The 71,730-nt window shown below is 39.2% G+C and overlaps 4 protein-coding genes and 1 pseudogene across 4 annotated transcripts; 4 read left to right on the top strand and 1 right to left on the bottom strand.

Moving 5' to 3' along the window:
• Nucleotides 1-12,969: 12,969 nt before the first annotated feature.
• On the top strand, nt 12,970-17,942 carry LOC145099356 (uncharacterized). Its single transcript, XM_079036941.1, has 4 exons — nt 12,970-14,734; nt 14,813-16,379; nt 16,740-17,118; nt 17,934-17,942. The coding sequence occupies exons 1-4, from the start codon at nt 12,970-12,972 to the stop codon at nt 17,940-17,942; spliced, it is 3,720 nt and encodes a 1,239-aa protein (XP_078893067.1).
• Nucleotides 17,942-22,915, top strand: LOC145099355 (uncharacterized). The gene is made up of 4 exons (XM_079036940.1): nt 17,942-19,706; nt 19,785-21,351; nt 21,712-22,090; nt 22,907-22,915. The coding sequence occupies exons 1-4, from the start codon at nt 17,942-17,944 to the stop codon at nt 22,913-22,915; spliced, it is 3,720 nt and encodes a 1,239-aa protein (XP_078893066.1).
• LOC145099354 (uncharacterized) lies at nt 22,915-29,871 on the top strand. Its single transcript, XM_079036939.1, has 11 exons — nt 22,915-24,679; nt 24,758-26,324; nt 26,685-27,047; nt 28,034-28,274; nt 28,395-28,559; nt 28,678-28,695; nt 28,851-28,966; nt 29,093-29,228; nt 29,348-29,394; nt 29,638-29,771; nt 29,843-29,871. Exons 1-11 carry the CDS (start codon nt 22,915-22,917, stop codon nt 29,869-29,871), a joined length of 4,581 nt encoding a protein of 1,526 aa, XP_078893065.1.
• An 11,224-nt stretch (nt 29,872-41,095) lies between these two features.
• On the top strand, nt 41,096-45,754 carry LOC145099353 (uncharacterized; annotated as a pseudogene).
• Nucleotides 45,755-62,245: 16,491 nt separating this feature from the next.
• On the bottom strand, nt 62,246-66,412 carry LOC145099352 (uncharacterized). The gene is made up of 7 exons (XM_079036937.1): nt 65,350-66,412; nt 64,950-65,182; nt 63,967-64,149; nt 63,443-63,846; nt 62,703-62,861; nt 62,377-62,516; nt 62,246-62,283 (listed from the first exon to the last, which is right to left on the bottom strand). The coding sequence occupies exons 1-7, from the start codon at nt 66,410-66,412 to the stop codon at nt 62,246-62,248; spliced, it is 2,220 nt and encodes a 739-aa protein (XP_078893063.1).
• Nucleotides 66,413-71,730: the final 5,318 nt, after the last annotated feature.

Genomic DNA, 71,730 nt, shown 5'->3' with positions numbered 1-71,730 from the left:
TGGGGTATAAGAAAAAGATGGGAGTTCCTAAATGCACCATATAAATTGTGTCACACCCCGAAAACCGAAGGCGAAAACATTTCCGGGGTTGACTCCACGTTGAGTATCAAATCCAATGCACATAGTAAGTAAAGTAAAACAACCATTACATTACATATATAAAAGTTTTACATTTGTTTCAAAAGTAAAGTTATACAGTTGTGATACATAGTATATAATAACAAAACGAACTGGTCTTCTGCGCACTCCAACCTGGAACAAAATGATCTTTGGGTACCTGTTCTAACGCTGACCTGAGAACACAAGCGGTTTGAAAATCATCATCACGCTGGTGAGTTCATAAGCGGTTTTTGTTTTGTGAAAATGTTCGAGTTTCCTTTCTGTTTCTAAAAATGTTACACACACCAAGAAAATCCCATATTTTCTTAAAAAGGTTGGTTTTTGTTCTCGACATGTAAGGTAAAGTTGTACACTGAAAACACGTTTACTCTTGTGAAAATGTATAGTTATGTTATCTGGTTTGTTATACTGTTCTGGTTACGTACCAATGTATCCCCAGGAAAGTCCCATACTTTCTTGATTATGTGTTACCAATTGTGAAAGATGTAAAGTTATCCGGTTTGTTTCACTTTTCTAGTTATGTAAACGTTCCCCCAAGAAAGCCCCATGCTTACCTGAATGTTGGTTATCAATGTAAAAGATGTATTCTGTAAAATGTGGTTATGTTCAATGTTTCCCCAGGGAAGTCCCATACTTTCCTGAATGTTGGTTACCAATGTGAAAGATGTATACTGAAACCTGGTTATCTTGTAAAATGTGTTAAGTTATTCATTATTACTATTAAGTAAATCCCTGTTATCCTAATTGCGAGTTCCATAACCATACGATAGACTAGATATGGCAATAAGTAGTCCACATCACCTTATGACTTTCGTCACCCTTGAACCATTTCGGTTCGGCTGTAGCTAGCAGCCAGGTGTGGGGTAGTCAGCCCCGTAAGATCTGTACACTCAAGTCAAGCTCTCTAATCCAAGAGATTCTGGTTACGGGTGCAGTCCTCCACTCGCGTATCTCTGTGGAGTGTTACCGAGGACAAACAGTGTACAAGTTTTATGTTTCAAATGTTCTAATGTCATGCTTTTAACTAATAAAATGTGGAAACCATTTGTGAAATATATAAAACACAACAGTTTATAAACCCATTTCACAAATATATGTTTACATGATCTGCATGTTCAAACGGTTATCAGTTGTATCAATCAGTGTTAAAAGCATATAAAATGTGAAACACACACACGAAAACAAGTTTTGAGTACAAGTAATCCCTTGTACTTGCTTGTGTTCCCCCCCCTAAAAACAGTGAAAAACAGTGAAAAAGGATAGGGGTATGAAGTCACCAGGCGAGGAAATGCGACGGTTTCGGACACTAAACATTGGTTCGGGGCTTGATTACTCGCGATATTCCTATGTAAAATGAAATAATGTCCATATATATCTAATTAGATTTACAATTACTAATTAGATGGAACATTACACTCCAATGAGGTAAAACACCTTAAAACGAGTGTTTGGAGTGACCCGGGTGACATCTACGGACGTGTATTGATGCGAGGGACTTGGGATTGAAGAGTAAACTCTCTAATGATTTTTCAGCCATATATCTCCTATATACATGAGTTCACGTCCGTGAACTCATGTTGGAGTGAGTTTGAGTGTTAAAATGGATTAAATGGACTAGGGAATGTTGGAATGGATTTCTCAAATGCCTTGGATTAAATTGAATGAGCATGTACCTTACTTTTGGGAGTTCACGGCTGTAAACTTGGAGTTTACGGCCGTAAACTCTCCCATGCTCAAACTATACTTATTTTGTGGTACTTAGGACAATCACATGTGATTCTAGTTAATTTTCCAAGGCTTGGGGTGAATTTAGGGCATCAAACAACATATAATTTGGAGTTTACGGCCCTGGAGTACATGCTATGGCCGTAAACTCTCATATGTAGAGTTTTGTTATGTTTAAAGTCCCCAAACTATTTTTAGATGGTTCTAGGATTTATCACAAGGCTGTTGGTGGTGTTGGATGGCTTTCTAACATGTTTGAAATGAGTTTACTCCCATGTTTGAGGGGTTTACGGCCCAAGCATATGCCTTGGCCGTAAACTCATACTAATCCATCAAAATCCAAGTTTAAGGTGTTCCAAGTCCAGGTTTGTAAGCCTCAAGGTCGTATCTAAGTCTCAACAATGATTTGGAAGGGTTTAAGTGCTCAAAAACCCCATTTTTATGTGTTTATGGCCCAAGCATATTCCTTGGCCGTAAACACATTTTCCAGGTCCTAAATCACACTTTAAACATAGATTTGAAGGCATAAGAGGTTGAATAACAAGCTAGGAAGGTTACCTCTATGATTTGGAGCCTTAAATCTTTGATTTTGGACCTTGATTCTTGGATGAGGAGAGAGGTTAGAGAGAGAGTAGTGAGAGAGTCAAAAGCTTCAAATGGAAGCTTAGAACACTTTAAATAGTGTTCGGGAATTGGACATGGCGGAATTCTACCCGATACCGGCGTTAGACGGGGCTTTTGGTCGCACCCGGCCAACTTGCCATAATCCGATATGGTTGATTCTAGAAATGTTTCGATCACTAGAATGGGGTGTTAGAATGATTTCTAAATGCATTAAGACACCCATTAAGTCATTTTAGATACATGAAATTTAATGACTTAATTAAACGATGAAATCGGAAACAAATTTGGAAACGACGATTGGTTGATCGAATTGGCTTACGAAATGAGTTACAAGAAGTGATACGAAATTTCGGGTTGTTACAAATTGATATTCAAAAGGCATATGATACGTTGGATTGGAGTTTTCTTAATCGAATTCTGCAGGGGTTTGGGTTTCATCCAGTTATGGTTCAGTGGATTTTGGCTTGTGTTTCTTCTCCGTGGTTCATGCTTAATTTTAATGGTGAAGATCATGGGTATTTTGAAGGAAAGAGAGGTCTTAGGCAGGGAGATCCTTTATCTCCTTACCTATTTACTATAGTTATGGAAGTGTTTAATATCATTCTTGGTAAGCTTATTGATGAATCCTAGAATTTTAAGTTCCATAGTAAGTGTATGGCCCTCAATATTTCCCATTTATGCTTTGCTGATGATCTGTTGGTTTTCTCTTATGGTAATGGGAATTCGGCCAGAATTATAAGGGATGCCCTTGATGAATTCAAAAAGGTTTCAGGGTTGAAGGTTAGTATGGAAAAAAGTCAGATTTATTTTAGTTGTGTTAAGCCGAATATGAGAAGGATTATCTTGGGTATCCTTCCTTTTGATGTTGGGAGATTTCCGTTTAAATATTTGGGTGTGCCTATGTGTGTCACTAAGTTGTTTGAAAGAGATTGTAAAAAGTTGATTGAAAAGATTAAGATGAGAATTTTCAATTGGAAAAGTAAGACTTTATCGTTTGCTGGCAGGTTCCAGCTCATTAACTCTGTTTTAACATCCATTCATGTTTATTGGGCTTCGATCTTTAAAATTCCCATTGCTACTATTAATGAGATTGAAAAGATGTGCAGAAGTTTCTTATGGGCTAATGGTGAGATAGTCAAAGGGAAAGATAAAGTCAAGTGGCATGATATTTGTAAGCCTAAGGAGTATGGTGGTCTGGGAATCAAGAATTTAAGGAGATGGAATGATGCTTTGCTTGCTAAACATGTATGGAATGTGATTAATATCAAAAATTCCCTATGGGTGCAGTGGGTGAGAATCAATTATATAGGTAGCAGAAATTTTTGGGATATTTTACAAAAAAAGAGTATGAGCCATGATTAACAGGATGCGACTTTGCTTTGTACGTTTGACTTCTCGATCCATGATTTCGATCGGTTCCTCCACAAAGTTGAGGTTTTCATCGATCTCGATCTCGTCTAAAGGAATCACTAGGGTTTCATCGGATAGGCACTTCTTGAGATTTGAAACATGGAAGACGGGATGGATGTTACTAAGCTCGTTGGGTAAACGAAGTTTATAGGCTACCAGACCGACCCTGGCGAGGATCTCGAAGGGTCCAATGTACCTTGGGTTAAGTTTTCCACGTTTTCCAAAGCGTACTCTGCCTTTCCAGGGCGAGACCTTCAACAGGACATGATCTCCAACCTGGAATTCCAGTGGTTTCCGACGGTTATCAGCGTAACTCTTTTAGCGATCTCGTGAAGCTTTCAATCGTTCCCGGATTTGGATGATCTTCTCAGTGGTTTCGCGGATGATTTCAGGACCAGTGAGAGCACTGTCGGGGACTCGACTCTTGGCTAACTGTGTATCTCCTACCTCGGCCCAGCACAGAGGGGATCTGCACTTGCGACCGTATAAGGCTTCAAACGGGGCAGCCCTGATGCTGGTGTGGTAACTATTGTTGTACGAGAACTCGATCAAAGGTAGATGTGTGTCCCACGACTTTCCAAAATCAATGAAACATGCCCTAAGCATGTCCTCTAGGGTTTGGATTGTTCTCTCACTTTGTCCATCGGTCTGAGGATGATACGCCGTGCTCATGTCTAGTTTGGTTCCAAGAGCCTTCTGGAGAGACTGCCAGAATCTAGAGGTAAACCTGCTATCTCGATCAGAGATAATGGACGCAGGTACACTGTGCAGTCGGACTACCTCTTGGATGTAAAGTCGCGCGAGTCTTTCCATCTTGAATGATTCTTTGATCGGAATGAAGTGAGCGGACTTTGTCAAACGATCGACAATTACCCAAATGGTATCATACCCACTCGGACACTTGGGTAATTTGGTGATGAAGTCCATGGTAATCATCTCCCATTTCCAATCGGGTATCTCGGGCTGATGGAGCAGACCCGAGGGTTTTTGGTGCTCAACTTTAACTTTGGCGCAAGTCAGACACTTGCCCACGAACATAGCTATCTCAGCTTTCATGTTTAGCCACCAGTATTATTTCTTGAGATCCAGGTACATCTTGTCCGAACCCGGGTGAACAGAGTATTTGGTCTTGTGCGCTTCCTCCATGACAATCTCCCTGAATCCTCCGGACTTTGGAATCCAGATTCGATCCATGAAACAGTAGACTCCGTCACCTCTGATCTCAAGTTTCTTTTCCATTCCTCTTAAGGCTTCGATCGACACGTTCTCGGGTTTGAGGGCTTCTAACTGGGCTTCTCGGATTTGCATGGGTAAGTTGGAATGGATGGTCATCGTCTGGTTCTTCACTTTGCGGCCTGCACTCTCCTTTCGGCTAAGGGCATCTGCTACCACATTGGCCTTTCCGGGATGGTAACGGATTTCACACTCATAATCACTGAGTAGTTCTACCCATCGTCGTTGTCTCATGTTCAAGTCTTTTTGATCAAAGATGTGTTGCAGGCTCTTGTGATCAGTGAAGATCGTGCACTTGGTTTCGTAGAGGAAATGTCTCCAAATCTTCAATGCAAAGACTACGGCTCCTAACTCTAAGTCGTGTGTGGTATAGTTGACCTCGTGTGCTTTCAACTGTCTAGAGGCATAAGCAATCACCTTTCCTCTTTGCATAAGCACACAGCCTAAGCCTTGATTGGACGCATCGCAGAAGACAACGAAGTCCTCTATCCCTTCGGGTAGGGACAGAACAGGCACGCTGCACAAGGCTTTCTTCAACATCTGGAATGCGGTTTCTTGCTTATCACCCCAACAAAAGGGTACACCTTTCTGGGTTAGAGTGGTTAAGGGTTTGGCGATTCTGGAAAAGTTCTGAATAAATCTCCGATAATAGCCGGCGAGACCCAAGAATTGCCGGATTTCTGTGGGCGTTTTCGGTGCCGACCAATTCTCTATCGCTTTAATCTTGGAAGGATCTACATGAATACCCTCCTCGCTTACCACGTGACCGAGGAAAGTTACCTTCCGAATCCAGAACTCATGCTTGGAAAATTTCGCGTACAACTTCTCGGATCTAAGGGTTTCCAACACTAGCCGCAAGTGCTGTTTGTGATCTTCTTCGCTTCTGGAGTAGACAAGTATGTCATCAATGAATACAATGACAAACTTATCCAGATAAGGACGACACACCCGGTTCATCAGGTCCATGAACACTGCCGGTGCGTTGGTTAGACCGAAGGGCATCACTACGAATTCGTAGTGTCCATACCGAGTTCTGAAAGTTGTTTTGGACACATCACTCTCATGAACTCGTAGCTGATGGTACCCTGACCGAAGGTCTATCTTGGAGAAGTAACTGGCTCCATGGAGTTGATCGAAGAGGTCATCTATTCGCGGAAGAGGATATCGGTTTTTGACGGTCAACTTGTTCAGCTCACGATCGTCGATACACATCCGAAAGGACCCATCTTTCTTCTTGACAAACAATACCGGAGCTCCCCAGGGTGAGGAAATCGGTCTAATGAATCCTTTACTGAGCAACTCATTGATTTGGCTGGATAACTCCTGCATTTCTGCTGGAGCTAAGCGATACGGAGACTTCGCTACAGGAGTAGCTCCAGGAATTAGATCAATACGGAACTCGACCGGACGCTCGGGAGGAATTCCTAGAAGCTCTTCGGGAAACACATCAGGAAAGTTACAGACTTCGGGGATGCTCGCGAGGTCTTTAACTTCCTGTTTCTCGTTGATTACATGAGCCAAGAATGCAATGCACTCCTTTCGCAGGAGCTTTTGAGCTTTGATGCTGGAAATGATACGAAGATTGGAACTGAGTTTATCTCCATAAATGATGAGAGTTTGACCCGAAGGAAGGTTGCGACGGATGGCTTTTTCGAAACAAAGGATATCCGCATGATTGGGACTCAACCAATCCATGCCAATGATGACATCAAAGCTCTTTATGGAAACCGGCATGAGATCGATAGGAAACGAATGGTCGTTCAGGGTAAGGGTGCAACCTACGAACACCTCGCTGGCGCTTTCTTTCTCACCGTTCGCCATCTCGACGGTAAACGTTTCAGTTAAAGGTTGGGGATTATGTTTTAGGTTATGTTTGAACGAATGACTAACAAAGCTTCTTTCAGCACCCGAATCGAAAAGAATACTAGCATATGAGTTGTCGAGAAGGAACGTACCCGAGACTACAGTGGGATCGGCGACTGCTTCCTCCCGTCCTATGACTAGGACTCTCCCGGTATTATCAATTGTTGACTTCTTGGGGCAGTTCCTTTTAAAGTGCCCAACCTCTCCACAGTTATAGCAGGCTTGACCAACGCCTGCTCCAGATGATTGATTGGCCGATTGGGCCAGAGCTTTGCAGAATCGGACCGTGTGCTCCTTCTTACCACAATTGGTACAAGATAGTTCTCGACAGGGGACGGGGTTGTGGTGGTACTTGCACTTGTCACACAGAGGAAGAATACCAGCATATCTGCTAGTAGGAGTTGGAGCTGTGGATCCCACAACAGAAGCAGCAGCAACGGAGGTAGTAGCAGCATGGACTGCTACAGTCTGTTGTCTCTTGGAGGATCCTTGGGAAGATTGACCCTTCTTCTTCTTCTAGAACTTTCTCTTCTCACCACTCCTTTTAATCGGCTCAGAAGTGGTGGTGGTTTCCTCGACATCATCACTATGATCAATTAGGGTTTGGGCTAAAGTCTTGGCACTATCATAGGTATCCGGACGAGCAGCTAAGACATGACCCTTTGTCGGTTGGGTTAGCCCCCAAATGAACCTTTTGATCTTCTTACTTTCAGGAGTGACTAATCCAGGGCAGAGAAGTGCGAGATCATCGAATCGGGAAGTGTATGCAGCAATGTCGGAACCTTTCTTCAGGTTCCAGAGCTCGTGCTCTAGTTTCTGCATTTCACCACGGGGACAGTATTCGGCTATCAAGAGTTCTTTCATGGCTTCCCAACCCATGGCGTTGGCTACGGGTAGGTTCAGGGATTTGACTCGGCCGTTCCATCAAGTCAAGGCTTTATCGAGGAAGGTACAGGCTGCGAATTTGACCTTATCGGACTCAGCACAGGCATAGATTTCGAAGATAGATTCGATTTTTTCGAACCATCGGGATAAGGAAATGACACCTCCAGTGCCATCGAAGGATGTTGGTTTTGCATTCATGAAATCCTTATAGGAACCCTCCTTTCGGTGTCCCTGATTGATTTCTTGATCCTGAGTTTGAGTACCACCTCCCGAACCAACGGAACCACCAGTGTTTAATTGGGACATAGCAGCTGCCACCGCGGCGGTAACAGCTGCCTGAAATACCACGGGGTCAAATTCAGGAGGAGGTGGTGGCGGAGGGTTGTTGGTCTTTGAGCTGGGTCTCTTTCTGGGAGGCATCTTGATCTAATAAGATCAAGAAAGAGAGGATGATAAGTCCTCTGAATTGAATCGAGAGATATGACAGATATATATTCCGAATAAGCGATAAGGCAGGAAAAAGTTATCAAAGCAGGTAAACTATCGCTATTGGAATGATCAAGGATCTATACGTGAACGAGGATTTCTACAAAGAATTGGCTTGAGAAATACTCCCATAGTATTTCATGATTCGCAACGACACTGGCTCGATATTTGTGGTATTATGGTAAGTTTTAGGCATGCCGCATACCACAATCACTCCCAAGCACATGTTAGCCGTGTCTCGAATGAATATAGTTAGCCAGGCTATATTGATCCTAGACACGACTACATAACTGCCCAGGTTTAACCACAGTATACAACACCCATTTACTTATGTTCTGTTCTACTTGTAGTTACGGATCTCGACGGTTCGGTATACTTGTATACTTTTGAAAATACTTATAGCTTGAAGATACTTTTAATTCAGAGCACTTAGGCCCTTTAGTGTTTATAGTTTTATACCATGTAAGGTTTGGTATACTTTATTCACTATAAACAAGGGCTCTGATACCAATCTGTCACACCCCGAAAACCGAAGGCGGAAACATTTCCGGGGTTGACTCCACGTTGAGTATCAAATCCAATGCACATAGTAAGTAAAGTAAAACAACCATTACATTACATATAGAAACGTTTTACATTTGTTTCAAAAGTAAAGTTATACAGTTGTGACACATAGTATATAATAAGAAAATGAACTGGTCTTATGCGCACTCCAACCTGGAACAAAATGATCTTCGGGTACCTGTTTTAACGCTGACCTGAGAACACAAGCGGTTTGAAAATCAGCATAACGTTGGTGAGTTCATAAGCGGTTTTTGTTTTGTGAAAATGTTTGAGTTTCCTTTCTGTTTCTGAAAATGTTACACACACCAAGAAAATCCCATATTCTCTTAAAAGGTTGGTTTTTGTTCTCAGCATGTAAGGTAAAGTTGTACACTGAAAACATGTTTACTCTTGTGAAAATGTACAGTTATGTTATCTAGTTTGTTATACTATTCTGGTTACGTACCAATGTATCCCCAGGAAAGTCCCATACTTTCCTGATTGTGTGTTACCAATTGTGAAAGATGTAAAGTTATCCGGTTTGTTACACTTTTCTTGTTATGTAAACGTTCCCCAGGAAAGCCCCATGCTTTCCTGAATGTTGGTTATCAATGTAAAAGATGTATTCTGTAAAATGTGGTTATGTTCAATGTTTCCCTAGGGAAGTCCCATACTTTCCAGAATGTTGGTTACCAATGTGAAAGATGTATACTGAAACCTGGTTATCTTGTAAAATGTGTTAAGTTATTCATTATTACTATTAAGTAAATCCCTGTTATCCTAATTGCGAGTTCCATAACCATACGATAGACTAGATATGGAAATAAGTAGTCCACATCACCTTATGACTTTCGTCACCCTTGAACCATTTCGGTTCGGCTGTAGCTAGCAGCCAGGTGTGGGGTAGTCAGCCCCGTAAGATCTATACACTCAAGTCAAGCTCTCTAATCCAAGAGATTCTAGTTACGGGTTCAGTCCTCCACTCGCGTATCTCTGTGGAGTGTTCGCCAAGGATGTGTCTCCAATCATACAGGACTAACAAATTTACTAGTAATAATATGATAATCCTCCACTCGCGTATCTCTGTGGAGTGTTACCGAGGACAAACAGTGTACAAGTTTTTTTGTTTCAAATGTTCTAATGTCATGCTTTTAACTTATAAAATGTGGAAACCATTTGTGAAATATATAAAACACAACAGTTTATAAACTCATTTCACAAATATATGTTTACGTGATCTGCATGTTCAAACGGTTATCAGTTGTATCAATCAGTGTTAAAAGCATATAAAATGTGAAACACACACACGAAAACAAGTTTTGAGTACAAGTAATCCCTTGTACTTGCTTGTGTTCCCCCCTAAAAGCAGTGAAAAACAGTGAAAAGGATAGGGGTAAGAACTCACCAGCCGAGGAAATGCGACGGTTTCGGACACTAAACATTGGTTCGGGGCTTGATTACTCGCGATATTCCTATGTAAAATGAAATAATGTCCATATATATCTAATTAGATTTACAATTACTAATTAGATGGAACATTACACTCCAATGAGGTAAAACACCTTAAAACGAGTGTTTGGAGTGACCTGGGTGACATCTACGGACGTGTATTGATGCGAGGGACTTGGGATTTGAGTTTACTCTTCAAGAGTAAACTCTCTAATGATTTTTCAGCCATATATCTCCTATATACATGAGTTCACGTCCGTGAACTCATGTTGGAGTGAGTTTGAGTGTTAAAATGGATTAAATGGACTAGGGAATGTTGGAATGGATTTCTCAAATGCCTTGGATTAAATTGAATGAGCATGTACCTTACTTTTGGGAGTTCACGGCTATAAACTTGGAGTTTACGGCCGTAAACTCTCCCATGCTCAAACTATACTTATTTTGTGGTACTTAGGACAATCACATGTGATTCTAGTTAATTTTCCAAGGCTTGGGGTGAATTTAGGGCATCAAACAACATATAATTTGGAGTTTACGGCCCTGGAGTACATGCTATGGCCGTAAACTCTCATATGTAGAGTTTTGTTATGTTTAAAGTCCCCAAACTATTTTTAGATGGTTCTAGGATTTATCACAAGGCTGTTGGTGGTGTTGGATGGCTTTCTAACATGTTTGAAATGAGTTTACTCCCATGTTTGAGGGGTTTACGGCCCAAGCATATGCCTTGGCCGTAAACTCATACTAATCCATCAAAATCCAAGTTTAAGGTGTTCCAAGTCCAGGTTTGTAAGCCTCAAGGTCGTATCTAAGTCTCAACAATGATTTGGAAGGGTTTAAGTGCTCAAAAACCCCATTTTTATGTGTTTATGGCCCAAGCATATTCCTTGGCCGTAAACACATTTTCCAGGTCCTAAATCACACTTTAAACATAGATTTGAAGGCATAAGAGGTTGAATAACAAGCTAGGAAGGTTACCTCTATGATTTGGAGCCTTAAATCTTTGATTTTGGACCTTGATTCTTGGATGAGGAGAGAGGTTAGAGAGAGAGAGTAGTGAGAGAGTCAAAAGCTTCAAATGGAAGCTTAGAACACTTTAAATAGTGTTCGGGAATTGGACATGGCGGAATTCTACCCGATACCGGCGTTAGACGGGGCTTTTGGTCGCACCCGGCCAACTTGCCATAATCCGATATGGTTGATTCTAGAAATGTTTCGATCACTAGAATGGGGTGTTAGAATGATTTCTAAATGCATTAAGACACCCATTAAGTCATTTTAGATACATGAAATTTAATGACTTAATTAAACGATGAAATCGGAAACAAATTTGGAAACGACGATTGGTTGATCGAATTGGCTTACGAAATGAGTTACAAGAAGTGATACGAAATTTCGGGTTGTTACAAATTGATATTCAAAAGGCATATGATACGTTGGATTGGAGTTTTCTTAATCGAATTCTGCAGGGGTTTGGGTTTCATCCAGTTATGGTTCAGTGGATTTTGGCTTGTGTTTCTTCTCCGTGGTTCATGCTTAATTTTAATGGTGAAGATCATGGGTATTTTGAAGGAAAGAGAGGTCTTAGGCAGGGAGATCCTTTATCTCCTTACCTATTTACTATAGTTATGGAGGTGTTTAATATCATTCTTGGTAAGCTTATTGATGAATCCTAGAATTTTAAGTTCCATAGTAAGTGTATGGCCCTCAATATTTCCCATTTATGCTTTGCTGATGATCTGTTGGTTTTCTCTTATGGTAATGGGAATTCGGCCAGAATTATAAGGGATGCCCTTGATGAATTCAAAAAGGTTTCAGGGTTGAAGGTTAGTATGGAAAAAAGTCAGATTTATTTTAGTTGTGTTAAGCCGAATATGAGAAGGATTATTGATCCATGCATGGATCATGAAAGCCCAAAATGTGATGGATTAGTGATTACTAGTGGGCTAGAAGGTGGTTTGGGCTCAATGGTTGGGTTGTGCATGGTAACCCACAAATTGAATTAGGGTTGCATGAAGACTAGGGCAACATTTTTAAGGCTTCATAAGTGCTAAAAACGTTACTATTTGCTTCATAAAGCCTCCTAGCCGTTTTTGACACTCTTTGGTGGATTAGGGTTACACTTTAATGCTTATGATGACTCCTTAATGCTTCTTATGGCTCCTTAATGAAGCATAGCCGTTTTTTTTTCATTCACAAGTCTCATGGACGTTTTTTTTGTGTTCTTTCAAGAGTTACCTTAATTTCTATTTACTAGTTTTAATGAATAATTGGTTGGTTGGCTTGTAACCACCAAATTTGTAATAAAGGCTTCATATAAAGCCAAATTATGCATGGAAAAAGTAATAGACGAATTTTTAAGAAAAAAAAACCTTTGTTCAATTGGAATTATTGTTATAATTCAAAAATTATCTTCTTAGGACGTGTTCTTGACTTGATACGAACTCAATCCAATAGGTCTTGGATTGTTTTCACCGGTATACAACTTAATAGGTCTTGAGTTGTTACTAATCTATCCATTTCTTTCCATTCATATATCATTTGTGGTTACTATTCTCTCTTAATTTACCTAAACACTACCCTACTCACCAAATCAAGCCCATACACGTATCATAAGTGGTATCAGAGCGCATAATGGATTTTGATGATCCGGAGTTCCTACAAAATCTTCGTGAAGCATTAAGAAACATCCAAGAAGGTGGAAATCGAAGGCAACCCCGCCGTGGTGAACATAGGGTTGTGGAAGAATTCAAGGTGTCTGAATTGCCTGAATTTGTTGGTGGAACTGATCCTGAACGCTACTTGGAGTGGGAAAGGAAGATTGAAAGAATGTTTGAGTTCAAAGAAGTGGATGATGAAAAAAGCTGCAAGTATGCCATTCTCAAGCTAAGTGGTGGTGCTTCATTGTGGTTTGAAGGGCTTAAGGCCAAGAGAACCCGTGAAGGCAAAGAAAAAATTTGTTCTTGGCTTTCTCTAAAACGAAAGCTAAGAAAGAGATATGTTCCTTCTACTCATAGAATTGCCACTTACAAGAAGATTGCTGATTTGAGGCAAGGAAAAATGAGTGTTGGAGAATACATTGATGAATTTGAGAAGTTGACCTTGATGGGGGATATTGAAGAAATTGAAGAACAAAAAATGACTCGTTTTCTAAAAGGGTTGAACTACAACATTGCCAATGTTGTGGAGTTGTATCCTTATGCTGATTTTGGAACTCTTTGTGGTTTGTGTTTGAAGTTGGAGGGGCAGGCCAAAGCACGTTATGGTGGGAGTTCAAGTTCAAGTCTCGAAAGTCCCAAGTCAAAGTCGTGGTCCAAGCCCGAGTCTAGCAATAGACAAAATTCTGTTTCTACTCCTTCTGGTTCTAGTAGTGTTCCCGTTGCTCCTAAACTTACTAGTGGTACCAAAGAAACTAGTTTGGCGAAAATTAGATGTTTCAAGTGTCAAGGTTTTGGTCATTACCAAAATGCTTGTCCAAACAAAAGGGTGGTGACTTTAAGGGAGGCCATTGAATGTCGTGAAGAGTTGGAGGAAGAAGAGAGGTTGGCGGGTATTTTTTATGATACACAACAAGAAGAGGAAGAAGAGGAGGAGGTAGAGTATGAAGCACCGGTGTATGATACAGTTTTGGTGCTTAGAACCCTTAAAACTCAAGGGGTTCAAACCATGGCTGATATGGATCAACGAGACCAATTGTTTCACACCAAATGTTTGGTTAGAGACAAGTGGTGTAGTTTGATTATTGATGGTGGAAGTTGTACTAATGTTGCTTCTAATGAAATGGTGATCAAATTGGGTTTGTCTACTACAAACCACCCAAAACCATATGTTCTTCATTGGTTGGATGATGGAAGCAAAATAAAGGTGACAAAACAGGTTAGAGTTGGTCTAACTATGGGGTCTTATGAAGATGAAGTGTTGTGTGATGTTATTCCTATGGATGCATGTCATATTTTGTTGGGGCGTCCTTGGCAATTTGATAGGGACGTGTTACATAGAGGGAGGAGCAATGAATATGAGTTGAAACACAATAATAAAAAAATTGTGTTAAAACCCATGTCCCCAACGGCCATAAGGTCCATGAATTCTAAACAAGTAAAAAAACCTAATCTTTCTATGTTTGCTAGTGAAAGGGAGGTGGAGCAAGTTCTTGACAAAGGTGATGTTATCTACATGCTTGTGGCCAAAGAGCATGCAAAGGTGGAGAAGATGGTGCATGGAGAAAACGCTATTGCTGATTTGCTTTTGGAGTTTCAAGATGTGTTTCCAAGCGAATTACCACCGGGTTTGCCTCCAATCCGTGGTATCGAACACCAAATTGACCTTATTCCGGGTGCTCCTTTGCCCAATAAAGCTGCCTATAGATGTAATCCGGAGGTGACAAAAGAGTTGCAAAAACAAATTGATGAACTCATGAAAATGGGTTATGTTCGTGAAAGCCTAAGTCCTTGTGCTGTTCCAGTTTTGTTGGTTCCAAAAAAAGATGGTTCTTGGAGGATGTGTGTTGATAGTAGGGCCGTTAATAACATCACCATAAAATACCGATTTCCTATTCCTAGAATTGATGATTTGTTGGACGAGTTGCATGGTTCTATTGTGTTCTCAAAAATTGATTTGAGAAGTGGTTACCATCAAATTCGTATGCGTGAAGGGGATGAATGGAAAACAGCCTTTAAAACTAAACATGGCTTGTATGAATGGACCGTGATGCCTTTCGGTCTAACTAATGCACCTAGCACTTTCATGCGACTAATGAATGAAGTGCTAAAATCTTTTTTGGGCAGGTTTGTGGTTGTGTACCTTGATGATATCTTGGTATATAGCAAGAGCTTGGAGGATCATTTGATGCACTTAAAACAGGTTTTCGAGACGCTTAGAGCTCAAAAACTCTATGGGAAGCAAGAAAAATGTTCGTTTTTGGTGGAAGAAGTGGCATTTTTGGGTTTTGTGGTGTCAAGAAATGGCGTGTCCGTGGACCCATCCAAGACTGAAGCAATCAAGTCATGGCCTATTCCTACTAATATTTCTGAAGTTAGATCATTTCATGGTCTTGCTTCTTTCTATAGAAGATTTGTTCGTGATTTTAGCACCATTGCAAGTCCCATAACAGGTTGTTTGAAGAAAGGAGTCTTTGCATGGGGAGAAGAAGCTCAAAAGGCATTTGAGAAACTCAAGGCATTGTTGTGTGATGCTCCTATTTTGGCTCTTCCTGATTTTTCTCAACCATTTGAAGTGGAGTGTGATGCAAGTGGAGTTGGTATTGGGGCTGTTTTGATCCAATCCAAACGTCCTATTGCTTATTTTTCTGAAAAGTTGGGTGGTGCTCGTTTGAATTATTGCACTTATGATAAGGAGTTTTATGCTATTGTCCGTGCTTTAGATCATTGGAGTCATTATTTGCGTGCAAATCATTTTATTTTGCATTCTGATCATGAATCCTTAAAGTACATCAATGGGCAACAAAAGTTGAGCACAAGACATGCAAAGTGGGTGGAGTTCTTGCAATCCTTTCATTTCTCATGCAAATACAAGGATGGTAGAAGCAATGTGGTGGCTGATGCACTCTCGAGGCGTTACTCGTTGTTGGTGACTTTGGATGTTCGTTTCTTGGGATTTGAAACTCTAAAGGACCATTATCAATCTGATATGGACTTTGGAGATATGTTTTTGAAATGTGCAGGTGGTCCTAATGGTGAATTTGTGATTCAAGATGGCTTTCTATTCAAAGGCAATCGCCTTTGTGTCCCAAAACATGCAATACGGGAGTTGTTGATTCGTGAAGCTCATGGCGGTGGTTTGGCTGGTCATTTTGGCATTACCAAAACTTTGCAGGTGCTTAAAGAACATTTCTTTTGGCCGAAGATGTTGGGGGATGTAACCAACATAGTGGGCAAGTGTGTTACATGTCATATGGCAAAAACAACTTTCAAGCATGGTGTTTACACTCCTTTGCCGGTTCCTATTCGTCCTTGGGAAGATGTGTCCATGGATTTCATTATGGCTTTGCCTAGAACTCAAAGGGGGAAGGATTCCATTATGGTGGTGGTGGATAGGTTTTCAAAAATGGCTCACTTTGTGCCATGTCATAAAACAAATGATGCATCTAACGTGGCTGATTTGTACTTTAAAGAGGTGGTTCGTTTGCATGGTATTCCTAAAACAATTGTTTCTGATAGGGATTCCAAGTTTCTAAGTTACTTTTGGAACACTTTGTGGAGGAAAGTCGGTACTAAGTTACTTTTTAGTACATCCCATCATCCACAAACGGATGGGCAAACGGAGGTGACTAATAGAACTTTGGGTGCTTTGTTGAGAGGGTTGGTTAGCAAAACTCAAAAAGATTGGGACATCAAACTTGCACATGCTGAATTTGCCTATAATCGTTCTCCTACTTATGCTACAGGTCACTCTCCTTTTGAGGTGGTGTATGGTGTGAATCCTTACATGCCTTTGGATTTGATTCCATTGCCAAAGGATGAATTGGTTCACAAGGATGCTAATGACAAGTTGAAGGCTATGATGAAACTACACCAACAAGTTCGTGAGAAGATTGAAGCCGTGAATGAGTTGTACAAACAGAAGTCCAACAAGCATAGGAAACCACGTGTCTTTCAAGATGGTGACTTGGTGTGGGTGTATATGAGGAAAGAACGTTTTCCTAACAAAAGGAAAAACAAGTTGATGCCAAGAGCTGAAGGTCCTTACAGAGTGGTGTCACGTGTCAATGATAATGCTTATAAGGTAGATTTGGGAGGAGACCATGGAGTGCATGCTACCTTTAATGTGGGAGATCTTTCACCTTATCTTGATGATGATGGACTTGATGAATTGAGGTCAATTCCTTTCAAAGGGGGAGGGGATGATCCATGCATGGATCATGAAAGCCCAAAATGTGATGGATTAGTGATTACTAGTGGGCTAGAAGGTGGTTTGGGCTCAATGGTTGGGTTGTGCATGGTAACCCACAAATTGAATTAGGGTTGCATGAAGACTAGGGCAACATTTTTAAGGCTTCATAAGTGCTAAAAACGTTACTATTTGCTTCATAAAGCCTCCTAGCCGTTTTTGACACTCTTTGGTGGATTAGGGTTACACTTTAATGCTTATGATGACTCCTTAATGCTTCTTATGGCTCCTTAATGAAGCATAGCCGTTTTTTTTTCATTCACAAGTCTCATGGACGTTTTTTTTGTGTTCTTTCGAGAGTTACCTTAATTTCTATTTACTAGTTTTAATGAATAATTGGTTGGTTGGCTTGTAACCACCAAATTTGTAATAAAGGCTTCATATAAAGCCAAATTATGCATGGAAAAAGTAATAGACGAATTTTTAAGAAAAAAAAACCTTTGTTCAATTGGAATTATTGTTATAATTCAAAAATTATCTTCTTAGGACGTGTTCTTGACTTGATACGAACTCAATCCAATAGGTCTTGGATTGTTTTCACCGGTATACAACTTAATAGGTCTTGAGTTGTTACTAATCTATCCATTTCTTTCCATTCATATATCATTTGTGGTTACTATTCTCTCTTAATTTACCTAAACACTACCCTACTCACCAAATCAAGCCCATACACGTATCATAAGTGGTATCAGAGCGCATAATGGATTTTGATGATCCGGAGTTCCTACAAAATCTTCGTGAAGCATTAAGAAACATCCAAGAAGGTGGAAATCGAAGGCAACCCCGCCGTGGTGAACATAGGGTTGTGGAAGAATTCAAGGTGTCTGAATTGCCTGAATTTGTTGGTGGAACTGATCCTGAACGCTACTTGGAGTGGGAAAGGAAGATTGAAAGAATGTTTGAGTTCAAAGAAGTGGATGATGAAAAAAGCTGCAAGTATGCCATTCTCAAGCTAAGTGGTGGTGCTTCATTGTGGTTTGAAGGGCTTAAGGCCAAGAGAACCCGTGAAGGCAAAGAAAAAATTTGTTCTTGGCTTTCTCTAAAACGAAAGCTAAGAAAGAGATATGTTCCTTCTACTCATAGAATTGCCACTTACAAGAAGATTGCTGATTTGAGGCAAGGAAAAATGAGTGTTGGAGAATACATTGATGAATTTGAGAAGTTGACCTTGATGGGGGATATTGAAGAAATTGAAGAACAAAAAATGACTCGTTTTCTAAAAGGGTTGAACTACAACATTGCCAATGTTGTGGAGTTGTATCCTTATGCTGATTTTGGAACTCTTTGTGGTTTGTGTTTGAAGTTGGAGGGGCAGGCCAAAGCACGTTATGGTGGGAGTTCAAGTTCAAGTCTCGAAAGTCCCAAGTCAAAGTCGTGGTCCAAGCCCGAGTCTAGCAATAGACAAAATTCTGTTTCTACTCCTTCTGGTTCTAGTAGTGTTCCCGTTGCTCCTAAACTTACTAGTGGTACCAAAGAAACTAGTTTGGCGAAAATTAGATGTTTCAAGTGTCAAGGTTTTGGTCATTACCAAAATGCTTGTCCAAACAAAAGGGTGGTGACTTTAAGGGAGGCCATTGAATGTCGTGAAGAGTTGGAGGAAGAAGAGAGGTTGGCGGGTATTTTTTATGATACACAACAAGAAGAGGAAGAAGAGGAGGAGGTAGAGTATGAAGCACCGGTGTATGATACAGTTTTGGTGCTTAGAACCCTTAAAACTCAAGGGGTTCAAACCATGGCTGATATGGATCAACGAGACCAATTGTTTCACACCAAATGTTTGGTTAGAGACAAGTGGTGTAGTTTGATTATTGATGGTGGAAGTTGTACTAATGTTGCTTCTAATGAAATGGTGATCAAATTGGGTTTGTCTACTACAAACCACCCAAAACCATATGTTCTTCATTGGTTGGATGATGGAAGCAAAATAAAGGTGACAAAACAGGTTAGAGTTGGTCTAACTATGGGGTCTTATGAAGATGAAGTGTTGTGTGATGTTATTCCTATGGATGCATGTCATATTTTGTTGGGGCGTCCTTGGCAATTTGATAGGGACGTGTTACATAGAGGGAGGAGCAATGAATATGAGTTGAAACACAATAATAAAAAAATTGTGTTAAAACCCATGTCCCCAACGGCCATAAGGTCCATGAATTCTAAACAAGTAAAAAAACCTAATCTTTCTATGTTTGCTAGTGAAAGGGAGGTGGAGCAAGTTCTTGACAAAGGTGATGTTATCTACATGCTTGTGGCCAAAGAGCATGCAAAGGTGGAGAAGATGGTGCATGGAGAAAACGCTATTGCTGATTTGCTTTTGGAGTTTCAAGATGTGTTTCCAAGCGAATTACCACCGGGTTTGCCTCCAATCCGTGGTATCGAACACCAAATTGACCTTATTCCGGGTGCTCCTTTGCCCAATAAAGCTGCCTATAGATGTAATCCGGAGGTGACAAAAGAGTTGCAAAAACAAATTGATGAACTCATGAAAATGGGTTATGTTCGTGAAAGCCTAAGTCCTTGTGCTGTTCCAGTTTTGTTGGTTCCAAAAAAAGATGGTTCTTGGAGGATGTGTGTTGATAGTAGGGCCGTTAATAACATCACCATAAAATACCGATTTCCTATTCCTAGAATTGATGATTTGTTGGACGAGTTGCATGGTTCTATTGTGTTCTCAAAAATTGATTTGAGAAGTGGTTACCATCAAATTCGTATGCGTGAAGGGGATGAATGGAAAACAGCCTTTAAAACTAAACATGGCTTGTATGAATGGACCGTGATGCCTTTCGGTCTAACTAATGCACCTAGCACTTTCATGCGACTAATGAATGAAGTGCTAAAATCTTTTTTGGGCAGGTTTGTGGTTGTGTACCTTGATGATATCTTGGTATATAGCAAGAGCTTGGAGGATCATTTGATGCACTTAAAACAGGTTTTCGAGACGCTTAGAGCTCAAAAACTCTATGGGAAGCAAGAAAAATGTTCGTTTTTGGTGGAAGAAGTGGCATTTTTGGGTTTTGTGGTGTCAAGAAATGGCGTGTCCGTGGACCCATCCAAGACTGAAGCAATCAAGTCATGGCCTATTCCTACTAATATTTCTGAAGTTAGATCATTTCATGGTCTTGCTTCTTTCTATAGAAGATTTGTTCGTGATTTTAGCACCATTGCAAGTCCCATAACAGGTTGTTTGAAGAAAGGAGTCTTTGCATGGGGAGAAGAAGCTCAAAAGGCATTTGAGAAACTCAAGGCATTGTTGTGTGATGCTCCTATTTTGGCTCTTCCTGATTTTTCTCAACCATTTGAAGTGGAGTGTGATGCAAGTGGAGTTGGTATTGGGGCTGTTTTGATCCAATCCAAACGTCCTATTGCTTATTTTTCTGAAAAGTTGGGTGGTGCTCGTTTGAATTATTGCACTTATGATAAGGAGTTTTATGCTATTGTCCGTGCTTTAGATCATTGGAGTCATTATTTGCGTGCAAATCATTTTATTTTGCATTCTGATCATGAATCCTTAAAGTACATCAATGGGCAACAAAAGTTGAGCACAAGACATGCAAAGTGGGTGGAGTTCTTGCAATCCTTTCATTTCTCATGCAAATACAAGGATGGTAGAAGCAATGTGGTGGCTGATGCACTCTCGAGGCGTTACTCGTTGTTGGTGACTTTGGATGTTCGTTTCTTGGGATTTGAAACTCTAAAGGACCATTATCAATCTGATATGGACTTTGGAGATATGTTTTTGAAATGTGCAGGTGGTCCTAATGGTGAATTTGTGATTCAAGATGGCTTTCTATTCAAAGGCAATCGCCTTTGTGTCCCAAAACATGCAATACGGGAGTTGTTGATTCGTGAAGCTCATGGCGGTGGTTTGGCTGGTCATTTTGGCATTACCAAAACTTTGCAGGTGCTTAAAGAACATTTCTTTTGGCCGAAGATGTTGGGGGATGTAACCAACATAGTGGGCAAGTGTGTTACATGTCATATGGCAAAAACAACTTTCAAGCATGGTGTTTACACTCCTTTGCCGGTTCCTATTCGTCCTTGGGAAGATGTGTCCATGGATTTCATTATGGCTTTGCCTAGAACTCAAAGGGGGAAGGATTCCATTATGGTGGTGGTGGATAGGTTTTCAAAAATGGCTCACTTTGTGCCATGTCATAAAACAAATGATGCATCTAACGTGGCTGATTTGTACTTTAAAGAGGTGGTTCGTTTGCATGGTATTCCTAAAACAATTGTTTCTGATAGGGATTCCAAGTTTCTAAGTTACTTTTGGAACACTTTGTGGAGGAAAGTCGGTACTAAGTTACTTTTTAGTACATCCCATCATCCACAAACGGATGGGCAAACGGAGGTGACTAATAGAACTTTGGGTGCTTTGTTGAGAGGGTTGGTTAGCAAAACTCAAAAAGATTGGGACATCAAACTTGCACATGCTGAATTTGCCTATAATCGTTCTCCTACTTATGCTACAGGTCACTCTCCTTTTGAGGTGGTGTATGGTGTGAATCCTTACATGCCTTTGGATTTGATTCCATTGCCAAAGGATGAATTGGTTCACAAGGATGCTAATGACAAGTTGAAGGCTATGATGAAACTACACCAACAAGTTCGTGAGAAGATTGAAGCCGTGAATGAGTTGTACAAACAGAAGTCCAACAAGCATAGGAAACCACGTGTCTTTCAAGATGGTGACTTGGTGTGGGTGTATATGAGGAAAGAACGTTTTCCTAACAAAAGGAAAAACAAGTTGATGCCAAGAGCTGAAGGTCCTTACAGAGTGGTGTCACGTGTCAATGATAATGCTTATAAGGTAGATTTGGGAGGAGACCATGGAGTGCATGCTACCTTTAATGTGGGAGATCTTTCACCTTATCTTGATGATGATGGACTTGATGAATTGAGGTCAATTCCTTTCAAAGGGGGAGGGGATGATCCATGCATGGATCATGAAAGCCCAAAATGTGATGGATTAGTGATTACTAGTGGGCTAGAAGGTGGTTTGGGCTCAATGGTTGGGTTGTGCATGGTAACCCACAAATTGAATTAGGGTTGCATGAAGACTAGGGCAACATTTTTAAGGCTTCATAAGTGCTAAAAACGTTACTATTTGCTTCATAAAGCCTCCTAGCCGTTTTTGACACTCTTTGGTGGATTAGGGTTACACTTTAATGCTTATGATGACTCCTTAATGCTTCTTATGGCTCCTTAATGAAGCATAGCCGTTTTTTTTTTCATTCACAAGTCTCATGGACGTTTTTTTTGTGTTCTTTCAAGAGTTACCTTAATTTCTATTTACTAGTTTTAATGAATAATTGGTTGGTTGGCTTGTAACCACCAAATTTGTAATAAAGGCTTCATATAAAGCCAAATTATGCATGGAAAAAGTAATAGACGAATTTTTAAGAAAAAAAAACCTTTGTTCAATTGGAATTATTGTTATAATTCAAAAATTATCTTCTTAGGACGTGTTCTTGACTTGATACGAACTCAATCCAATAGGTCTTGGATTGTTTTCACCGGTATACAACTTAATAGGTCTTGAGTTGTTACTAATCTATCCATTTCTTTCCATTCATATATCATTTGTGGTTACTATTCTCTCTTAATTTACCTAAACACTACCCTACTCACCAAATCAAGCCCATACACGTATCATAAGTGGTATCAGAGCGCATAATGGATTTTGATGATCCGGAGTTCCTACAAAATCTTCGTGAAGCATTAAGAAACATCCAAGAAGGTGGAAATCGAAGGCAACCCCGCCGTGGTGAACATAGGGTTGTGGAAGAATTCAAGGTGTCTGAATTGCCTGAATTTGTTGGTGGAACTGATCCTGAACGCTACTTGGAGTGGGAAAGGAAGATTGAAAGAATGTTTGAGTTCAAAGAAGTGGATGATGAAAAAAGCTGCAAGTATGCCATTCTCAAGCTAAGTGGTGGTGCTTCATTGTGGTTTGAAGGGCTTAAGGCCAAGAGAACCCGTGAAGGCAAAGAAAAAATTTGTTCTTGGCTTTCTCTAAAACGAAAGCTAAGAAAGAGATATGTTCCTTCTACTCATAGAATTGCCACTTACAAGAAGATTGCTGATTTGAGGCAAGGAAAAATGAGTGTTGGAGAATACATTGATGAATTTGAGAAGTTGACCTTGATGGGGGATATTGAAGAAATTGAAGAACAAAAAATGACTCGTTTTCTAAAAGGGTTGAACTACAACATTGCCAATGTTGTGGAGTTGTATCCTTATGCTGATTTTGGAACTCTTTGTGGTTTGTGTTTGAAGTTGGAGGGGCAGGCCAAAGCACGTTATGGTGGGAGTTCAAGTTCAAGTCTCGAAAGTCCCAAGTCAAAGTCGTGGTCCAAGCCCGAGTCTAGCAATAGACAAAATTCTGTTTCTACTCCTTCTGGTTCTAGTAGTGTTCCCGTTGCTCCTAAACTTACTAGTGGTACCAAAGAAACTAGTTTGGCGAAAATTAGATGTTTCAAGTGTCAAGGTTTTGGTCATTACCAAAATGCTTGTCCAAACAAAAGGGTGGTGACTTTAAGGGAGGCCATTGAATGTCGTGAAGAGTTGGAGGAAGAAGAGAGGTTGGCGGGTATTTTTTATGATACACAACAAGAAGAGGAAGAAGAGGAGGAGGTAGAGTATGAAGCACCGGTGTATGATACAGTTTTGGTGCTTAGAACCCTTAAAACTCAAGGGGTTCAAACCATGGCTGATATGGATCAACGAGACCAATTGTTTCACACCAAATGTTTGGTTAGAGACAAGTGGTGTAGTTTGATTATTGATGGTGGAAGTTGTACTAATGTTGCTTCTAATGAAATGGTGATCAAATTGGGTTTGTCTACTACAAACCACCCAAAACCATATGTTCTTCATTGGTTGGATGATGGAAGCAAAATAAAGGTGACAAAACAGGTTAGAGTTGGTCTAACTATGGGGTCTTATGAAGATGAAGTGTTGTGTGATGTTATTCCTATGGATGCATGTCATATTTTGTTGGGGCGTCCTTGGCAATTTGATAGGGACGTGTTACATAGAGGGAGGAGCAATGAATATGAGTTGAAACACAATAATAAAAAAATTGTGTTAAAACCCATGTCCCCAACGGCCATAAGGTCCATGAATTCTAAACAAGTAAAAAAACCTAATCTTTCTATGTTTGCTAGTGAAAGGGAGGTGGAGCAAGTTCTTGACAAAGGTGATGTTATCTACATGCTTGTGGCCAAAGAGCATGCAAAGGTGGAGAAGATGGTGCATGGAGAAAACGCTATTGCTGATTTGCTTTTGGAGTTTCAAGATGTGTTTCCAAGCGAATTACCACCGGGTTTGCCTCCAATCCGTGGTATCGAACACCAAATTGACCTTATTCCGGGTGCTCCTTTGCCCAATAAAGCTGCCTATAGATGTAATCCGGAGGTGACAAAAGAGTTGCAAAAACAAATTGATGAACTCATGAAAATGGGTTATGTTCGTGAAAGCCTAAGTCCTTGTGCTGTTCCAGTTTTGTTGGTTCCAAAAAAAGATGGTTCTTGGAGGATGTGTGTTGATAGTAGGGCCGTTAATAACATCACCATAAAATACCGATTTCCTATTCCTAGAATTGATGATTTGTTGGACGAGTTGCATGGTTCTATTGTGTTCTCAAAAATTGATTTGAGAAGTGGTTACCATCAAATTCGTATGCGTGAAGGGGATGAATGGAAAACAGCCTTTAAAACTAAACATGGCTTGTATGAATGGACCGTGATGCCTTTCGGTCTAACTAATGCACCTAGCACTTTCATGCGACTAATGAATGAAGTGCTAAAATCTTTTTTGGGCAGGTTTGTGGTTGTGTACCTTGATGATATCTTGGTATATAGCAAGAGCTTGGAGGATCATTTGATGCACTTAAAACAGGTTTTCGAGACGCTTAGAGCTCAAAAACTCTATGGGAAGCAAGAAAAATGTTCGTTTTTGGTGGAAGAAGTGGCATTTTTGGGTTTTGTGGTGTCAAGAAATGGCGTGTCCGTGGACCCATCCAAGACTGAAGCAATCAAGTCATGGCCTATTCCTACTAATATTTCTGAAGTTAGATCATTTCATGGTCTTGCTTCTTTCTATAGAAGATTTGTTCGTGATTTTAGCACCATTGCAAGTCCCATAACAGGTTGTTTGAAGAAAGGAGTCTTTGCATGGGGAGAAGAAGCTCAAAAGGCATTTGAGAAACTCAAGGCATTGTTGTGTGATGCTCCTATTTTGGCTCTTCCTGATTTTTCTCAACCATTTGAAGTGGAGTGTGATGCAAGTGGAGTTGGTATTGGGGCTGTTTTGATCCAATCCAAACGTCCTATTGCTTATTTTTCTGAAAAGTTGGGTGGTGCTCGTTTGAATTATTGCACTTATGATAAGGAGTTTTATGCTATTGTCCGTGCTTTAGATCATTGGAGTCATTATTTGCGTGCAAATCATTTTATTTTGCATTCTGATCATGAATCCTTAAAGTACATCAATGGGCAACAAAAGTTGAGCACAAGACATGCAAAGTGGGTGGAGTTCTTGCAATCCTTTCATTTCTCATGCAAATACAAGGATGGTAGAAGCAATGTGGTGGCTGATGCACTCTCGAGGCGTTACTCGTTGTTGGTGACTTTGGATGTTCGTTTCTTGGGATTTGAAACTCTAAAGGACCATTATCAATCTGATATGGACTTTGGAGATATGTTTTTGAAATGTGCAGGTGGTCCTAATGGTGAATTTGTGATTCAAGATGGCTTTCTATTCAAAGGCAATCGCCTTTGTGTCCCAAAACATGCAATACGGGAGTTGTTGATTCGTGAAGCTCATGGCGGTGGTTTGGCTGGTCATTTTGGCATTACCAAAACTTTGCAGGTGCTTAAAGAACATTTCTTTTGGCCGAAGATGTTGGGGGATGTAACCAACATAGTGGGCAAGTGTGTTACATGTCATATGGCAAAAACAACTTTCAAGCATGGTGTTTACACTCCTTTGCCGGTTCCTATTCGTCCTTGGGAAGATGTGTCCATGGATTTCATTATGGCTTTGCCTAGAACTCAAAGGGGGAAGGATTCCATTATGGTGGTGGTGGATAGGTTTTCAAAAATGGCTCACTTTGTGCCATGTCATAAAACAAATGATGCATCTAACGTGGCTGATTTGTACTTTAAAGAGGTGGTTCGTTTGCATGGTATTCCTAAAACAATTGTTTCTGATAGGGATTCCAAGTTTCTAAGTTACTTTTGGAACACTTTGTGGAGGAAAGTCGGTACTAAGTTACTTTTTAGTACATCCCATCATCCACAAACGGATGGGCAAACGGAGGTGACTAATAGAACTTTGGGTGCTTTGTTGAGAGGGTTGGTTAGCAAAACTCAAAAAGATTGGGACATCAAACTTGCACATGCTGAATTTGCCTATAATCGTTCTCCTACTTATGCTACAGGTCACTCTCCTTTTGAGGTGGTGTATGGTGTGAATCCTTACATGCCTTTGGATTTGATTCCATTGCCAAAGGATGAATTGGTTCACAAGGATGCTAATGACAAGTTGAAGGCTATGATGAAACTACACCAACAAGTTCGTGAGAAGATTGAAGCCGTGAATGAGTTGTACAAACAGAAGTCCAACAAGCATAGGAAACCACGTGTCTTTCAAGATGGTGACTTGGTGTGGGTGTATATGAGGAAAGAACGTTTTCCTAACAAAAGGAAAAACAAGTTGATGCCAAGAGCTGAAGGTCCTTACAGAGTGGTGTCACGTGTCAATGATAATGCTTATAAGGTAGATTTGGGAGGAGACCATGGAGTGCATGCTACCTTTAATGTGGGAGATCTTTCACCTTATCTTGATGATGATGGACTTGATGAATTGAGGTCAATTCCTTTCAAAGGGGGAGGGGATGATCCATGCATGGATCATGAAAGCCCAAAATGTGATGGATTAGTGATTACTAGTGGGCTAGAAGGTGGTTTGGGCTCAATGGTTGGGTTGTGCATGGTAACCCACAAATTGAATTAGGGTTGCATGAAGACTAGGGCAACATTTTTAAGGCTTCATAAGTGCTAAAAACGTTACTATTTGCTTCATAAAGCCTCCTAGCCGTTTTTGACACTCTTTGGTGGATTAGGGTTACACTTTAATGCTTATGATGACTCCTTAATGCTTCTTATGGCTCCTTAATGAAGCATAGCCGTTTTTTTTTTCATTCACAAGTCTCATGGACGTTTTTTTTGTGTTCTTTCAAGAGTTACCTTAATTTCTATTTACTAGTTTTAATGAATAATTGGTTGGTTGGCTTGTAACCACCAAATTTGTAATAAAGGCTTCATATAAAGCCAAATTATGCATGGAAAAAGTAATAGACGAATTTTTAAGAAAAAAAAACCTTTGTTCAATTGGAATTATTGTTATAATTCAAAAATTATCTTCTTAGGACGTGTTCTTGACTTGATACGAACTCAATCCAATAGGTCTTGGATTGTTTTCACCGGTATACAACTTAATAGGTCTTGAGTTGTTACTAATCTATCCATTTCTTTCCATTCATATATCATTTGTGGTTACTATTCTCTCTTAATTTACCTAAACACTACCCTACTCACCAAATCAAGCCCATACACGTATCAATTATCTTGGGTATCCTTCCTTTTGATGTTGGGAGATTTCCGTTTAAATATTTGGGTGTGCCTATGTGTGTCACTAAGTTGTTTGAAAGAGATTGTAAAAAGTTGATTGAAAAGATTAAGATGAGAATTTTCAATTGGAAAAGTAAGACTTTATCGTTTGCTGGCAGGTTCCAGCTCATTAACTCTGTTTTAACATCCATTCATGTTTATTGGGCTTCGATCTTTAAAATTCCCATTGCTACTATTAATGAGATTGAAAAGATGTGCAGAAGTTTCTTATGGGCTAATGGTGAGATAGTCAAAGGGAAAGATAAAGTCAAGTGGCATGATATTTGTAAGCCTAAGGAGTATGGTGGTCTGGGAATCAAGAATTTAAGGAGATGGAATGATGCTTTGCTTGCTAAACATGTATGGAATGTGATTAATATCAAAAATTCCCTATGGGTGCAGTGGGTGAGAATCAATTATATAGGTAGCAGAAATTTTTGGGATATTTTACAGAAAAAGAGTATGAGCTGAACGTGGAAGAGGTTTTTGGAGGTGAGGAAAATTGTTAGGCCTCATGTTGTTTCGTGTGTGGGAAATGGGAGGAACACGTATTTATGGCATGATTGGTGGCACCCAATTGGTATTCTTTGTGCAATTATATCTAGAAGAGATTGGGTTAGCAATGGGCTTAGTGATTCTTCTTTGGTCAGTGATGTTCTAGACTATGATACTTATTCCTAGCCGGTTGAATGGGTTAATAAATTCCCTGGATTGAAAGAAGCTCCCATGTTTTGTATTGATTCTAATATGAACGATGTTGCAGGTTGGAGGGATAAGAAGGGTATGTGTAAAAAAATTTCATGTAAACAGGTGTGGTGTGATATAAATAACTTTGGAGACAAAGTTCCTTGGCATGCTATTGTTTGGTATGGTAATTGCATTCCTCGCAATTCGTTTATTTTGTGGATGGCTATTTTGAATAGATTGAAAACGCAGGATCGTGTTAGAGGATGGGAAGTGGCTAGTAACTTACTGTGTCCGTTCTGTGAAATTGTGCCTGATTCTCATAATCATTTGTTCTTTAATTATGATTATACCATCAGTATTTGGAGGTATTTCTGTAATAAGGTGGGTATTAATTTATTGGCGGATGACTGGAATGATTTGATTTTAAAGTTATGCAGCTTGCTTAATTTGAAGTCTGTTGAGAATTTGTTTATTAAATGTATGTTTGCTAGCTGTGTTGCTCATATTTGGAGGGAGAGAAACTCTAGACTTTTTAGTTCTAGAAGAAATTCGGTTGAGGGGGTGATTGCTTGTATTGAAAATGAAATTCGGTTAAAGCTATTGGGTTTGAGGAAAAGGGCTAAAATGGTCAATAATAAGATTTATATGACCTGGGGTATTTCTGGAATGGAGAAAGTTAAGTAATGGATGTCATTTTCTGGTTTGCCAAATTGTTGATTGATGGGTTTTGGTTTTGGGATTGGTAGTGGAGAAAGTTTAATGAAGGTGATCTTATTGCTGGAATTAGGTGGGGGTATTTATGGAATAAGTGTTTAAACAAAGGAATTGATGGAATATGTTACTGGTTGGAGAGTTTACTCTTAAATCATGTGACCTATACCTATGGGATTTTCTGTTTGGATATGATCTTAATTGAGATTACCCAAAGAGAGAATCCTAGACATGTGATTGATGCCATGTCTAGTATGAAACTTAATATGATTTGCTGGGGGTTTGGTGTTATTTTGTTGTGTTTTGTTTTGTGTTTATGGTGCAGAATGGAGGTGCAATGGATGGTGTTGGGCAATAGCTGCAAGAAGTTGAAGGATTCCTTGGTGAAGACTATGAGGAGGACGGAGAATAGGGAAAGGGACAGAAGATTCGGGAAGGGCTATTTCGTGGGGTTTTTTTGTTATTACTTTTTTGAGATGTTTATTTGTGTTATCTTTTATTGGTCTTATTTTGTGTATTGTGTTATGTAGGTTATGGGATTGTGGGGTTTTTTTCTTAAAGGTTAGCTTATGGACTGAGGGTTTTTTTAAGGGCCTTACCCCTTGCTTTGGATATTATGTTTTTTGGGGTTTTGGGTGGTGCAAGGGGGTGAAGTTACCTTTTTTCCCTCTTTCAATAAGTCTTTGGGCTACCTTTAAGGATTTTAGGGATTATTGGGTTTGTGGGTGTTTATTTCTAGTTATTAGAAAGTGGTTTGGTAGTTGGTTATGGATAGGTTGGTTAATATTGTATTTTGTTTGACTTTTTGATGTTGTATTCTTTTATTCTTTTTAATAAAGTTTGCTGAGCTTTAGCTCTTTCAAAAAAAAACACTAGTCCTAAGTCCACTAAAGTATGTTTATACACTAAATATATGCATGAATATTGTTTTGGAAATAAGAGAGTTTTAAAGATTTTAAAAGAGTTTATCAATGTTTAAAAGTAGTTTATGACAGTTTGAAATATTAACAGTGTACAAATGTTTATACTAACACAATTTATAATTGTGTTAAACTTGTTCCCCCCCCCCCCCCTAAAAAGCATTTAAAACAGTTAAAAGATTGATTGTAGGGGTATGAACTCACCTTAGGAGGATGATTTGCTTGAGGACGTGACATGAAATGATGGGTATGCCAAGGGAAGTCTTGAGCACAAACGGATCCTATTAAGCATATAATGACACATATATCTATATAATTAGTGTATATAACAACTAATCATGAAGGGAAACAATCCTAGGGACTAAGAAACACTTATATTGATGTGTTACAATCACATTTGATTGTATCAAAGGGGTTTTCGGCCACACAAGAGTGTGTACGGCTAAGGTGTATACGGTCTATGTGGTGTACGACCACATGGGTGTATGGTCATGGGGTGTACGGTCGTATACTCATGGAAAGACTTGCAAAAGAGGTGTTTTATGGCTCTAACTAGCATCCACTAAGTGTTCATGATCATATGTTGGGACATGAGATGAGTTTGAGGCCTAATTATGAAACAATGGTTTACGGCCACATGAGGTGTGTACGGCCGTACACCCTTGATGTTCATGCATTAGATGATGATTTAGGCTAGGAATCAAGTGTTTCTTAAGCTCTAATAGAAGATAGAAGAGATAATCACATTTTTGAAGGCTTCTAAAGAATTCACGACCCAAGAACTAGTAGGTGTTCTTGGTGAAACTTGAAGATCTAACCAAAAGAGGAAGTTTCACGGATGAAAACATGGATCTTCACTAGTTAAAGACATGTATCAACTAATCAATGGAAGGAATACTTACAATCTCGAAGATAAGGGTGAAAAGTTGGAAATGTGAAGAAATGAAGAAAACTGACAGAAATCATTCTTAAGGGTATGAGTTCACGGCCATGAAGGGTGTACGGCCGTACACCCATGTGTACAGCTGTACACTCCTCTTGAAGGAGTGTTTGGCCTGAATGCTTTGCTATGAACTTAAGATAACTCTTCCCTAAACCCAAACCTTGAATGCACTAGACTTAGAAGACTCAAACAGACCCTAAACAATGCTAAAAGATAGCAGATACGAGTCTTAATTTGATTGAATTGAATGGATGTACAAGATAGAAATTTCGGGTTGTCACATCATCCCCCCCCCCCCCCCGTTAAAGGGAATTTCATCCGGAAATTTAGTTCTAAGGAATATACATGGATGAGGTGAAAGGTACAGATTCTCATGTTCCATTTGATCCACCCAATCTATAGGGGGATCAAGTCCTCGTTATACGCTTTCATAGACTTTCACCCTGAGGTACGGTTTCATTTTCGTTCGTTGGACTCCACTGGCTAGGGTTTCCAATGGTTTCTTTCACTGAACTGGATTTACAGATTTCTTTACCAATACGAGGCTTGCACTTACATCGACCTAATTGAGTGGGATAATAAGAGTTTCGTCGGATAAACACTTTTTCAAATTTATAGACATGGGAGGGTAGAGTGAAATTTATTGAATTCCCTAAGTAGTCGGTACCTGTAAGCTGTCGGACCAATTCTATCGAGAATCTCAAATGGTCCTAAGTACCTTGGATTTAGCACGCCCATTATCTAAAACATTATTTCCTTCCAGGGTGAGACCATCACTTGATGTAATCACCATCCTGGAGTTTCCAAAGGTTTTCTCTTACTGAAGGCATAGCTTTTCTGATTGGTTCTAGAAGTTCTAGGTCGTTTTCGGATTTGCACTTTTTACTTGGTAGTTTCTCGAAGGTTTTCTGGATCAGCGAAGGTGTTGTCTGGAATTTGACATCTAACTAGTAGCGTGGTACCTACCTTAGTCCAGTGCAGAGGGGATCTGCACTTACGACCAATGAGGGTTTTCGAATGGAGCAACTTCAAATGACGGGGTGGTAAAGAACTTAACTAGTTTGTCACACCCCGAAACCGATGGCGGAAACGTTCCGGGGCGGAGGACGTTATGTATATCGTAACCAACGTACATAGTAAGCGTAGTAAACACAACCATTACATTACATAGAAATATTTACATTGTTTGAAAACAAAGTGTTACAAGTGTTATATATATATATATATATATATATATATATATATATATATATATATATATATATATATATATATATCATAGGATCAAAAACTAAGACGAGTCTTCTATACGCTCCGTCTTCTCCAAAAGATCGCGGTGGACCTGTCTAATGTGGACCTGAGAATACATGCAATTTGAAAATCAGCATAAAGCTGGTGAGTTCATAAGCGGTTCATTTTTGAAAAAGAATAAGTTTCCTTTGGTTTTCTGAAAAAGTTGTTATCCAAGAAAATCCCATATTTTCTTATAAAAACAGTTTAGTTATCATTCGTTACATAATTCGTTTACGAGCCGTTATGTTATCCCAGGAAAATCCCTTATTTTCCTAGTAGTTTAGTTATCCATTCATTACATAATGTACTAATATTTGGCATACTTGTAGTATTAGTTAGGTATTCTGATATCTTAGTTATCCTACACACGAATGTCAAATATCTACCATACTTAGCCGTATTTTCGAATATTTGGATACACTCAGAAACATACACTAACTATATATTCGATGTTCTGGTACTTTAGACGTATTTGCGAAGCTCTATCGACATCCAAAGGCGTATGTTTTCAAAACTCAGTCGATGTCCAGAGGCGTACTTTCAAATTATTTCTGAAACTCTGGTGACACTCAAGGCGTACACTAATTGTATTTCCAAAGTCTTAATGTCATCCATAGGCGTTCTTTCGTATTCATATTCGTTCTATTCCTAATTGTACTTTCGTATTCGTTCTATTCCTAACTGTACTTTCGTATTCGTTCTGTTCCTAACTGTACTTTCGTATTCGTTCTGTTCCTAACTGTACTTTTGTACTCAAATGAAAACATTTGAAAAACATTGAAAAAGGGTAGGGGTATGAACTCACCGGTTGAGGAACGTGTCGGCTAGGATGTTAAGCATCAGTTCGGGGCTTGAACGTGTGCGAGGTTCCTACGTAATTAGGCTTTGAACTACTAATTAGTTGAGGATATACACTTCTAGTCGCGAAAACACTTCATTTCAAGTGTTTGGAGTGACCCGAGTGACATCTATGGACGTATATGGCTTGGATATGGAGTTTACTCTTCAAGAGTAAACTCCCAAGAGAGTTTACGGCCCTAATGACCCACTCCCCATGAGTTTACGGCCGTAAACTCATGGTGGGGTGTTCTTGGGTGCTAAATGGCCTTATAACATTTGAGGGGTGATGCTAGGTTTGGTTCTAGCGCTTTGGAATGGAATTAAATCAACACATGGACCATTTGAGGAGTTTACGGCAGTAAACTAGGAGCTTACAGCCGTAAGCTCCCTCACACCCCTTCATTTGATGTTTTGGTGGTCCTAGGTCAATCACATGTGATTCAAACTCATTTTACAAGCCTTGGGATGAATTTAGAACATCATTTGACTAGGATATAGGAGTTTACGGCCCAGGAACCTATCCTTGGGGGGTTTACGGCTGTAAGCTCCGTAAGCTCCTATAGGGGTGGTTTTCATCAAGTTTAAGGCCTCTAACTCATTTGTGGTTGCTTCTAGGTGTTAGTTCAAGGCTTAGGAGGTGTGTAAGTGGCATTTTAACACCTTAAAAGGAGTTTACTAGCCATGAAAGGGTGTTTACGGCCCAAGCATGTCCTTGGGCAGTAAACTCATGTTTAATCCCTAAATGATGAGTTGAAGGTGTTCCAAGTCCATTCCAATAAGTCCTTAAGCCATATCTAAGCCCCAAGGGTGGTTTGGAAGGGTTTTAAGGCTCAAAAACCCCATTTGCATGTGTTCACGGCCTAAGGTTGTTCCAGGGCCGTAAACACATGTTTATGGTCCTATTCCATGATTTGAACACGAAATTGAAGGCTAAAGATGTTATACTAGGAGCTAGGATAGTTACCTTGATGATTTGAAGCTTGATTTGGATGATTTTGGATCAAGAACTTGGATTTGAGGAGAGAGGTTAGAGAGAGAGTGAAAAGGCTTCAAATGAGGCTTAATCAACTTTATATATGGTTTGGATTTGAGACACGTTGGAATTCTACCCGATACTGACGTTAAACGGGGCTTTTGATCGCACCCGATTAAGTTGTCATAACCCGGCGGCGTCGAATCTAAAATTTCTCAAATTTAAAATTTGGGCCGTTTACATGAGTTTCTAAAGGGTTTAGACACTCATGAGATCATCATAAACATATTAATTTAGATAACTTAGCCCAAAAACGAAATCGGAACAAATCGCTAAAGACAGGTTTCACAGACGGAGCGGGTTACGGCGATGGAACAATTTCGGGTTGTCACAAGTTTGGCAATTTGGGTATCCTAAACTTTACGAAAGTCAGTTAAATGCATTCTCAGCATAATCCCTATTGGTCGAATCGTTCTTTTATTCCGTCTGTCGTCTCAGCATAATCCCTTTTGGTATTTTGACTAGCCTAGCCCTCAGAGATTTTCTGAAGTGACTGACAATTTCGAGAGGTGATTCTACTATCTCTAATAGAGATAACATACTTTTGAACACCGAGCAGTCTAACTAATCTCTCGGACACACGTTCCACTAGCTTCTCTATTGTGTCCACCAGCCTTGGGTAACTAGATTATGAAGGACAATACAATCTACAGCCTCTTCTACTCAGGTGTCTCCAACCGTGGTGGTAATTCTGTGGCTTTTGGTATTCTGACCTTAACCTTGATGTGCGTAAGACCCTTGCCTATAAGGCAACAATACTTTTGCTCGCATGCCAAGCCACTACTATAACTTTTTGAGGTCTAGACACTTCTCGTCTGAATCTAGATGAACGGAGTGTTGAGTATCGTGAGCTTCATTAATGACCACTTCTCTGACGTCACAGAACTTCGGTGTCTAGATCAAATCTATGTGGTATAAGGTTTCGTTGTCCATGCACGTTTAACAGCAGAGTTCTGATGAGATCCGGTGCATTAGTGTTGGTATGATCGCACCCGTGACTTCTAAGTTCTTTTCCACCCCTCTCCAGGTTTCACCTGACACAATTCTAGGTTTCTAGGCTTCCTACTGAGTCACCTTTATTCATGTGGACAGATGCGAATGGATGGTCATAATCGATGATTTGACTCTATGATCTGAGTTACTCTTCCCGACTAAGGGTGTCAGCTACTATATTGGCTTAACCCGGACGATAACGAATTTCAAATTCGTAGTCATTAAGTAGTCCATCCCACAGTCGTTTTCTCATGTTCAAGTCTATGGACTATTGGGTAGGCTAATAAGGCGTGGTACCCCTCACTCGGGTACTTCTGAAGTTTTGATCTGAGAGGCGACATGATGATTCGTAATAGGTTTGTTGTTATTGACTCGAAGAATTTTATTTGACGATTAATTATAATGGAAGTTCTTTTTACATAGCACATACATTTTACATGGTGAGGGCCAAGCCAAGCCATGACAGATGACGACGTCGGAATTTCTCGACATAATAGATATCGAGTCGATATGGAAGAAATGATTATCGGGATGATGTGCTATATCAAGAACATAAGACTCAAGTGCTCCCGGTTTCGTCACATGGTATTACCACTGCGATTTTTAGAATCGAAAATAACGAGCGCTAACAATTTGAGAGTCTCGATGATTTGGAGTAATGTACTTCTAATGGAATGATTCCCACAAGGCCTCTCTATAGCCGCCTGGTATACACCAGTCATGTATAATTAAGATTGGAAAGACTGTTGATTGAGTGACTCCGCCCTAATTCCACAACCAAACAAGGAACCGGAAATGAGGCCACATCACTCACTCGAGGTAGGCCATCATAGCTTTACCTGATAGGGTTTTTGAGTTTAATAATTGTGCTGCAAATTTTGTTTTAACGAGGGAGTATTTATAGTTGGTTGTTAAAGTTAGGGAGCGTACCAAAATTTCTAGAGGGTTCTCCGACGCTTCTTTAAGATCCGAGGTTAAACTCCTCCTGCGCCTTTATCATTTCCTTTTTTTGGACAGTCCCTCTTGAAATGTCCTATTTCACCACATAGGTGGCATATTGGACTGATCCTAACATTGGTGGTTAAAGTGATGTGCTTGTTTGGAATTCTACAGAAACGGGTAGTGCGCCCCTTCTTGTTGCAGTTCATGCAGTGCAACACTCGACAGACTCCTAGGTGATGGAATTTGCACTTCTTTCATAGGGGTAGGTTCTCGACATACTGCCTTGTTAGGGTAGCAGTAGGAATGGTAGTAGAAGCAGTAGATGTCGTGGCTGCGGAGGCTGCCACCAGGTGCTATCTCTTGTTCATCTTTTGAGATGATTTGCACTTCTTTTTATCCCAGAACCGTCGTTTCTTACTCTTAGGGTTGAGGTTCGGTGTGTCTTTACAAGCAGGCACTTGCTGCAGTACTTGGTTATCACTGCGATCAGGATTTCAGATAATGTTTCCACTAACATTTGCAATGTTAGCATTCACATGAGCCATGACAACTGCCACGGCTGCTGAAAATGCAACTTGAAACGTAGCTGAGTCTATTTGAAGGATTGGTGTTTTGCCGGTGGGTTGGTTATGTTTCTTCGGAGGCATGATGCTGTTACACGATGTGGAACAAGTTTGTGAGCGACGATGGGTGCATCTAGATGTATTCTAATTATTTATATGCACATATAAATTTCTCCGCATTTCGATCTATGGTTCTCAAAGTTTCAACTTACATCCCTATGATGCAGTCCTGGTAAAAGGGTAGAAGTAAGTTTTTAGAAAAGGTCATGAACAGGGGGTCGCTCGAACTAAGTTATATTTAGATTGGTGGGTATCACTCTCCAACTAGGAAAAGATTTGGAATCAATTTAGAACGGAGACTACATTGGAAAGACGAATGAATTTTTAGAAATAATCACTTAAATGAGATTTCGTGATCCGATTTAATGATATTTGCCGTCACGGAAAAAGGCAATAAGCCTAACACACAATGTAAGTAGTGTAATCACTAACTCACCAGGTAGTATTAATTTATTAATTTATTAAGGTGACGCATCGGCTATATAAACACTTCCCACGTTTCATGCGTGGCTTCCCCCAATGGTTGGGTTGTGCATGGTAACCTATGAATTGAATTAGGGTCGCATGAAGGCTAGGGCAACATTTTAAAGGCTTCATAAGTGCTCAAAACCGTTACTTTTTTCTTCATCAAGCCTTCTAGCCATTTTTGATACTCTTCGGTGGATTAAAGTTACACTTTAATGGATCTTGTGGCTCCTTAATGGAGAATGGACGCTTTTTTCATTCATTAGTGTGTCAGACGTTTTTTTGTGTGGTTTCTTGAGTTTCTTTAATTTTCATTATTAGTTTTACTGAGTAGTTGGTTGGGTGGCTTGTAACCACCAACTTTGTGATAATGGCTTCAGATAAGCCAAGTATGCATGGAAAAAAGAGATAGATGAAACTTTAATCAAAAGAACCTTTGCTCAATTTGAACTGTAGTTATAGTTCACTACTTGTCATAGTGGAGACATGTTCTTGACTTGATACGCATTCAATTGAATATTATGTCTTGGATAGTTTTCACGGTTATACAACTTAGTAGTTCTTGATTTGTTACTAATCTATTGTGACAACCCGATATTCCAATTCAATGTAATGTTCAAAAAGTCAAATATTATAATCTATTTTGGAATCAATAAAAATAACGTCAAAAATGAAATGTTCAAAAGTCTCAATTGGGATACATAAAATGTTAGATACCCATCAAGGTTTTCAGAAATATAAAGAACACTCAAATCCGAGTTATAACGAAGTAGTTAAGACCGAACAAAGATTCGCGACTAAACCGGTAAAACACTGTTGAGTGTAAAAAGTGAAATTTCAATAAAAGACTTTTTAGCCTTAAGTATCTAAACAAAAATCGTAGATAATAACAAACCGTGAGCGTATAAAAAGAACGTCCAAATCTGACTTCGTATGAGAAAGTTATGATTTTTATAAGTTTCAGAACAGCAGTAGACAACTAAAAACTCGAAATAAAGATCGAACGATTTTTAGCCGACACTACCTAAACGAGAATATCTGAACAATAGTAGTACAACAGTAAAAAGATAGACGAAAACGGACATCGAATGAAGAAGTTATGAATTTTTAACAGACTTATCATGTCCCGGCCTGTTAAAAATATATAATTAAAATTAGTGTCAAAATTAGCCGACGGAGTCTAAACGAAAGTTGTAGAGTACATTCTCACATACGCTTGCATATAAAGAGCATAAAAAACAGAGCTCGTATGCGAAAGTTATGAATTTTACAAGTTCGAGGAGCACAAACCGATACGATTTACGCCCAGCGTACCATCGTACGCCCGGCGTACTCGGGTGCCAGGCTTCGGATCGTCCACGTCGCCCCTCTACGCCTCTATGCCCCTGTCCAATCCGAAGAACGCCGACCAAGGATGCGGTCACGCATGACGTCCGGTACGCGCCGCGTAACTCCGCTGGTACGCCCCACGTACGCGAGGGTTCCAGCCCCTATAAAAGGGATGCGAGAGTTACAGGTTCCATTGCTCATTTTCTCTCCTTCTCTCGCGTTTTTACCTCGTTTAGCATGCAAGTAATATCCCGAAGTCCCCGGTTTGATATCCAAGCCCCGACGAAGGTCCGAATCTCCGAGATTCCCGAAAAACTCACCACTTCCCAGTCGAAATGCTGCTCCAGGAAAAATCCCATTTCCGTCAAATCACCACATTTTCCAGGTGAGTTCATACCCATACATTTTTCCCGTTTTCTTTAGTTTTCAGGGGGGGGGGAATACAAGTTAAAACACCAAAATATATTTGAAACTTAACTTGACAGCGTACAACAGCAAAGTTGTGCCCTGTTTACAGGCTATTTTACCCAACCTAAACTTGATATTTTTACAAAACTGTCGAGTACATGTTTAAGAGTTATCCACACCTTGTAACATGTTGAGCAAGGTGTGTACGATTTACACTCATTATTTCAAATGTCATTTTATGGAAATACAAAGACTTGCATAACAAGTTTTCATTCAAACACACACAACACTTTTTTATAAACTAAAACTGGTATAGTTTGAACACTTCGTTTGACAAAGAAATAGTAACTCAATTGACTTATAAAACATATATTTCATTGCACACTACGTGAACTAGTTAAGGAATAAACTTGCGAGACATTCTCCTTCAGGGTACTTGATGCAAACCCACAGCTGTCAACAAAGGATCCAAATCAAATGCCAGATGGACCAGTTACGAGGGCACGAGCTAAAACATTCAAAGAGGCTTTAAATGGATTGGTTAGAGAAGTTTGTACTCAAGAAAGTGTATGGAGACCCATTGGACCCAATCAAAGTTGGATTACCATAATTCAAGTCCAAGAGTGATTTACAAGATACAATAAGAGCCTTTATAAGCCCATTTCGTTTTTTTTCTATATTTTTATGTAATTTTCGTTTTTATATATCCTAAATAAGTGTTGGGGAGATAAAAGGGTCTTAGGTTACATGAACCTTGTGATAAACCATGTCTAGGTTCATAGTTTTAAACTTGGGGGTTAAATGCCTTAAATTAAAGACACTTCTTTAATTCATGGCTCTTTAGGTGCTCTTCCCACACTATAAAAACGTGGTATTTGTATCCATTTGAAATCAATCAAGTTTTGAATACAATTTGTGAGTTTTTAACTCTTTTTTCGTTTTTTGTGAACTTTAGAACTTATCAGGTTTTCATAGCTTGTGGCGTTCAAACTTATCAATCAATTTGGTGGGTTGATTGTGGCGTTTTATACCAAGGTTCTTGTCTCTTTATAGACAACGGGTCGCGGTTTCCACCTTTGTTTTACAATTCTGTAACCAAAAGAACGATCGGGCGAAACGTGTTCAAACCTCAATTTTGGGTGAGATCACATCATTTGGTATCAGAGCCAGTTCTTTGTGTTGCATATCTATTTTGTTTTCTTCCTTGATTACTTGAGTTCTAAGACGCATATTGGTAGCGGGTCTTGTCACAAGTTGTCAAGGTTCTTACTAGCGACTTTTGAATTTCTAAGTTGTCAAACTTCTATATTCTACATTTCTTTTGTTTCCTTTATGTTTTCATTTGGCTATTAGTTTCCTCAAAAAAAAAAAATCAAAGGTAAAAAAAAAAAAAAAAAAAAAACGAAAAGAAGCAAAAAAAAAAAGAAAGAAAAAATAAGCAAAAAAAAAAGATTTACAAAAAAAAAAAGATTTACAAAGAAAAAAACAGAGAAAAAAAAAACAAAAAAAAGGAAAAAAAAAAAGAAAGAAAGAAGAGGAGGATCAAGTAAAGCCTTTTTTTTCTATAAAGTCAATTTGAATTGCAAGTGTAGTCTTTTTTTTCAAAAAAAAAAAAATAACCCATTGTTTGCTTCATCATTAGCAAAGCCAAGTTTGTTTGGCTTTCTTTTCGTGTATTGAGGTTACTTTAATTTGGATACAATTTCTTTTGATTTGTTTGGTAAGTTTGAATTCCTCAAGGCCACAAGTTCAAATTTGATAATTGCTTCTTTAGTTTGTTTAGAACTTTAAGAGTTAAAAGGGAGTGGTAAAAGGCTGTGTGGTGAGACTAAAAGAGGGTAAAAGCCATTCGAGGGATACACGAGGGTTGAGTGAACTATTTTTGAGAGAAACACGTGAGTGAGTGTTGGGAGGAAGTAAATTATTATTATTATTATTATTATTATTATTGTTATTATTATTATTATTATTATTATTTTTGGCAGAAATATAAGATGGGTGATCAAAACCCCCCACCAAACCTTCAAGTTCAAGCTATGATGGATGAGATGCGACGTTTGATGACAAATGAATTTAACCAAGTACATGAAAGAATGGACCGAATGGAGGCACAAGTACAAAGAACTCGATCTCGAGCATCATCACAGGTTTCTAACGGGGAAGAGGAGGATGATGGTTGGGAACCTGAAAGGCGACCAAATAGAAGGAGGTCACGAAGAGATGACAATTTAAGTTCTATTAAAATGAAAGTTCCTTCTTTCAAAGGCAAATCAGACCCGGACGCGTACATTGAATGGGAGACAAAAATGGAGTTCATATTTGATTGTCATGAATATTCCAACCGTAAGAAGGTAAAACTAGCCGTAGTTGAGTTTTCTGATTATGCACTAACATGGTGGGATCAACTTCTAATCACTAGACGGAGAAATGGAGAAAGGCCTATTGAGACATGGGATGAAATGAAGAGTGTCATGCGAAGACGGTTTGTGCCAAGTCATTACTTTTGTGATCTCCACAATAAACTTCAAAGCTTAAAACAAGGCGGCAAGTGTGTTGATGATTACTTCAAAGAAATGGAGGTTATGATGGTTCGTGCCAATATTGAGGAGGATCCTGAGGCAACCATGGCCAGATTCTTAAATGGCTTAAATCTTGAAATTCGTGATCGCGTTGAGATGCAACATTATGTTGAAATTGAAGACATGGTCCATATGGCTGTTAAAATTGAAAAACAATTAAAAAGAGGTGGAGGGTCTCGAAATAACACTTGGAAGGCTAGTACTTCAAAAAAATCAGAAAATACACCTACTTCTTCTTCTAATTCCAAATTTGATCCTAAAACAACAAACTCTTCAAAAGGAAAAACTGATTCTTCTACTTTTAGGAATCGTGACATAAAGTGTTTCAAGTGTCAAGGAAGGGGTCATATTGCAAGTCAATGTCCAAATAAGCTTACCATGGTGGTTAGAGAAAATGGCGAGATCGAAACGGATGAATCAGATTCTATAGTTTCACCGGAAGATTGTAGTGATGATGAAGAGGTGGCTCTTCAAGGTGATTTGTTGGTTGCAAGACGAGCTCTAAACATTCAATCCAAGGAGGGAGACGATGCCCAAAGGGAGAATATATTTCATACTCGTTGCTATGTTCAAGGCAAGGTATGTAGTGTTATAATTGATGGTGGGAGTTGTACTAACGTTGCAAGTACTTCCATGGTTGAAAAGTTAGGTATACCCACGATGAAGCATCAAAAACCATACAAACTTCAATGGCTCAATGATAGTGGTGAGGTGCGAGTTACAAAACAGGTGATGGTTTCATTTCGGATTGGAAGATATGAAGACGAGGTGTTGTGTGATGTTGTTCCTATGCAAGCCACTCACTTGCTGCTAGGTAGACCATGGCAATATGATAGACACGTAAGTCACGACGGTTTCACTAACAAATACACTTTTGTTTACAAAACAAAACCGGTAACTCTTGTACCAATGTCACCAATTCAAGTTTACCAAGATCAAGTAAAACTTCAACAAGATGCGAAAAAAGAGAGCGAAGGAAAAAAAGAGAGTGAGAAAAAAAAAGATGATGAACAAAAAAAATGAGTGAGAAAACAGAAGAAAGTGAACAAAAAAAAGAAAGTGAACAAAAAAAGAGAGTGAAAAAAACAAAGAAAACATGAAAAAAAGAGGGAAAGAAAAAAAGGAAAATAAATATATTGCACTGGCAAAAAAAAGTGAGATAAAAGAAGCTTTAAAATCAGAAATGCATTTTGTGCTTCTTTTGTTCAAAGAAGCTCCAATAGCCACTAACGTTTCGGTCGGAACTCTTCCGAGCGATGTTACCTCTCTCTTGCAGGAATTTGGAGACTTGTTTGCTGAGGATGTTCCAAATGGGTTGCCACCAATTCGTGGGATTGAACACCAAATTGACTTTATGCCTGGGGCGTCTATTCCCAACAAACCAGCCTATAGAACAAGCCCTGAAGAAACCAAGGAGCTACAAAGGCAAGTTGAAGAGTTACTTGCAAAGGGATTGGTTCAAGAAAGTATGAGCCCTTGTGCCGTTCCAGTCTTGTTGGTGCCAAAGAAGGATGGTTCTTGGAGAATGTGCGTAGATTGTCATGCCATCAACAATATTACGGTAAAGTATCGTCATCCCATTCCCCGACTCGATGATATGCTTGATGAGTTGTATGGAGCAAAACTTTTTTCCAAAATTGATTTAAAAAGCGGGTATCACCAAATTCGCATGAAAGAAGGTGATGAGTGGAAAACAGCTTTTAAAACAAAACATGGTTTATATGAATGGTTAGTAATGCCTTTTGGCCTAACTAATGCTCCTAGTACCTTCATGAGATTAATGAACCATGTTTTGCGTGAATATATTGGCAAATTTGTGGTTGTTTACTTCGATGATATTTTGATTTATTCAAAGTGTCCAAAAGATCACCTTGAGCATCTGACATGTGTTTTGAGTGTGCTTAGGAAAGAAAGGCTATATGCTAACTTGAAGAAGTGTACCTTTTGTACTGACCAAGTTGTTTTCCTTGGGTATGTGGTGAGCTCCCAAGGAGTGGCTGTTGATGAAGAAAAGGTAAAAGCCATCCAAGATTGGCCAACTCCAAAGACTATAAGTGAAGTTCGAAGTTTTCATGGCCTGGCAAGTTTTTATCGCCGGTTTCTCAAACATTTTAGCACTTTAGCATCACCACTTACAGAAATCATCAAAAAGAATGTTGGGTTTAAATGGGGCAAAGAACAAGAGCATGCTTTTCAACAACTCAAGTTTCACTTAACTCATGCTCCTTTGTTGTCTTTGCCTAATTTTGACAAAACATTTGAAATTGAATGTGATGCATTAGGAATTGGAATTGGTGCTGTTTTGATGCAAGAGGGTAAACCTTTGGCATATTTCAGTGAAAAATTAAGTGGGGCAACTTTAAATTACCCAACTTATGACAAAGAGCTTTATTCTTTGGTCCGAGCATTAAAAACATGGCAACATTATCTGTGGGCTAAAGAATTTGTAATTCATTCAGATCATGAGTCCTTAAAGTTTCTAAAAGGACAACACAAATTAAACAAAAGACATGCTAGGTGGATGGAGTTCATTGAGACATTTCCTTATGTCATCCGATACAAGAAAGGTAAGGAAAATGCTGTGGCTGATGCTTTGTCACGTAGACACTCTCTATTTTCTTCTCTAGATTTCAAAATTCTAGGATTTGAACAAATCAAGGAATTATACCACAATGACGTTGATTTTGGTCAGATTTACCAAGCTTGTGAACAATGCTCTTTTGAAAAGTTTTTCTTACATAATGGTTTTTTGTTCAAAGAATCAAGACTTTGCATTCCTAAATCTTCCTTGCGTGAGCTTTTGGTTAGAGAAGCACATAGTGGAGGCCTTATGGGACATTTTGGGATCGCAAAAACATTATCTACTTTGCAGGAACATTTCTTTTGGCCAAAAATGAAGGTGGATGTTGGAAGAATTTGCAATAATTGTATTGTGTGCAAGCAAGCCAAATCCAAGGTTCAACATCATGGTTTATATACTCCACTTCCAATACCATGCGAACCATGGGTTGATATTTCAATGGACTTCGTGTTGGGTCTACCAAGATCCAAAAGTGGAAAGGACTCTATTTTTGTGATTGTTGATAGGTTTTCTAAAATGGCTCATTTTATTGCATGCAATAAAACTAATGATGCATCTCACATTGCTGATTTGTTTTTTAGAGAAATGTCAGGTTGCATGGAATGCCAAAAACCATTGTCTCAGATCGGGATTCTAAGTTTTTGAGTTATTTTTGGAAAACTTTGTGGGCAAAATTAGGGACAAAACTCTTGTTTTCAACAACTTGCCACCCACAAATGGATGGTCAAACAGAAGTGGTGAATAGGACCTTGTCCACCTTGTTGAGGGCTTTAATAAAGAAGAACATCAAAACATGGGAGGACTGTTTGCCACATGTTGAGTTTGCATACAATCGTGCCACTCATTCTGCTACAAAAATGTCACCATTTGAAATCGTATACGGTTTTAATCCTTTGACTCCTTTGGATTTATCACCTTTGCCTTTTTCTGAGCAGGTTAACTTAGATGGAAACAAAAAGGCTGAATTTGTGAAACAGATACATGAGAAAGCAAGACTAAATATAGAAAGAAGAACGGAGCAATATTCAAAACAAGCGAATAAAGGGCGACGCAAGATGATTTTTGAACCGGGTGATTGGGTTTGGTTACATATGAGACAAGAACGATTTCCAGCCCAACGACGTTCAAAATTGCTTCCAAGAGGGGACGGTCCTTTCCAAGTTTTAGAGCGTATCAATGACAATGCATACAAATTGGACCTGCCGGGTGAGTATAATGTTAGTGCAACTTTCAATGTAACTGATCTAGCTCCTTTTGATGTAGGTTCTGATTTGAGGACAAATCCTTTTCAAGAGGAGGGGAATGATGCAAACCCACAGCTGTCAACAAAGGATCCAAATCAAATGCCAGATGGACCAGTTACGAGGGCACGAGCTAAAACATTCAAAGAGGCTTTAAATGGATTAGTTAGAGAAGTTTGTACTCAAGAAAGTGTATGGAGACCCATTGGACCCAATCAAAGTTGGATTACCATAATTCAAGTCCAAGAGTGATTTACAAGATACAATAAGAGCCTTTATAAGCCCATTTCGTTTTTTTCTATATTTTTATGTAATTTTCGTTTTTATATATCCTAAATAAGTGTTGGGGAGATAAAAGGGTCTTAGGTTACATGAACCTTGTGATAAACCATGTCTAGGTTCATAGTTTTAAACTTGGGGATTAAATGCCTTAAATTAAAGACACTTCTTTAATTCATGGCTCTTTAGGTGCTCTTCCCACACTATAAAAACGTGGTATTTGTATCCATTTGAAATCAATCAAGTTTTGAATACAATTTGTGAGTTTTTAACTCTTTTTTCGTTCTTTGTGAACTTTAGAACTTATCAGGTTTTCATAGCTTGTGGCGTTCAAACTTATCAATCAATTTGGTGGGTTGATTGTGGCGTTTTATACCAAGGTTCTTGTCTCTTTGTAGACAACGGGTCGCGGTTTCCACCTTTGTTTTACAATTCTGTAACCAAAAGAACGATCGGGCGAAACGTGTTCAAACCTCAATTTTGGGTGAGATCACATCAGTACTCCTAAGTACCACATAAAAGTCCTATAGTTATAATCAGAATCTCCTGGAGGGAGAACGTGATAGTTGTGTATAGATCTATAACGGACCTGACAAACCCGCTCCTAAGCTGCTTGCAACAGCTGACAAGTGTCATAACATTCCGACGCCTGAAGAACGTCGCATACAAGGTCTCCTAGTCAATAGTATGGTTATAACATCTCACATGGGGTATTAACAAAACATAAAGTTCACGGGAATTCTAAGATTTTGCACAAAAGAGTTTTATTTAAATATAAAACCACATATAAGTATGACGATTTACTTACATATACTAAATCTCGGTTCAGTTGAGACTACAACAAACCTTTTTGAAAATATTGGATTTTCTAGTAACAAACCTGTAACAAACTTAAATGAACTACATTCATTCTTCACTCATAAAATGCTTATGAACTCACCAGCTTTATGCTGATACTCTTTTTTCAAAACAACTTGTATTCTCAGGTAATCAGTAATACAGGTAACCACAAGATTTCTGAAGTCAAGACGCTAAGGCATAGATTCTCTTGCTATATTTTGAACATCATATGTAATTTATTTGGAAACATGTATTTTGGAAACAATGTAACCTTTTAAATTATATCTATGACGGTTGTGTTTTACTTTCTGCACTATGGTTATGATACTGAGCATGACGTCCTCCGCCCCCGAACGTTTCCGCTGTTCAGGTTTAGGGTGTGACAGATTGGTATCAGAGCTTTGTTTATAGTGAACTAAGTATATCGAACCATGTAAGATATACAAACTATAAATGCAACGGGACAAAACTCCTCTAACGTAACTTTTCAAAAAAATACTTTAAAAATAAAAATTTGTATTTTTATAAAAGTATTCGTACAATCGACTCACTGGTTCAATATCACAATGGCAATAACATAAAAGTATTGAGACAAGTTGGACACCGTGATCCAGCTTCGGGGTATGAAGTCATATCTTGGATAAATATAGACTGGTCAACTATATTTAGCCAAAGTATGACCAACATATGCCGAAGAAGAATCATGATGAACAACAAGTCTTCAACTTACCCACAAACTTGAGAATCAAACATAAAAATACTATAGGAGTATTTTAGCACAAATAATCACATTATATATTTGCCATAACTAATTTCTTATACCAAAATTCCACGCGATATCCTTCTTATCCTTATTCTCGTACAGGCGCGATGGCAGGATTTCACTTGCCGGGTGATCCCTACTTTCCCAACCAAGGGAATGCCTGTTGGATTGTGGAAGACCCATAGGAAGATTCTAAAGAGGAACCCATGGAAGAGGAAGAATTCGTAGATAGTGAAGAGGAAGAAGACTTAGATGGAACCGACTCAGAACCCGAGGTTTACAACCCATACCCTGCCCCTATCCCTCCGCAACGCTTCCAAGACCCGACGCCCCAATGGGCCGAAACTATACATCGATGGAGCCGAGAGCAAGGTCAACGACCTCCCTATGGCATGGAACGAAGTTTCTACGATCTCAGCAGAGGAGGGTCAGCCGACCGAGCCCTTCACGTCATTGTTCACCGTGTCACACGCCACGAGGAGCAAACAAGAGTTAAAACCCGCCGCCTCATGGAAGTTGGAGCAACCAGCCAAGTCAGCTCCGTTCGCATTTGTCGGTTGGATGATGACCACGATTGAACTCGATACCGCACCGAGCTGCTTCGACGGGAAATGGCCGCAACCCGAGCAGAAGTGCAAGAACTCCAAGAACACCGAGCCACTCTAGAAGGACGTCTGACAGACTGAGAATGCCAAGCGGCTGAATCCAGAGCCGAAATGAGGAACCTTGTGTCTTCACTCCGTGATCCTCAAAGCTTCAACCCCCACAAGTAGTGTTGTACTGCTCGCCTTCAATGTAATCTAAATTTGGGGATAAATACTACTATTATTTTCTAGTATTTTATGTATGATCTGGCGACTAAAGTGTTTACATTTCTGGGATCTGTTAGGCGGTCAAAATTTTGCCATACATTGAAATTGACACGTTATTTGCTTTATTACATCAAGTTCATGACAAAATTGTTTTCAGACTAAATTTACGAGTGAACGATTTATGATCGTTTGATGTATAAATCAAAGTTATGTATAATTAAGACCATGTCGACCTAGAAATGGTGGTTCCGCCTTGGATCCTATTCCTTGTTTGGTTGTGAGCCCATGGCAGATCCATTAGATTTGAAAGTTTATTTAAAACTTGATTATATATAAATATTATACATCGAATGATTGTTGGATGAGCCTGGTATTGGTACTATCACAGACTTCCCATACGAACCAAATCTATCAGCATTCATAAAGTCTATATTTCATTATCTATAGACCTCTAGTATGAACGGATTCATACGATATCCTTACAAGTCAGAATCATGATGCATATGAAGAACTAATAATGTTTAGTCTTAACTCTCGACTTATGAACATTATCGAAGACTTATTGTCTTTTCATTCTTAATATGGCAGAAAATGCCACCTCGTAGAAATCCTAGACGTGGCGGCGCAGCAGGAGCTGCACCACCGCCGCCACCACCTCCACCACCCCCTCAGTTCAACCCAGTAATGTTCCAAGCTGTCATGATAGCCGCAGTAGCAGCTGCAATGTCCCAAATCAGCACCAATAATGCGGGTGGTACAGGTAATGGTGCCACCAATTCTAACCAAGGGGATAGCCAGGGACACTCGAGAGAGTGTACCTACAAGGGTTTACAAATGCCAAACCCGAAACCTTCAACGGAAACATGAGTGTGTGGCCGCACACATGAGTGTAGGGCCACACACCCGCATGTATGGCCGCACACATGAGTGTGTTGCCACACACATGGCCGCACACCTAAGTGTATGGCCGCACACCCATCCTCTAGCCGCACACTCATCCCTATTTATATAGGGTGACCCCTTCACTAATTCCTTTCATTTGGCCGCACTTCACTTTCTCTCTCTACTTTCTCTCTCTAAAAACATTATCTAAGAACGCCCCAAGGCTTGAAAAACGTGAGTGATTGTCCCTTAGTTTGTTATACTTAAGGAACCACTTCATCCAGGCCTTGATTCGTCAAATTTCATCATGTTCTTCATCTCTTGAAGGAGTGCTGCCGCACACCTTCACAAGGTTGGCCGCACACTCCTAAAAGACCCTCCAAAGTGGGAGTTGGACTTCCATATTCGAGTTGGACATGAACCTAGCCTTGATACACCCTAGATTTGACGTTTTGGACATCTTTGTGTGGGGTGTACAACCGCACACACCTGTGTACGGCCGCACACACAGCCTGGCCGTGCATCCTGGCCGCTCACACACCGTAATGACCATACACCTCCTTTGTTTGATCACAAAAGGTCCCGACAAGCATTTCCAAGTCTTTAGGGTGGTTTCTCATCAGGTTTTGTCATGGAATACCTAAATATAATACATATATGTGCTACTATATGCTACTAGGATCCACTTGAGTGCGAAACCTGAATTGGCACTCAACACTCATAACCGATCATCCGCTCGAATCATCCGTCAAACGGTGAGTTCATACCCCTACGTTTTTCCGAGTTTACATGTTTTCAGGGGAGTGGGAATACAAGCAAAATTACAAGGAAACTTGTGCTCATTATATGTTATTTTGTTTAAGATAATTATATTTTCAGTATGCTTTTAACACGGAAAACAATTTTACCAAACGATTAGCAAATCAACTCGTAGAAAGAGTGTTCTACACTAGAGCAATGAACTTTTGAATCTTCTAGCAAAATGTATCGTTTTATAATGGATTCATGTTAATCACAAAAGGATTTTCTATATTATTACTTGTAAATTTGTTAGTCTAAGTTGGAGACACGTCCTTGGTAACACTCACCACAAGAAACAGAGTGCAGGACTAGCACTTGTGACCAGAATCTCTTGTAGGGAGAGTGTGACTGTTGTGTATAGATCTATATGGGACTGACAACCCCGCACCTCGCTGTTAGTTACAGCCGGACCGGGAGGTCTACGGGTGACAAAGTCATTAATGATACAGGCCGTTGCGGGCTATATCCAGTCAGTTATGGTTATGAAACTCACAACCTAGATATCAGAGATTTACTTTTGTAATAATGAATCAAGTGAACTAATCTCAAAGTAATAACCTTTTTAATTACTGGAGGGTATTAATAATAATATCTTCAGGACTTAGTTCATCACGGTTTTCTTTTATTTAGTTTTTAAGACTAATATACTTCTCTGGGTGTAACCAAGGTTTTTAAAAGAAAATTACTTTTTATATACACGAGTATGGTAGACACTTGCAAACCTCAGTTTAAAACGGATAATCAACCTTTACCTTCAGGGAAAATATATGATTTTCCTGGGATAAACCAGCTATTCAAAACGGATTGTTTTACAACCAACGGATATTCATATTCATTTCACGCATCATTGGATTGTACATGTTCTGTACGAACCTGGAAGTCGTGGTATGAATGGGTTTTCAAACACACTTTTCATAAGAAAATATACGATTTTCTTGAGGAACACTTTTCAAAAGGATTCAAAGAACACTTTTCCACCAAAACTAAATGCTTATGAACTCACCAACTTTATGCTGATATTCTTTCAAAACTGCCTGTATTCTCAGGGAATTAGTAGACAGGTATTTCCAGGAGTTCGGAGAAGTCGAAGCATTAGAGTCGCACCTTTCTATTTTACTTTTGATAAGAACAAAACTATGTATTAAACAATGTAAACCTTTTTCACATATGTATTCAATGTCTAGTTGTGTTTACTATGCCTGCTATGATACAATTGTTGTGATACTACGCATGACGTCAGCCACCCCCGAACGTTTCCGCCGTTCCGGTTTGGGGGTGCGACAGATTGGTATCAGAGCCGTTGTTTATAGCAAACTAAGTATACCGAACCTTACATGGTATACAACTATAAATACTAAGGGGCCTAAGTGCTCTAAATTAAAAGTATACTTTCAAAAATACAAGTATTTTTATATAAGCATACTCGAGTATCAGAATCTGTGTCGTAAGTAGAACAAAACAAAAGTATTTGGATGTTGGACATTGCGGTTAAACCTGGGCAGTTATGTAATCATGTCTAGGGTGAATATAGCCTGATCAACTATATTCAGTCGAGACATGACCAACATGTGCTTGGGAGTGTCTATGGTGTTACAGCAAGTCTAAAACTTACCTAGATACTAGAGGAGTTCTAAAGCCAAACATAAGGATTAAAATACTATAGGAGTATTTTAGGATGCTATAACGACTAAGCCAAAAACTTACCCAAGGATCCATCTTTCAAGAGTCAATTATGTAGCTATAGTACATTAGGAGTATTAATAGATCCGATGCCTATTAACTATCCCTTTACCCTCACCTCGTGTAGATAGCATGGCTGGATTTCATCTTCCTGGTGACCCTTACTTTCCTAACCAAGGAGATGATGGATGGATCGAACTAGAGCTAGAAGGAAACCATGAAATCCCTTTTGACGATGGCATTGCTGAACCATTTCTCGAAGAGACTGACTCGGAGCCAGAAGTTGATAACTTACTCCCAGTGGCCCTAATACCAAATCCCAACCCTCAGCTTGCACTCGAAGGCTCAACGCCCATGTGGGTCGGAAGCCTGTATAGGTGGAGTCATGAACAAGGCCAACCCCGCCCGTAAAATGGGGATCGCCGCTTCTACAATGTGGACGGAGGAGGCTCCGTAGATAGAGCCCTTCCAATCATAGTCCGCCGAGTGGCCCGCAATGTCGAAATGAACGTGGTGGCCATTCAACGAACTGGGGAACTCGAGGCAGACTCTGATGCCAACACAAACCGTATTCGCAGTCTCGAGGTTGCTTATGGGAGGATTTTGAGAAGCAACGAAGCCCAGAAGCGAGAGCTAGCTGCAACTCGAGTTGAGGTCATAGAGCTCCGAGCGCGCCAATCAGTATACGAGAGTCACCTGCTTGAAATGGAGCGCCAGTAGGAAATATTCTACTTGTCCTTCCTTTTGGTCTAAAGAATAGCTTTCCTATTTATGTTCCAAGTAGCTCCTTTCACTGTAGACATTCTTGCCTTGCAAGTACCGATTTGCTAGTTCTTTATGTTGTCAAATTGTTCCTCTGTTGGTATGTGGTAGACCTACTCCTAGGTCAAATTATTTTTCAAACTCTGTGTAATCTTTATATCGACAATGGTGGCAACTATGATATTTCAGTTAAAGATTTTCATTGTCAAAAGTGTACCTTAGATTGATAGCATGAAAAGTAAGCAACTTTATCAAGGTCCCATCACTGTTTTGTCCTCAAAACGTGAATCATAAGATGTACTTAGACGTTTATTCCTTTTCCCCATCAGTTTCGTATCAACTTTGATATCCTAATCGGCACGAAATGGTTAAGCCTCAAATCGTGCTGATATCCTTTGTTTTGAGGAAGCGATTCGTCTCAATCTTCCCTTCAACGAAATCCTCACTGGTCTCAGTGATAAGACTTTTCGAACCTTCGTATCATTTCTTGCGCCAAAGCCCAGAAGTATCATGCATTCCTGGCTCATGTTGTCGATGAGACGTAAAAGTTAAAGGCCTCGAGAGCATCTTCAAAGTCTGCAACTTTCCCGATGTCTTCCCCAAAGACATTCCAGGGATTTCTTCCGAGACCCTTTCCCATATCGACTTGATCCTCGTAACTACCCTTATAGCCAAATCTCCATATCGTCAAGAGCCGACGAAAATATGAGAATTACTCAGCCAGCCCGAAGAGCTGAGCAACCAGGAGTTTGTAAACTTATTGTATGTGAACTTTGTGTTCTCAAATCTTTTCTATCCTTGCTAAGACCATATCATGGGGATGTGGGTCGAATCAATGAGAGTCGGATAAGCAAAACGGGAAATCTCAAGCATAGATGTTTAGGATACATCCAGAGGCAACCATCGTTGCTCACAAGCTTCTTTTTGTTGACATGTAGCAAACCATGCCTCCGAAGAAACGTAACCAACCCACTGGTAAGACGCCAATCCTCCAGATGGACTCAGCTATGTTCCAAGCTACTGTCACAGCAGCCGTAGCAGCCGCCCTAGCTATTCTTAACGCCAATAATACATATGTGAGTGGAAGTGTTAATGGCGATCCAAATCTTGGTGTTAACCAATCTCAACAACAAGCGCCTACTAGAAAGGACACACCTGATCTCCAACCTAGCATCCTAAAATGAAAGTTCAAAGGAAGTTGTTCAACCCAAAGACCTACAGAGAGGCAACAAATTGGGACAGTCAGTACCCCAGTCATCCCTGCTGTTCCCACACCAACCTTACCCTACTGTGGAAATCTCCCGCACTGCAGCAAATGCAACTACCATCATCGTGGAGTCTCTCGAGTGCTGCATTGCACCAGATGCAATAGGAAGGGACACACCTCCCGCGGTTGTAGAACCCTAATCAAGTTCATCACTCCGACTATCAATATTGGGATAAGTCCAACCTGCTACCTCTATGGAAGTATAGGACATTTCAAAAGAGACTGCCTAACAGAGAAGAACAATTAGGAAACAGGAGGAGTCCGACCTTAGAAAATGAGGAAGCATCAAAGAACCCTGCTATGGTTTGGTACAATGTCATCCTGTTTAGTTCGACTGAGTCTATGTTAAATCAAACCCTTTTTGTCTTGAATCGATCGATCACAAAACTCCCGTCACTCGTAACAAAAATTGGATGCGAACTTCGAAAATTCATCTCTCTTCGAAACCCGAAGGTATTCATGCGAAGAGTACGAATCAGAACTAGCGGATACGACGGTGAAGATCCGCTGAAACATCCAGCGAGAGCCCGAGTACAAAAAGGAAAGACTCACCTGTGTATACCTTCGAGAAGTAATCCGTTTTCATGGGATACCTGTACTCATTGCCTCCGTTCAGGTTAGCAAGTTTACATCGAGCGCTTAGCAACGTACATCCCGTCTTTCAAATGTAAAACCTAAGTAAGTGCTTGTCCGATGAGACACTTGCGATTCCCCTCGACAATATCGAGTTAAATGAGAGTCTACACTACATGTAAGAATCATTTGAACTCATGGACCAGGAAATCCAACGCACGAGACGAACGTTGTATTCAGACAGTGAAGGTTCACTGGGATACCAAACGATAACTTGAATTCACTCAGGATCACGAGAATCCAAGGAAACAAAAGTACCCCATCTATTCCAAGTCCACGAGTTACAACTTTATTCTTGAATTTCGGGACGAAATTCCCTCTAACGGGGGGATGATGTGACAACCCAAAACTTTAATCTTGTACACTTAGCCAATTCTGTCAATGTTAAACTCGTTTCAACCATCTTTTAGCATTGTTTTGAGATGGTTTGGATGATCTAGAGCCTTGTACAACCAAAGTTTGAATTAGGGATGGGTTGGTTTAAGATTTAGGGTTACATATAGGCCAAACACTCCATTAAAAGGAGTGTGTGGCCACGTACATGAGTGTGTGGCCGCACACCCGAGTGTATGGCCGCACACATGAGTGTGTGGACGCACACCCAGGTGTATGGCCTCACACATGAGTGTGGGGCCGCACACTCGCGTGTATGGCCGCACACATGAGTGTGTTGCCACACACATGGTCGCACACCCGAGTGTATGGCCGCACACACAAGTGTGTGGCTGCACACCCATCCTCTAGCCGCACACTCATCCCTATTTATATAGGGTGACCCCTTCACTCATTCCTTTCATTTGGCCGCACTCCACTTTCTCTCTCTACTTTCTCTCTCTAAAAACATCATCTAAGAACGCTCCCAAGGCTTCAAAAACGTGAGTGATTGTCCCTTAGTTTGTTATACTTGAGGAACCACTTCATCCAGGCCTTGATTCATCAAATTTCATCATGTTCTCCATCTCTGAAGGAGTGCGGCCACACACCTTCATAAGGTTGGCCGCACACTCCCAAAAGACCCTCCAAAGTGGGAGTTGGACTTCCATATTCGAGTTGGACATGAACCTAGCGTTGCTACACCCTAGATTTGACGTTTTAGATATCTTTGTGTGGGGTGTACGACCGCACACACTAGTGTACGGCCGCACACACAACATGGCCGTGCACCTTGGCCGCACACACACCCTAATGACCATACACCTCCTTTGTTTGATCACATAAGGTCCCGAAAAGCATTTCCAAGTCTTTAGGGTGGTTTCTCGTTATGTTTTGTCATGGAATACCTAAATCTAATACATATATGTGCTACTATATGTTACTTGGATCCACTTGAGTGCGAAACCTCAATTAGCACTCAACACTTGTAACCGATCATCCGCTCGAATCATCCTTCAAACGGTGAGTTCATACCCCTACGTTTTTCCGAGTTTTCATGTTTTCAGGGGGGGGGGGGAATACAAGCAAAAGTACAAGGAAACTTGTGATCAAAATATATTATTTTGTTTAAGATAATTATATTTTCAGTATGCTTTTAACACTGAAAATAGTTTTACCAAACGATTAGCAAATCAACTCGTAGAAAGAGTTTTCTAAACTAGAGCAATGAACTTTTGAATCTTGTAGCAAAATGTATCGTTTTATAAAGGATTCATGTCAATCACAAAAGGATTTTTTATATTATTACTTGTAAATTTGTTAGTCTAAGTTGGAGACACGCCTTGGTAACACTCACCACAAGAAACAGAGTGTAGGACTAGCACTTGTGACCAGAATCTCTTGTAGGGAGAGCGTAACTGTTGTGTATAGATCTATACGGGACTGACAACCCCGCACCTCGCTGTTAGCTACAGCCGGACCGGCAGGTCTATGGGTGACAAAGTCATTAATGATACAGGCCGTTGCGGGCTATATCCAGTCAGTTATGGTTATGAAACTCACAACATAGATAGCAGAGATTTACTTTTGTAATAATGAATTAAGTGAACTAACCTCAAAGTAATAACCAATTTAATTACTAGAGGGTATTAATAATAGTATCGTCTAGTCGTAGTTCATCATGGTTTTCTTTTATTTGCTTTTTAAGACTAATATACTTCTCTGGGTGTAACCCGGGTTTTTAAAAGAAAACTACTTTTTATATACACGAGTATGGTATATACTTGTAAACCTCAGTTTAAAACGGATAATCAACCTTTAACCTTCAGGGAAAATATATGATTTTCCTGGGATAAACCGGCTATTCAAAACGGATTGTCTTACAACCAACGGATATTCAGATTCATTCCACGACACATTGGATTGTACATGTTCTATACGAACTTGGAAGTCATGGAATGAATGGGTTTTCAAACACGCTTTTCATAAGAAAATATAGGATTTTCTTGAGGAACACTTTTCAAAAGGATTCAAAGAACACTTTTCCACCAAAACTAAATGCTTATGAACTCACCAGCTTTATGTTGATATTCTTTCAAAACTGCTTGTATTCTAAGGGAATTAGTAGACAGGTATTTCCAGGAGTTCGGAGAAGTCGAAGCATTAGAGTCGCACGTTTCTTTTTTACTTTTGATAAGAACAAAACTATGTATTAAACAATGTAAACCCTTTTTCACATATGTATTCAATGTCTGGTTGTGTTTACTATGCTTGCTATGATACAATTGTTGTGATACTACGCATGATGTCCTCCACCCCGGAACGATTCCGCCATCATGGTTTCGGGGTGTGACACAAAAGGACAAGTTCCTAACAGCACACTCACTGACACGGAGATCATAAGGGACGCGCCACGTAACTCCGCTGGTACGCCCCGCGTACGTGAGGGTTCCAGCCCCTATAAAAGGGACGCGAGAGTTATGGGTTCCATTGCTCATTTTCTCTCCTTCTCTCGTGTTTTTACCTAGTTTTGCGTGCAAGTAATATCCCGTAGTCCCGGTTTCATATCCAAGCCCCGACGAAGGTCCGAAGCTCTGAGATTTCCAAAAAACTCACCACTTCCCGGTCGAAATGTTGCTCCAGGAAAATTCCATTTCCGTCAAATCACCACATTTTCCAGGTGAGTTCATACCCCTACATTTTTCCTGTTTTCTTTAGTTTTCAGGGGGGGGGGGGAATACAAGTTAAAACACCAAAATGTATTTGAAACTTAACTTGACAACGTACAACAACAAAGTTGTGCCCTGTTTACAGGCTATTTTACCCAACCTAGATATTTTTACAAAACTGTCGAGTACATGTTTAAGAGTTATCCAAACCTTGTAACATGCTGAGCAAGGTGTGTACGGTTTACACTCATTATTTCAAACGTCATTTTATGGAAATACAAAGACTTGCATAACAAGGTTTCATTCAAACACACACAACACTTTTGATAAACTAAAATTGGTATAGTTTGAACACTTTGTTTAACAAAGAAATAGTAACTCAATCGACTTACAAAACAAATATTTCATTGCACACTACATGAACTTGTTAATGAATAAACTTGCGAGACATTCTCCTTCAGGGTACTCCTAAGTACCACAGAAAAGTCTTGTAGTTATAATCAGAATCTCCTGGAGGGAGAACGTGATAGTTGTGTATAGATCTATACTGGGCCTGACAAACCCGCACCTAAGCTGCTTGCAACAGCTAGACCGGCACAGTCTGGGGTGACAAGTGTCATAACATTCCGATGCCTGAAGAACGTCGCATACGAGGTCTCCTAGTCTTTAGGATGGTTATAACATCTCACATGGGGTATTAACAAAACATAAAGTTCACTAGAATTCTAAGATTTTTCACAAAAGAGTTTTATTCAAATATAAAACCACATATAAGTATGCCGATTTACTTACATATACTAAATCTCGGTTCAGTTGAGTCTACAACAAACCTTTTTGAAAATATTGGATTTTCTGGTAACAAACTTGTAACAAAGTTAAGGGTTACTACATTCATTCTTCACTCATAAATTACTTATGAACTCACCTGCTATTTGCTGATACTCTCTTTTCAAAACAACTTGTATTCTCAGGTAATCAGTAATAGAAGTAACCACAAGATTTCTGAAGTTAATACGCTAAGGCGTAGATTCTCTTGCTATATTTTGAACATCATATGTAATTTATTTGGAAACATGTATTTTGGAAACAATGTAACCTTTTAAATTATATCTATGATGGTTGTGTTTTACTTTATTCACTATGGTTATGATACTGAGCATGACGTCCTCCACCCCCGAACAATTCTGCGGTTCAGGTTTGGGGTGTGACATATATCCATTTCTTCCCATACAACTATCATTTGTGGTTGTTATTCTAGCTTACTTTACCTAAACATAACCCTACTCACTTAATCAAGCCAATAAAGGCAACTAAAGGCAATCACCTTTGTGTCCCTAAACATGCAATACTAGAGTTGCTAATTCGTGAAGCTCATAGTGGTGGTTTGGCGGGTCATTTTTCCATTACCAAAACTTTAGAGGTGCTTTAAGAACATTTCTTCTGGCCTAAAGTTGTTGGGATGTAACCAACATAGTGGGCAAGCGTGTTACATGTCGGATGACGAAAAAAACTTTCAAGCATGATGTTTACACTCCTTTGTCGGTTCCTATTCGTCCTTGGGAAGATGTGTCAATGGAATTCAGTATGGATTTTCCTAGAACTCAAAGGGGGGAAGGATTCCATTATAGTGGTGGTGGATAAGTTTTCAAAAATGGCTCACTTTGTGCCATGTCATAAAACCAATGATGCATCTAATGTGTCTGATTTGTACTTTAAAGAGGTGGTTCGCTTGCATATTATTCCTAAAACTATTGTTTCTGATAGGGATTCCATGTTTTTGAGTTGCTTTTTGAACACTTTGTGGAGGAAACTTGGTACTAAGTTACTTTTTAGTACGTCCCTTCATCCACAAACTGATGGGCAAACAAAGGTGACTAATAGAAGTCTGGGTACGTTGTTGAGGGGGTTGGTTAGCAAAACTCAAAAACAGTTGGACATCAAACTTGCATATGCTCAGTTTGCCTGTAATCGTTCTCCTACTTATGCTACAGGTCACTCTCCTTTATAAGTGGTGTATGGTGTGAATCCTTACATGCCTTTGTATTTGATTCCATTTCCAAAGGATCAATTGGTTCCCAAGGATGCTAATGAGAAGTTGAAGACCATGATGAAACTACACCAACAAGTTCGTGTGAAGATTGAAGCCGTGAATGACATGTACAAACAGAATTCCAACATGCATAGGAAACCACGTGTCTTTCAAGATAGTTATTTGGTTTAGGTGCATATTAGGAAAGAACGCTTTCCTAACAAAAGGAAGAACAAAAGTTGATGCCAAGAGCTCAAGGTCCTTACAAAGTGGTCTCACCTGTCAATGATAATGCTTATAAGGTGGATTTGGGAGGATACTTTGGAGTGCATGCTACCTTAAATGTGGGAGACCTTTCATCGTATCTTGTTGAGGATGGCCTTGAGGAATTGTGGTCATTTCCTTGTAAAGGGGAAGGGGATGATCCATGCATGGATCATGAAAGCCCAAAAGGTGATGGATTAGTGATTACTAGTAGGCTAGAAGGTGGTTTGGACTCAATGGTTGGGTTGTGCATGGTAACCAACGTATTGAATTAGGGTCGCATGAAGGCTAGGGCAACATTTTAAAGGCTTCATAAGTGCTCAAAACCGTTACTTTTTGCTTCATTTGAGCCGTCTTTGGTGGATTAGGGTTACACTTTAATGCTTCTTGTGGCTCCGTAATGGAGCATGGAAGCGTTTTTCACATATTAGTATCTCAGACGTTTTTTTGTGTGGTTTCATGAGTTTCTTTAATTTTCATTATTAGTTTTACTGAGTCGTTGGTTAGGTGGTATGTAACCACCAACTTTGTAACAAAGGCTTCATATAAGCCAAGTATACATGGCAAAAAGAGATAGATGAAATTTTTAATCAAAAGAACCTTTGTTCACTTTGAATTATAGTTATAGTTCACTACTTTTCATAGTCGAGACGTGTTCTTGACTTGATACGCATTCAATCAAATATTATGTCTTGGATAGTTATCACGGGTATACAACTTAGTAGGTCTTCATTTATTACGAATCTATCTATTTCTTCCCATACACCTATCATTTGTGGTTGTAATTCTAGCTTAGTTTACCAAAACACAACCCTACTCACTTAATCCAGCCCATAAAGGCGTCAAAAGGCACTCACCTTTATGTCCTTAAACATGCAATACGGGAGTTGCTGATTCGTGAAGCTCATGGTGGTGGTTTGGCAGGTCATTTTTCCATTACCAAAACTTCGGACGTGCTTTAAGAACATTTTTTCAGGCCTAAAGATGTTGGGGAGGTAACCAACATAATGGGCAGGTGTGTTACATTTCGGATGACGAAAAAACTTTCAAGCATTGTGTTTATACTCCTTTAATGGTTCCTATTCATCCTTGGCAAGATGTGTCAACGGAATTAAATATTGCTTTGCCTAGAACTCAAAGGGGGAAGGATTGATTATAGTGGTGGTGGATAGGTTTTCAAAAATGGCTCAATTTGTGCCATGTCATCAAACCAATGATGCATCTAATGTGTCTGATTTGTACTTTAAAGAGGTGGTTCGCTTGCATAATATACCTAAAACTATTGTTTTTGATAGGGATTCCATGTTTTGGGTTACTTTTGGAACACTTTGTGGAGGAAAGTTGGTACTAAGTTAATTTTTAGTACGTCCCATCATCCACAAACTGATGTGCAAACGAAGGTGACTAATAGAAGTTTGGGTACGTTGTTGAGGGGGGTGGTTAGCAAAACTCAAAAACAGTTGTACATCAAACTTGTACATGTTGAGTTTGCGTGTAATCATTGCCCTACTTATGCTACATGTCACTCTCCTTTATAAGTGGTGTATTGTGTGAATCCTTACATGCCTTTGTATTTGATTCCATTTTCAAAGGATGAATTGGTTCACAAGGATACTAATGAGAAGTTGAAGGCCATGATGAAACTACACCAACACATTCGTGTGAAGATTGAAGCCGTGAATGACGTGTACAAACAGAATTCTAACATGCATAGGAAACCACGTATCTTTCAAGATGGTGACTCGGTTTAGGTGCATATGAGGAAAGAACGTTTTCCTAAGAAACGGAAGAACAAAAGTTGATGCCAAAAGCTGAAGGTCCTTACAAAGTGGTGTCACATGTCAATGATAATGCTTATAAGGTGGATCTGGGAGGAGACTATGGAGTGTATGCTACCTTTAGTGTGGGAGACCTTTCACCGTATCTTGTTAATGATGGCCTTGATGAATTGAGGTCATTTCCTTTCAAACGGGGAGGGGATGATCCATGCATGGATCATGAAAGCCCAAAAGGTGATGGATTAGTGATTACTAGTAGGCTAGAAGGTGGTTTGGACTCAATGGTTGGGTTGTGCATGGTAACCTACGAATTGAATTACGGGCGCATGAAGGCTACAACAACATTTTAAAGGCTTCATAAGTGCTCAAAACCGTTACTTTTTGCTTCATCAAGCCTTCTAGCCATTTTTGATACTCTTTGGTGGATTAGGGTTACATTTTAATGCTTCTTGTGGCTCCTTAATGGAGTATGGATGCTTTTTTCATTCATTAGTATCTCAGACGTTTTTTGTGTGGTTTCATGAGTTTCTTTAATTTTCATGATTAGTCTACCTGAGTAGTTGGTTAGGTGGCTTGTAACCACCAACTTTTTTTTTGAAAGAGCCAAAGCTCAGCAAACTTTATTAAAAAGAATAAAAGAATACAAATAAAAATAAAAATAAAATAGTCATCCTAAAAATCCTAAACAAATCCAACCTATCCATAACCAACTTCCTAGCCATTTCTTAAACATCTTAACACTCCTCCAAATACCCCCAAAAGACCTTAATGTTCATAAGACTACACCAAAGACTTATTGAAAGTGGGAAAAAGGTAACTTCATCCCCTTGCAATAACCACACCACCAATCACCATTAAGACCAAAGCAAGGGGTAAGGCCCTTAAAAAAACCCACAGTCCAATAGTGTAGTCTTAAGAACCAATGGCATAAAGACCCAACTCCAAACAAACTAAAGACAAAAAGATTGAAACAAAAAACACAAAAAAAACATTCAACAAATTCCACTGCAGAATCATCAAGAAACCAATCCAGCAGCTTCTACCTTCTTTCAGCCATTGTATACATCCCTTATTTTTCCTTCTCTTATCCTTCATCATCAAAAGATAACTCATCATAATAGACATCATCCTATAAGCAATCCCTAGATCAAAAAGCTTGACCATCATCTGCTGTATGCTCTTCCTGCAATCATAAAATAAGAAACACAGGTATCCACAATTCCACCATAAATTCAGAACCAGTTGCAGACTAGACATGGCATCAATCACATGTCTAGGATTTTCCATTTGAATATTCTCAATTAAGATCATATCCAAACAAAAAATCCCCAAGGTACAAATCACTTGATTCAAGAGCAAGCTCTTAAACCAGTGAGTTAATCCGTCAATTCCTTTATATCCGTCAATTCCTTTAAATCTGCCATTCCGAAAATACCCCCAAAACAGAATTCCACTAATAACAGCCATACTAACTATCAACTCCATATCATCCCAATCATCAAAACAAACTGTAACAAAACAGTTATCCCTGAAAAAGAACTTCATTATTTACAATCATTTTTTCCAAAAATAACCCAGGTCTGTAAAAAATTTTCACTGACCATAACATTCATTTTCCTCAACCCTAACAACTTCAATTGAATTTCATTCACAATACAAGAAATCACTCCATCATTCGATTTTCTCATTTTACAAAAAATCCTCGAATTCCTTTCTTTCCAAATATGAGAAACACAACTAGCAAACACCCATTTTTTGATCAAATTCTCAACTGTTCTCGATTTTAAGATTGAACACAATTTAAGAACTAAGTCATTCCAATTATTATAAGAAATGTCAATTCAAGCCTTAGAACAACATTGATTCCAAATAACATTCGAGAATTCACATTGAAAGAAAAGATGATCATGAGAATCAGGAATGATTAAATAGAAAGGACAGAGTAAGGAACCTGATTTCTCCCAGAATTTTACTCGATCTTGGGTCTTCAGTCTGTTCAGCATTGCAAGCCACAAGATAAAAGCATTTCTGGGAATACAATTGCCATACCAAACACAGTCAAACCAACTGACTTTGCCTCCAAAATTATTGATATCTCTCCAAACTTACTTGCATGAAAATCTTTTACTCAAGCCTTTCATATTCCTCCATACAGTAATATCCCTTCGATTACCAATATTACAAAACATGGGAGCATCTTTCAATCCAGGGAATTTAATCACCCATTCAACAGGCCATCTATAAGTATCATTAGTCATAACATCACTGACTAAAGAATTGTCATTAAATCCTTTTCTAATCCAATCCCTTCTAGATATAATTGTACTTAAAATGCCAATTGGATGCCACCAATCATGCCACAAAGAAGTATTCCTTCCATTTCCAATACATGAAACAACATGAGGTCTAATTGTTTTCCTCAACTCCAAAAATCTCTTCCAAGTCCAATTCATACTTCTCTTCTGCCATATATCCCAGAAATTCCTGTCACCGATATAATTTTCTCTCACCCACTAAACCCACAGAGAATTCTTATTATTAATCAGATTCCAAACATGTTTGGCTAACAGGGCATCATTCCAGAATCTCAAATTCTTAATTCCAAGTCCCCCATTTATCTTAGGTTTACAAACATCACTCCATTTAACCTTAGCCTTCCCTCCAACCACTTCTCCATTAGCCCACAAGAAACTTCTACAAATCATTTCTATCTCCTTTATAGTAGCTATAGAGATTTTGAAAATTGAAGCCCAATAAACATGAATTGAAGTCAAAACAGAGTTTATGAGCTGTAATCTCCCAGCAAAAGAAAGCATCTTATTTTTCCAATTACACACTCTCAATTTAATCTTATCAACAAGAGATTTACAATCTCTTTTGAAAAGCATATTCACACACATGGGAATTCCAAGGTATTTAAAGGGAATTTTACCAATATCAAAAGGTAAATTCCCAAAATAATCCTTCTCATGTTTGGCTCACACAACTAAAATAAATTTGGCTTTTTTCCATACTAGCTTTTAGCCCAGAAACAAATTTAAATTCATCAAGTGCAGCTTTTATCACTCTTGCAGAATTTCCATTGCCATAAATGAGTGATTTTCTGAGATTCACACTTACAGTGATATTTGAAGCTTTGGCTTTCTTCAATTTTCTTCAAAAGAATTAGATTGAAGGCCTCCACGGTCTTCACCATTAAAATTCAGCATGAACCAAGGAGAAGAAGTACAGGCAATAATCCATTTGACCATGACAGGATGAAAACCAAATCCCAGAAGAATCCTATTAAGAAATTTCCAGTACACAGTGTCATAAGCCTTTTGAATATCAATCTTTAAGGTACATTTAGGCACTCCACTATTATTTTAGTATCCCACCATCAATTCTTGAGCAAGAAGGATATTATCGAGAATTGATCTCCCTTGAATAAAGGTTGATTGATTTTGGCTAACTATGTCACCTAAGCTGTTCCTTATTTTGTTAACTATTATCTTGCTGATACACTTATATAAAGTGTTGCAACAAGCAATAGACCGAAATTCAGTGACTTTCCTCGGATTTTCCACTTTAGGAACCAATACAATCCTTGTGGCATTAATACCCTTCAATAATTTGCCTGTCCAAAAGAATCCCTCACAGCTTTGCAGATTTCAGGCCCAACAATACTCCAAGCACTCTTAAAGAACTTAGAGGAAAAACCATCAGGTCCAGGGGCATGGTTGTCAGCAATATCAAACATAGCCACTTTAACTTCTTCATCTGTGACCACCCTTATCATATTCATTACCACTTTTTTATCCAACTTATTATGAAAAAAATCATCATTAAGTATAGACAAATCAGTGACATCTTCACAACCCAAAAAATTCTTAAAATGATTAATAAATTTCTCCTTTATAGCATTCCCCCTAATCCATCTTCCATCCTCATCAAGAACCATCAAAATTCGATTTCTGTTATTCCTGCTTTTCAAACAACTGTGAAAAAACTTTGTATTATTATCCCCATCAGTTAACCATTTGATCTTAGATCTTTGAGATAGAAGCTTTTCTTCATCATTACAAGCAACATTATATTCGAAAAGAATATTAGCATGCTATATGTGGCATTAAAAGGCTCCTGATCAATTTTCATCTGAATATTTCCCAACTCCTTTCTTAACTCTTTAATTTTCATTCCCGAACCTCTGAAATTATTACACAGTTGTCTACAATGCTTTTTCAACACTTTCAACTTTTGGGTAACTTTGAACATTAAAAATCCATCAATAGTTGTAGACCGAATATCCTTTACCATAGGCAAAAATTCTTCTTTATCCGCAATGAAATTAGCAAATCTGAATGAAGATTTCCATCTCATTTTATAATTTGGAATGTTTAGAATAGCAGGACAATGATCAGAGGTTATGTTAGGCTCAAAAGTTGCATGAGCTAAAGGATGATCAGACATGAATTTCGTATTGACCATAATCCTATCCAACTTCTTCATAATGCCCTTATTACCAGCAGGGGATTTATTCCAAGTGAATTGAAAACGAGTGCTATTCAAATCTTCAACTTCAATAAAATTGATGCATTCACAAAATTCATCAACTTCTTTCAGGATTTTAGAACATCCTTCTGAATAATCTGAGTCTTTTAAAGCAATGCTGAAGTCACCCAAAATACACCAAGCTTCCTTTTTCACTGTTAAGCTAATTTTTTTCAAATCTTCCCATAATGCCCTTCTTTCTATATATCTGGAAGCAGCATAGATAAATGAAAAATACATGCTATAATTTGAACCAGAGAATTTTACATAGCAATGTATCACCTGTTTAGATTGAGAAATAACCATAACATCAAATAATTTTGGATCCCATCCAACAATAATTCTAGTACCAACTTCACAGTACCTGTTATTAGAAACCCAATCCAGATTACCAAATGTTTTGCTACAAACATTCTTTAAGTTTAAAATTTTGACATGGGATACAACCACGACACACATTCCCAGATTATTATCCCTTATAACATCAATAACCTCCTTTTGCTTAACAACTTTATTTAACCCCCTAATATTCCAAACACCAATCGACATCATTGGATAACAATTGTATTTTTGGCATTTACCACCTCAAATGCCTGAGAAGAACCACTAATACTGCTGCTATCATCTTTCCTCTTATTATCCATCTTCTTTTCAGCATTAACCATCTCTAAAGCATCTTTTCTAATGCCCATAAAATGAATCAAAACATGATTCAAACTGCTGTCATCAATAGCAGAGTGAGTACTAATCTGATCATCTAAATGAGCACCAATTTTATCTCCTTTATCATCCTCTTCCATTCCACTTATAACTTCCTCATCAATCAATCCCAATACTTCAAAGCTATTTTTATTGCTGCTGTCTGTTTTCTTTACATTCTTCATAATCTCAGCCTTATCACTGACATTCTTTTTTATTTCCCCCTGCTTATTGTCTCCATTATTCCTCTGTTCATTATTATTATACTGCCCAGAAACAAACTTCTCATATCTTTAGTTCTTCTCTAAATTCCAATGACCCACTCCTTTGCTATTGCAATTCCCATTTTGCCCCCGACCATTTCCACCTCTATTCCCATTTTGTCCCCTGAAATTGTTTCCCATTCTTGAAAAATTATTCTTCCCATTGCTTTTTTGATTAACTATATTAGCTGAGTTCCTCATTGAACTATTTGTGCCTTCTCCATCTTTGAGGTTTCTATTTTTCTTATTAACAACTTCAGTATACCCTTCATCATAGATCACAATTTTCCCTTTAGCCTCCTTACTAATTCCACTGTCCCCATTTTGCATTGAATTATTAAATGTCATACTAGCCATACAGACCTTATCCATGTGCCCATACACCTTACAATGGCTGCATCTAGAAGGCATCCAAGCATACTCCACATCAAAGCTTTGAATCACAGCAAAGTTAGTTACAAAATCCCAAGTTGAAATATCAATTTTCCTCTTCCATTCTTTTTCAGCTGACATTTCAATTAGGATTCTGGCATATGCATTTCTTCCCTTAGTTTCATTGAGGAACGAAAATCCTACTCCTGGAATAAATTCTTCAATGATCTTGTTACCTTTGATTATATCCTTCTTTTACCCTAGATTTCTCAACATAATAATCATCAATCTCAGGGTTAACATAATTAGTATCTTCATTCACAGAAATGTTAGGATTAGCCCTAATCATATGATTTGTAGCCATTTTTAATTCCAAATTCGGATTCATCAATTCCTCATTCACCTTAGATCCTCCCCAATTTTCTCAGCCGTATTAACTGAGGGAATCGAGACAACTTGAATTTCAGCTTCCTTTGATTTTACGATATCACCATCCTCCAAACCCTTCCTCGTAGTGTCATTTCCCAGAACTGAACCACTAGCATCAGATTCCCAAGCAGTTACAACTTCCGATTCTTCATCAGCTTCATCTTCAACATCGCCTTCATCATAACATTCCACAGCTTCCATAGGAGACATCCCTTCTACAACTTTCCGAGCTCGATTTTTCACTCTGAAAGCTTTCCCTTCCATTTTCCATTCTGCTTTCGTAATTCCAGAAGCTACAGATCCCGAAACACTAGGCTTACGAAGAGCTTTGTAAATCATAGCAGAGGACTTAACGATTACTCCTGGAGGAACCAGCTCGTTCACATCCACCTCAGTTCTAACATATCTCACAGCTACGGACTTATCCGAAGGCTTAACCTTCACTTCCTTATTTCGATCTCCTTTGGAAGAAGCACCCATGACACAACGAATTCAATGAATTCAGAAGAGAAATTGCAATTCGAAGAAGAAGAAATCAATCGAACAGCAGCAACGATGACTCAAAAACTAGATCGCGAACACCGAAGGATGGAACAGGGGAAGAGAGAGAAAGAGTTGTAACCACCAACTTTGTAATAAAAGCCTCATATAAGCCAAGTATGCATGGAAAAAAGAGATATATATGAAATTTTAATCAAAAGAACCTTTGTTCACTTTGAATTATAGTTATAGTTTACTACCTTTCATAGTCGAGACGTGTTCTTGACTTGATACGCATTTAATCAAATATTATGTCTTGGATAGTTATCACGGGTATACAACTTAGTAGGTCTATATTTATTACTAATCTATCTATTTCTTCCCATACACCTATTTGTGGTTGTTATTCTAGCTTAATTTACCAAAAGACAATCACCTTTGTGTCCCTAAACATGCAATACGGGAGTTGCTGATTCGTGAAGCTCATTGTGGTGGTTTAGCGGGTCAATTTTCCATTACCAAAACTTTGGACGTGCTTTAAGAACATTTTTTCTGGGCTAAAGTTGTTGGGGGACGTAACCAACATAGTGGGCAAGTGTGTTACATGTCGAACGATGAAAAAACCTTTCAAGCATGGTGTTTGCACTCCTTTTCCGGTTCCTTTTCGTCCTTGGCAAGATGTGTCAATGGAATTAAGTATTGCTTTGCCTAGAACTCAAAGGGGGAAGGATTCCATTATAGTGGTAGTGGATAGGTTTTCAAAAATGGTTCACTTTATGCCATGACATAAAACCAATGATGCATCTAATGTGTCTAATTTGTACTTTAAAGAGGTGGTTCGCTTGCATAATATTCCTAAAACTATCATTCCTCGTAGGGATTCCATGTTTTTAAGTTACTTTTGAAACACTTTGTGAAGGAAAGTTGGTACCAAGTTACTTTTTAGTACGTCTCATCATCCACAAACTGATGTGCAAACGAAGGTGACTAATAGAACTTTGGGTACGTTGTTGAGGGGGTTGGTTAGCAAAACTCAAAAACAGTTGGACATCAAACTTGTACATGTCGAGTTCGCGTGTAACATTCTCCCACTTATGCTACAGGGCACTCTCCTTTATAAGTGGTGTATGGTGTGAATCCTTACATGCCTTTGTATGATTCCATTTCCAAAGGATGAATTGGTTCACAAGGATACTAATGAGAAGTTGAAGGCCATGATAAAACTACACCAACATGTTCGTGTGGAGATTGAAGCCGTGAATGACGTGTAAAAACAAAATTCCAACATGCATAGGAAACCACGTGTCTTTAAAGATGGTGACTTGGTTTAGATGCATATGAGGAAAGAACGTTTTCCTAACAAACGGAAGAACGAAAGTTGATGCCAAGAGCTCAAGGTCCTTACAAAGTGGTGTCACATGTCAATGATAATGCTTATAAGGTGGATCTGGGAGGAGACTATGGTGTGCATGCTAGGTATAGTGTGGGAGACCTTTCACCGTATCTTGTTGAGGATGACCTTGATGAATTGAGGTCATTTCCTTTCAAAGGGGGAGGGGATGATCCATGCATGGATCATGAAAGCCCAAAAGGTGATGGATTAGTGATTACTAGTAGGCTAGAAGGTGGTTTGGACTCAATGGTTGGGTTGTGCATGGTAACCTACAAATTGATTTAGGGTTGCATGAAGGCTACAACAACATTTTAAAGGCTTCATAAGTGCTCAAAACTGTTACTTTTTGCTTCATCACCCTTCTAGCTATTTTTTATACTCTTCGGTGGATTAGGGTTACAGTTTAATGCTTCTTGTTGCTCCTTAATGGAGCGAGGACGCTTTTTTCATTCATTAGTATCTCAGACGTTTTTTTGTGTGGTTTCATGCGTTTCTTTAATTTTCATTATTAGTTTTACTGAGTAGTTGGTTAGGTGGCATGTAACCACCAACTTTGTAACAAAGGCTTCATATAAGCCAAGTATACATGGCAAAAAGAGATAGATAAGATTTTTAATCGAAAGAACCTTTGTTCACTTTGAATTATAGTTATAGTTCACTACTTTTCATAGTCGAGACGTGTTCTTGACTTGATACGCATTCAATCAAATATTATGTCTTGGATAGTTATCACGGGTATACAACTTAGTAGGTCTTCACTTATTACTAATCTATTTATTTCTTCCCATACACCTATCATTTGTGGTTGTAATTCTAGCTTAGTTTACCAAAACACAACCCTACTCACTTAATCCAGCCCATAAAGGCATCAAAAGGCACTCACCTTTATGTCCTTAAACATGCAATACGGGAGTTGCTGATTCGTGAAGCTCATGGTGGTGGTTTAGTGGGTCATTTTTGCATTACCAAAACTTCGGACGTGCTTTAAGAACATTTTTTCAGGCCTAAAGTTGTTGGGGACATAGTTACTTTTGGAACACTTTGTGAAGGAAAGTTGGTACTAAGTTACTTTTTAGTACGTCTCATCATCAACAAACTGTTGTGCGAACGAAGGTGACTAATAGAACTTTGGGTACGTTTTTGAGGGGGTTGGTTAGCAAAACTCAAAAACAGTTGGACATCAAACTTGTACATGTTGAGTTTGCGTGTAATCATTCTCCTACTTATGCTACAGGGCACTCTCTTTTATATGTGGTGTATGGTGTGAATCCTTACATGCCTTTGTATTTGATTCCATTTCCAAAGGATGAATTGGTTCACAAGGATACTAATGAGAAGTTGAAGGCCATGATGAAACTACACCAACACGTTCGTGTGGAGATTGAAGCCGTGTACAAATAAAATTCCAACATGCATAGGAAACCATGTGTCTTTCAAGATGGTGACTTGGTTTAGGTGCATATGAGGAAAGAACATTTTCCTAACAAACGGAAGAACAAAAGTTGATGCCAAGAGCTGAAGGTCCTTACAAAGTGGTGTCATATGTCAATGATAATGCTTATAAGGTTGATCTGGGAGGACACTATGGAGTGCATGCTACCTTTAGTGTGGGAGACCTTTCATCGTATCTTCTTGAGGATGGCCTTGATGAATTGAGGTCATTTCCTTTCAAAGGGGGAGGGGATGATCCATGCATGGATCATGAAAGCCCAAAATGTGATGGATTAGTGATTACTAGTAGGCTAGAAGGTGGTTTGGACTCAATGGTTAGGTTGTGCATGGTAACCTACGAATTGAATTACGGTCGCATGAAGGCTACAACAACATTTTAAAGGCTTCATAAGTGCTCAACACCGTTACTTTTTCCGTCATCAAGCCTTCAAGCCATTTTTATACTCTTTGGTGGATTAGGGTTACAGTTTAACGCTTCTTGTGTGTAACGACTGAAAAATACAACCAATTTAAATTTTAAAAAAAACATCTCGATTTCATTAAATCTTTACAAAAAGGTTTTCAATACAAAACATTTAACGTGTTCCCAGAATCACAATACTACGAAATCATGAGGAGCGGTACGATCACGCCTTCGCCTTGCCACAGTCACCTGAAGAACCTGAAAAACATGAAACCACAACTGTAAGCCCGAAAGCTTAGTGAGATGTCCCCAAAATACCAACCACAAATACGCCCTTCCAGGCCACGAACTTCCGGTCCAAATCGTATTGCCTTCC

Source organism: Lactuca serriola, chromosome 4 (assembly GCF_051521515.1).
Source record: "Lactuca serriola cultivar US96UC23 chromosome 4, Lser_US96UC23_V15, whole genome shotgun sequence".
Classification (NCBI taxonomy): Eukaryota; Viridiplantae; Streptophyta; class Magnoliopsida; order Asterales; family Asteraceae; genus Lactuca; species Lactuca serriola.
Note: the sequence above shows the minus strand (reverse complement) of the source record. Positions and strands in the feature narration are given on the sequence as shown.

What these genes read in the sequence shown, in the direction of transcription:
- LOC145099354 (XM_079036939.1), top strand. Translation starts at nt 22,915, where the DNA reads ATGGATTTTGATGATCCGGAGTTCCTACAAAATCTTCGTGAAGCATTA. An exon ending in GACAAAAGAGTTGCAAAAAC is followed by an intron (nt 24,680 to 24,757) that starts AAATTGATGAAC and finishes TGTTGGTTCCAA; the next exon opens with AAAAAGATGGTTCTTGGAGG. An exon ending in ATTGCTGGAATTAGGTGGGG is followed by an intron (nt 29,395 to 29,637) that starts GTATTTATGGAA and finishes TTTATGGTGCAG; the next exon opens with AATGGAGGTGCAATGGATGG.
- LOC145099356 (XM_079036941.1), top strand. Translation starts at nt 12,970, where the DNA reads ATGGATTTTGATGATCCGGAGTTCCTACAAAATCTTCGTGAAGCATTA. An exon ending in GACAAAAGAGTTGCAAAAAC is followed by an intron (nt 14,735 to 14,812) that starts AAATTGATGAAC and finishes TGTTGGTTCCAA; the next exon opens with AAAAAGATGGTTCTTGGAGG. An exon ending in AAGGATTCCATTATGGTGGT is followed by an intron (nt 16,380 to 16,739) that starts GGTGGATAGGTT and finishes TTATGCTACAGG; the next exon opens with TCACTCTCCTTTTGAGGTGG.
- LOC145099352 (XM_079036937.1), bottom strand. Translation starts at nt 66,412, where the DNA reads ATGTCGATTGGTGTTTGGAATATTAGGGGGTTAAATAAAGTTGTTAAG. An exon ending in TGAGGGATTCTTTTGGACAG is followed by an intron (nt 64,150 to 64,949) that starts GCAAATTATTGA and finishes TGGAAAAATAAG; the next exon opens with ATGCTTTCTTTTGCTGGGAG. An exon ending in TATACAATGGCTGAAAGAAG is followed by an intron (nt 62,284 to 62,376) that starts GTAGAAGCTGCT and finishes TTTTGTCTTTAG; the next exon opens with TTTGTTTGGAGTTGGGTCTT.
- LOC145099355 (XM_079036940.1), top strand. Translation starts at nt 17,942, where the DNA reads ATGGATTTTGATGATCCGGAGTTCCTACAAAATCTTCGTGAAGCATTA. An exon ending in GACAAAAGAGTTGCAAAAAC is followed by an intron (nt 19,707 to 19,784) that starts AAATTGATGAAC and finishes TGTTGGTTCCAA; the next exon opens with AAAAAGATGGTTCTTGGAGG. An exon ending in AAGGATTCCATTATGGTGGT is followed by an intron (nt 21,352 to 21,711) that starts GGTGGATAGGTT and finishes TTATGCTACAGG; the next exon opens with TCACTCTCCTTTTGAGGTGG.